We start from the raw sequence: 72,089 nt of genomic DNA, 5'->3' as shown, positions 1-72,089 counted from the left end.
TCCCAAGTGATTTGGGCATTAGTGGGCATAGTGGACCGATGATGACTCCACCAAATACTAGTTGGCCCATGCAGTTGGTGAGATGCATACTCAGTCTTTAGCACCTCAGTCAAGCGAAGCAGAATGAACTTCTGCTCAAGAGTGTTCAACCACTCATCAGCTTGGAGAGGCTCTTTAGCCTCCTTAAAGATCGGTGGTTTAGTGTCAAGAAAATCTTTGAAGTCGCTATACTGATTTGGTTCTGGTCCTTGGCATGCACCATGACCATCACAATTTGCAATCATGCGGAGAGCCTTAGCCATAGTGCGCTGTCCTTCCACAAGAATTGCCATCAATTCCGTTGGTGTGGGTGGTGGTGGCGGTGGAAGGTCATCATCATCACCAGCCGCACCAATGGAACGAGTGCGAGGCATCTGCAACCATATGCAACTAGCAATTATTGGTGATGTTAGCACATTGGAGAGGAACAATGTAATTACGTCAAACTGAATTTACTAGAGAGAATAAAAACTTCATACAATAAACAGAGGCAATAATTCATTCTCCAATCACCACATCATCAATTAGATTACTAGCGCCATACGCAGTGCATTCCAACATGACAATTTTTTAAACTTAACCAACAAGATACGCATCCAGATGGAAGCAGATTAAAGTATATTACATGCCAAGTTTGAATTAAAAGGTACATCCCACATCAGTCATAGTACTAGGTCCATTACACCAATGACTGCAAAAGCTTAAACTAGTGAGACTTGCTAACTAACTACTCATCGAAGTGATCGCTGTCCACATCAGAGATGCCTTGGACTTCTTCCGGATCTTCCTCCTCTTCTTCATTTGCAGGTTCAGCTGCATTGTCATCCATTTGCATGTCCTCTTCTTCTTCATCGGCCTCAATCACTTGAGGTCCACCCACATTAGGATACCTTGGTATGGGGTGAGGAATAGGAAACAAACAGTTGTTCAGTTGATGGTGTTCAACCTGAAGCTCTTCAAGCTGCTCTTGGAGCTCATGCTCCCTTTGAAAGGCGTTGTGGTTAGCCATGATCTAGCCCTAACGTCTTTCTCCTGCTAACTCTAAAGCTGCATCTCTATGACGGGTCACATGATCCAACTCCTATACTGCCTCATCTCTCTCTATGGTGAGGTTCATCATCTGGTTATGAAGCTCGTCTCTCTTGCGTGCTATTTGACCCCACTGCTGCAGGCGATAATTTGCAATACCCCAAATCTCATCTACTTCTTGCTGAGCTTGCCCACATGCATCCGCCCTACGGCGATATTTGTGGGCACGCAACCTGAACTTGTGCTGGGCTGCCATTGCCTTGCCAGCTTCTTCTAGCACACTAGAAAGGGTGTCTTGCCTGACTCGACAAAGCTTCAAGACGGCCATCATAGCACTCATTCCAGCATTATCGCTCTGAACACGTTCACCATGGCCTCGAACCAAGGCTTGGCCAACTTCTTGAGTCCACTCAGCCTCAGTAGGAGCCACTCGGGGAATGGATGAAGCTGGTCCACCCACTAACTCATCCCTGAAGCTCTGTGCTATATCCATAAGCACATCAAGGGCAGCAACTTGAGCGGCTTCCTAGGGGCTTTGCCCATCAGTCTCAATGCTCCACTCATGCCACAATGGTCTCGTGGGGTTCTATAGTACTATAAAGGTCACAACATACCAAGGTACATCTCCCAATGGCACAGCCTGCCTCCACGTGTAGCGGGGTGCCTCCGGGTACCCAACTGAACTGAGCACCCTCCAGAGCAAGGTGGGCGTACCGAACTGGTCCAAAAAGGTGCTGCTAACAGTAGGAAATACGGGCGCGGCCATCTGTATGAAAAAGGGATACAACTCACGTGAGAGGATTATTTTGCTGAGAGATTGAACTTAATACTTGGGATAAGCAATTATAAGGGAGGGAGTAATGCAATATGAATGACATGAGTGAATATGATGCATGCTCATTCCGTACGTCCTCACAAACCTAAGAAAATTTAAGTTTTAGCGGAATATACGGTGGCATACATACATTCTCTCAGTTAGCGGTAACTAGTCGATCTACACGGTGCGTTGTTAGCGTACCTGCAGAAAACTTCATTGTAGCCCAACCCAACAAGATATAATGCTAATAACAAAAGTAGTAACTAAGATACTCTCCATATATACATCCCCAGATATATATACTTTGGTATCCAAACTACCCGACAGATGTACCCACAATTAAGTACCTTCATATATACATGTATGCAACATGTAAATACTCCAATAACCACAACTAACTCTCCCGTAGACCAACGGTTGGACGGTCATGCTCTCACAACTCACACTTACCTTAGCGTAGAGGCAATTGATCCATACATTACCATTCAAACGAATGGCACCCATGCAATAGCACGCCGCATGGACGATGAAATAGAAACAATCAATTTCCCCCAAGTTAGTAATTATATATAAGCCACCTAGAAGTCCTTAAGTGGGCTACAAGGGATGTGATCACCAGTACACCATAAAAACTTTGATTTTTGAACACTTATATATAACTATAAGTTGGAAAACCATTTTCATAACAAAAGCTTTTGTTTTAAATACCCGTATGACATGTTTAGTGTTGAATCTAGCTCTGATGCTGGCTGTCACAGAACCGACCAATTTATAAGAGCACAAGTACAAAAACAATCGCCGAAACGATCAAATTCTCGCACTTGAGCCCATATAAACCTGGTAGTCAACTGAAACCACAAAGGATTTCAAACCAACTTGCATACAACCAAGATCACAGTAATTCAACATAACATATCATACGTTACAACATTTCACAGACAGTTTGCAAATAGATTACATCACCTCAGAGTCATCGTTATTACAAAACAAGTGTTGTAAAGTATGCGGAAGCAAATAGTTTAACTTACACACCTGAGTTCAAATACAAATACTGGTTTGCTAATCACAACCCACAAAAGCATGCAGATAAGAGAAACAGAGATCATGCCCATGATCTAGTCTTCGTCACCCGCCGGGTGGAGACAATACTTACAGAAGCCCTGATATAGAAGGTCATCTGCAACAAGAGGGAATAAACCCTGAGTACAAGAATGTACTCAGCTAGACTTACCTGTCGGAAACCAAAATAAAAGACACCAAGGATCATGCACAGCGTAATTTAGTGGATCTGGCTCACACTTTATTTTTACGGAAAAGCATAAGTAATAATGATCAACTCTTAACCTGAACTAGCAGTGACTTTTAGCCATTAACCTGTCATCTATATTAGCACCTGTACTAAACAATCATTTGATTAAGATGCAAACAATAATAACCATAGCAAGTATAAATCGTGGCAACATTATCATCATCATCCATTTAACCATATCGTTAGATTAATTGAATCTACGTTGCCGTTGCTCAGTCAAGTTCTCACTATCCCTGAGAGACGGCGATTCGAATCAATTCCTATCCAGCTGGAGGGGTATTCCTAACACAAACCTTGCTTCCCCCGTCAGGGTCGCAAACAAGTCATAGTTGGTACAATTCAGGAGTCGCGAGTCCGAACAGTGCCGCAAAATCAGAGAACCACTCTGCCATGAGTGCTCGATGACTTAACCTACCCTTGGGCTTACGCCAATGGCTCCCCGCACATCCTTACTTCCATCCAGATTGCGGACCCCTACATGCTTCCCTGACCTGAATCGAGCTACTAGGCTTCACGGTCGGAATGACTTATCTGGCCAGCTAAGTGTTAGGCTGTGTTCAACATGACATAAGGACGTACAGCGTATCGGTCCTTAAACGACACAGACGGAGTCACTATGTCCAAACCTACACAAGACTTTGTCCGGTCTTAATTCATTATTAATATGGTTCTTTTCCACGATAGCAAATATAGCCAACCGTGATCCACCTCATCCTAAAGCTCGTAGGTGACATGAAATCACCTGACTTCTACCGCACTAAGCATGGCTAAGCATTTAACCCGTTCCTAAACTTAAATAGGATTCCAGTGCGATATCTGGACAAGGATGGATATATAATGCAACAATTGGTTCTAACCAATTCCTATACTTAATGCATCATCAACGAATAAAATATACTCAAGGTATTTGTAAAAACATGGGAGACTTAATATGCTCCGGGGCTTGCCTTTCAGGAAAGAGGACGGTTGATGGTCAGGGCACTCGGGCAATTCCTCCTCGGCGGCTGCTTCGTCGATTTCCTGCACCTCGGGCTCCTCCTGGTTGGCTCCCTCGAACTCCAGCAGCGTCACTCCCTCCGGCATACCTATTGCATGAATGTGCAAGTTAAATATTATGGATGCACATGAACGAAGTTAGGGATGCTCGGGGAATGCACATGCTTACTGCAGTTTGTATTTTCCGACTTAGGCTCTATTCAAATCACTTTACTTACCAAGTTTATACAATCTAATGTACAATTGCTCATCTTTAGTTAAGGACCTAGCACCTGCACCTAAGCATGTTCTCAAGTTAGGCTAGCACCTAAACAATCAACAAGAACATTGCAACAAGGCATGCACGCAAACATTCATATTTCAGCGAAACAGAGACTATACAGTGATACGGTAAACTGACCATAACTGAAGATCTACAATTCCAAATGACATGCCACAATACAATTTGGAAAGCTTATGAAATTACCTACAATTCATTTTTAGACCTCAAGGCATGATTCCAACCTTTACAGGTCGAATTTGCAGAATTACATGATCAGGTCCAAACAAGACAGAGAACAAGAAACGCTGTGATCTAACTTTGAACAGATGTAGCTCCTAAACTACTAGGCCAAATGCCACCAAATTTTGACAGGAGCTAGATACATAAGTTATCTACAACTTTTGTATTCACCATATTCCCAGCAAACCAAAATATCATGGGGAACTTTGTAAAGTCCCGAGAACTGTCCAGAAAGACATAATGCCAGGAAATATTTATTAACTTATGTTGCAAACAATTAATTGGACAAAACCAACTCTACTCACTTATTACACATGTCACAAGAACACCAGAAAGTAAAGTGTTCACTACCAATTCATTTCATTTAATGCCTTTCTTAATTTATTTAATTCATTAAGAGAAATGACAAACATATTTGAGAACTACACCATTTAATCTAGAAACATTATAGTAGGTACTACATGCTCCAAGTAGACCACTATAAAAATTTCACATCATTTGAGCAAGTATAACATCCTACACAAAAATGATAAGACATAATGGCTTAAAATGACATAATTAGGAAACCCTAGTGAAAAGTGTCAAGCAACAGATTTTATATTTTTCCTAACATCCTTAAGGTACTAGGACATTCCCCACAAAATTTCATGGTCATTGGATTCCTTGATAAATTACAAAAATTCACACAAGGATCATTCAATGAAAAAAGGAAAATCTATAACTCAAAAAGCATACATGCAATGACTCTCAAATTTTTACCAGAGCTTTTACTGAGCAAGAATAGCTCACCAACAAAATTTCATAATTTTTGGAGCAAAGGAACTCAAGATATAATTTAAACAAGTTTGCATGCATTTAAAAACACATTTCAAGTTCCTATTTAATTCATCCAAAAAATCCACTACAAGTGTTCATGTTATATTTTTCCTAAATACTACACTTCACTATGATCCTAACAAAATTGGAACCACCCAATTTGGATCTTCAAAACTGGAGATACAAATTTTACAAAATAGCATTCAAAACTGGAAATATTTGAACTGGCTTCTAATACACGGTAACTAACAAGCGGGAGGCGGCTGCGACGGCGCGGCAGTGGCGAAACTCGCCGACGGTGGCTTCACCGGTGACGAGGAGGGTACCTCTGTGCTCTCCATGATCTGCCGCATCGATTGACCTACTAACCCTAAGCTCTAGCGGACTCTAGGTAGGGCAGCCATGGCGCACGGTGGCTCGGCGGAGCTCCGGTGGTCGTGCTAGCGATGGCGAGCTTCCATTTTCTCCTTCAAGCTCGGTACAAGCTTCACGAGATCATAATGGAGCTAGCAAGGAAGGAAAAGGAGGATGAGAGGGACCCTAGCTATCCTGACCACGGCGGCCTCGAACTCCGGCGAGGTCATGCTCATGGTGGTGGCGGCAGAAGTGGCAAATGTGCCCTTACCTCGACTCGATAAGCTCAGCTAAGAGGTGGAGGAGGTAGAGGAGGATGTGGTAGAGCTTTGGGCTAGCTGGAGCGAGGCAAGACGCGATAGCGAGCGCACGCGAGATCGGTGGGGCAATGGCGACGGCGGTGGCTTGTATCTCTTCGTGCTTCGGACGTGCGCGAGAGGGAGGAAGCGACTGAGAGCGAGAGGGAGGGCAGGCGGACGCGGATTCCTTGCAGTCGCCCATGGCCAGTGACACTAGGTGTAACACCTCGGGTGTTAGCCTTGCATAACTTGACTTGCATTGCATGAGCATGATCATAAAGCATTCATATATAAGCTTTGACACTTGAAACATTGGATTGAAACATCTGCAACATTTGCTTATTATCTCATGTTTCTTAAACATATGCAACTTTTCTCGTTATTTCATGTCTCCATGTGTCTATGCATATGATCATGAGTGGACACATGTACTTGGTGGATGTGAGTCACACAAACATGTAGCAACACCTAGAGTAGCAAATAGGACCTTGTTCATGGTTACATTTCATGAACCAACACTTAAGCTTTCTTGTGATTACACTAACTAGCTCAATGAGTGACTACTGCATGAAATGATTGAATGACCTTGCAAATTGCCTAAACATGTTTAGAGTATCATTATGAACAACTTTGATATTCATGGTTAGGGGTAAAAAGGTCATTAAGCCATGCTTTGATGTGTATCATCATGTAAATGTGACATGTTTGACCAAGTTTGAACTAGGTGTTAGAGACCTTGCATGGAGGAGATCACTAAAGCAAAGTTGTAGTATTTGACATAAGGAACAACTTTTATTTTTGGGTCATTGACTGATTTAGCTTCTAACATGCTTGAATTGGTCCCACAAAAATCAGCAAAACCAAGATTTCAACACTTAACAAAATTTTGCTAAGTCTTAGATCACTGACAGCCTGGCAAGCCGACCTTGATCATGATTTTACTCCGTCTCGGTTGCAAATTAGAACTAGATTCTTGAACGAAAGTTGTAGCTGGTACATGGTTCTACAAATCCTATTCAGACAATTTTTACCTTGGAGCCACGGATTAGCAGTTAATTGAATGTCAAAACTCATCGTCAGGCTCAGCATTTCGTGACTGAATGAACTGAATCGATGGATTCAGTGGCCGACCGGTTCAGACCGTGGCCGCCGCGTGGCACGGAAAATGGCCGCGCGTCGCCGGTGTTCTGCCTAGCGCAGCAGTGACGCGCCAGAGCGTGGCCTTAACACCACCAGCGCTCGACCGACCCATCCCGTGCTCCATTTTGCATTTCCTCTGCTCCTCCTTCGTCCTTGCGCGTAGCCGCCGAGCTCCCGCAGCACCGAGCAGCGCCGCCGTCGCCATAGCCTGCACAGGCTCGCGATGAGCCATCCATTCTTCACCGCAGCAGCACCACCAGCTCCCTAGCGACCCACTGCCTCCACCTGTGCTCGCTGACTGCGCTTGGTAAGCCACCGCAACACGTGCGAGCTCGCCGGAGCTCCGCCGCTAGCCCCATCTCCGTGGCCACGTCGCCACCGTCCACCCTAGGCCGTGATAGGGCGCTAGCTAGCTCCGCCGCATCTCGGTGATGCTCGGCGTAGCGTTTGATCGAGCCGCCGTAGCCTCCACCGGCGTAGCGCCGTCGTCCAGCGCCACCGCTCCGCCATGGCCGCCGCCGTCGTCACTAGCGTCGATGATAGGGCCGGCCAAGTGGTTCAATAGATGCGCTAGGTCGAGTAGGTCACGCCGTGAAGATGTTACCGCCGGCAGGTTCGCCATCGGCGAGCTCTGGCTGCGTCCGTAGAGTAGCGCCGTCGTGCTCTGTTTTGTCTCGCTGACCGGTGGGGTCAACTGACTAGTGGGTCCCGCGTGTCAGCGACTCTATGTATTAAAGCCAGTTCATTTTGGATGCAGATTTCATATGTTTTGTAATTTTTGTATCTTCAGTTTGGTAGCTTCAAAAATTGTGAAATAAATTTGTTAGTGTTCCTTAGGAAGTGTAGTATTTAGGAAAAATATGTTCTTGACATTTACAGTAGAAATTGTTGGAGATTTAAATAGGGATTTGAAATGTGCTTTTGAATGCATTCAAATTTGTTTTTTTATATCTAGAGTTCCTGTGCTCCAAAAATTATAAAATTTTTGTGGTAAGCTAGTCTTAGCATATATGAGCTCTAGTAAAAATTTGAAGATGAGTCCATGTGTAGATTTGTAGTTATAGATTTTTCTTTTATAATTAGGAGATCCTTGTGTAAATTTTTATAAATTATTTATGAATCCAAAATTCATGAAAATTGTTGGAGGTAATCCTAATAGTATATGGATGCTAAGAAAAATAGGAAATCTGTTGCTTGACACTTTTCACTAGGGTTTTCTATTTATGCTATTTCAAGCCTTGCTGCCTTGTCATTTTTGTATAGGATGTTCTACTTGGTAAAATGACATGAAATTTTTATAGTAGTCCCTTTATAGCATTAGTAAGGCACTGTAAATTTCTGAGAATTTATGAAGCACCTCTGGTATATGTTTATTATTTAACCTAAAAATCTAAGTAAAATAATAAAGGCATTTAAATAAATAGTTTGGGCTTCACCATTATATTGTCTTGAATGTATTTGGCATGATTAAACTGTTGGTAAGCTTTATGTTGTCAAATTTTGAGTGATTACATGAAGTAGTAGTATCGTTGCTTTAAAATGCAAAATTAAAAGGGTTCCGGATAGATTCTGTAGTTTGATGAGTTGCATGTTGAAAATGATGTGTACTGTAAAAATGGGTAATAACAAAGTTGTAGAGAATTTGATAAGCTTTCCAGAAAGTCTAGGATCACTAGATTTGGATTAGTAGAACTCCAGTTATGAGTGAAACAAGTAGCTGCTATGTTGTGGTATAATCGATGCATTATGGAAGTAGATAATTAAATAATCGAGAAGAGATATGCACCTACTCAATAAACATGATGCACTTGTTAACATATATGCATTCGTAATACTTATGCCATATTCATGCATCTAGGATCGGAGGAAGAGATAACGTTGCTGGAATTTGAAGAAGCAGAGGAAGGGGACCAGTAGAAGAATCCGCAAGCCGCAGCTCCCGAAGGCGTGGAGCAGAATCCTGAAGAGCTTCTGGAGTGTCCTGACCACCGCCCTACTTCCTTTCTGCAAGGCAAGCCCCGGAGCATTCTAAGTCTCCCAGTAATTTACAATTTTTTACTTAAGTACTTATGATTGATGCATTAGGTTATAAGAGTTGAATGGAACCACTTGATGCATGTAAATTCCTTGTCCAGATATTAACCCTTTAACCGGTATAGGTCCAGGATCGAATAAATGCTTAGCCATGCTTAGACCGGTAGAAGTCAGGTGATGTCCTATCACCTACAAGATATAGGTGGATACCGGAGCATGGTTGGCTATATTTGCTATCGTGGAATAGAACCATGGGGTAAAAGAAAATTGAGACCAGATGGGAAGTCGATAGAGAAGCAACAAGACATGGAGGTCTTGGGTGTGGACCTATCCCCGTCTGTGTCGATTAAGGACCGTACCGTTGTTGGCGCTTCTGACAAGATTGAACGCATGCCTCTATTTTGCATGTGTTATGAGCGCGATAAGTGGTCAAATTGGGGATGTCATGTTGCGAGAATGAATTGTTATGCCTCTGTTTTTATTATGATTTTGAGAATTTTTCTCCAGTAATTTCAGTTTGGCATGAGTACCTAATTCATCTACAATCTCTTGACATCAACCAATAATCGCTTATTGTTGCAACTTCGCAGATGACGCGCACCCGTGCTGGAGCTGGTGGCAGCCAGGATGGCAACCATGATGACTTGCCACCCCCACCGCCGCCATTTGCTCAGGAATTCTTTACCCAGTTCCTCGGGAGCCAGAGGACAATGGAGGAAGCTTTGCGCCTTATCGCACAAAACACTACTCGTGGCCACCCACATCAACCAGGGGCCGAGCCAAATCAGCACAGTACATTCAAGGAGTTTCTAGACACGAAGCCTCCAATCTTCAAGGTGGCTGAGGAACCACTACAGGTTGACGAGTGGCTGAATACCATTGAGTAGAAATTTCGTCTGCTAAGGGTCACAGAGCATCTGAAAGCTGAGTATGCTTCTCATCAATTGCAAGGACCAGCAGGGATCTGGTGGACACATTTTCTGTCATCTTTGCCTGCTAATGCACGAGTGACCTAGGAACAGTTCAAGCTGGCTTTTAGGGGACATCATATTCCCCCGGGCCTGATGCACATGAAAGTGGCCGAATTTATGAGGCTCACTCAAGGAACAAAGTCACTCACTGAATATATGCATGCATTCAACAACTTGTCCAGATATGCTCCAGGTTTTGTGGATACCGAGGAGAAAAAGATAGAGAGTTTCAAGCAAGGTTTGGGTACTAAACTGATGAAGACTATGGCAAATTCTAGGTGTGCCACATATAATGAGTTTATTAGTGATGCCTTGACCCAAGAAAATCACAACAACATGCATGCAGTTGCCAAGGGTCGCAAGAGGGCAAATGAGGCCGATGCATCCGGATCCTTCCAGTCAAAAGCGCCTATCACAGCTAGGCCACAATTCCATCCACCTGCACCCAAGTTTAGGCCTCCACCACCTAAAGCTTAGAATAATAGGCCACAGAAACCATTCCGTAAGGCGTTCACTATTGCCTTACCAAAATGAAATGGCAGTCAGGACAGCTCCACCGGATTCAGAAGTAATCAACCATGTTTCAACTGCAACCAACTGGGTCATTGGTCCAAGGAATGCCCCCACCCTAAGAAGAATGGCAACCAGAATCAAAACAATCAGAGACAGGCGAATGCCAGGGCACGTCAGGGACACGTGCATTATACCACTGTAGAAGAAGTGCCCGCTGGAGAAATTGTCACAGCTGGTATGTTTCTCGTCAACAAGCATCCCGCTGTTGTTTTATTTGATTCGGGAGCTTCTCATTTATTGATGAGTCAAGCATTTGCATCTAGACATGATCAAGAAATAATTGAAGTAAGCAAAGGGGGTTTTAACATAAGTTCAGCAGGGGGAACTGTTACTACCAAAAAGATAGTAAAAAATGTACTCATCTCCATACAAGGGAGGGAGTACACAACAGATTTGATAATATTGCCTGGGTTATCGATAAGTGTAATCTTAGGCATGAATTGGATGAAGGATCATGGTGTTCTTATTGACACTAGCACCCGTACTATTATGTTGAGAGAACCCATGGGAGGGAATGCTTTTCTAGTACCACTCTCCCACGACTTCGAACCCCAACATTTAGCCTGTGCTATCCAAACCACCACACCTTGTGATATCCCAGTGGTTTGTGATTTTCCGGATGTATTTCCTGAGGAATTACCAGGTCTACCACCGGATAGGGACGTGGAATTTAAGATCGAGTTAGTGCCAGGTACGGCACCCATATCTAGAAGGCCCTATAGAATGCCACCCAATGAGTTAGCGGAACTTAAGGTTCAATTGCAAGATCTATTGGACAAGGGTCTTATCCAACCTAGCTCATCTCCGTGGGGATGTCCAGTCTTGTTTGTGAAAAAGAAGGACAAGTCATTGAGAATGTGTGTAGATTACATACCACTCAATGCTGTGACCATCAAGAACAAATATCCGTTGCCCCGCATCGACATCTTGTTTGATCAGCTAGCGAAGGCAAAGGTATTCTCCAAAATTGACTTGAGATCAGGCTACCATTAGATAAAAATTAGACCAGAGGATATACCTAAAACTGCTTTCTCTACTAGGTACGGCTTATACGAGTATTTGGTTATGTCTTTCAGACTAACAAATGCTCTAGCCTACTTCATGTACCTGATGAACTCGGTATTCATGCCCAAACTCGACAAGTTCGTGGTCGTGTTTATTGATGATATATTGATTTATTCAGAAAATGAGTCAGATCATGAAGAGCATCTGAGGGTTGTCCTATCTAGATTGAGGGAGCATAAACTATATGCCAAGTTTAGCAAATGTGAATTTTGGTTGAGCAAAGTACCTTTCTTAGGTCACATTTTATCAAAAGATGGAATCTCTGTAGACCCATCAAAAGTACAAGAGGTCATGGATTGGAAAGCCCCAACTTCGGTTCATGAAGTTCGGAGTTTTCTAGGGTTAGCAGGATACTATCGTCGGTTTATTCTAGATTTCTCAAAGATAGCTAAGCCTATGACCAGATTACTTCAAAAAGATGAGAAGTACAAATGGACACCAGAATGTGAAACAACTTTTCACACCCTCAGAACTTTGTTGACTACAGCACCTGTGCTAGCACAACCAGACATTGAAAAGCCTTTTGATGTATTTTGTGATGGCTCAGGAATAGGTTTAGGATGTGTGCTTATGCAAGAAGGAAGAGTAATTGCATATGCTTCTCGGCAATTGAGAAAACATGAAGTCAACTACCCTACACATGATTTGGAACTTGTAGCCGTTGTCCATGCATTAAAGATATGGAGACATTACTTGTTGGACAATGTATGTCATATCTATACTGACCACAAAAGTCTCAAGTATATCTTTACCCAGCCAGAGCTGAACATGAGACAACGAAGATGGTTAGAATTGATTAAGGACTACAATTTAGAAGTGCATTACCATCCGGGTAAAGCTAATGTAGTGGCCGATGCACTCAGTCAGAAGTCCCATTGCAACACTGTGGAAGCATTGTGGGAAGATGGATTCAACTTGTTACATCCTGCTATACTACACAATATCACGATCAGTTGTTCACTTGAGAGCAAGATCATAGAGCTGCAGCAGACAGATGTAGGAATAAGACACATCAAGAGAAAAATGCAAGAGCAAGAAACCAAACATTTTAGATTGGACGAAAGAGGTGTATTATGGTTTGAGGACCGACTTGTGGTACCAAAAGACCATGAGCTAAGGAATCAAATTTTAGATGAAGCTCACTCATCCAAATTGTCCATCCATCCGGGTAGCAGTAAAATGTATCAAGATTTAAAAACCTATTTTTGGTGGACTAAGATGAAGAAAGAGATCGCAGCCTATGTTGCTAGGTGTGATAACTACAGTAGAGTAAAAGCTGTCCATATGAAAACTGCGGGACTACTTTAGCCATTGCCTATTCCAGGATGGAAATGGGAGGAAATCAGCATGGACTTTATCACAGGCCTTCCAATGACGCCACAAGGTCACGATTCAATATGGGTTATTGTTGATCGTCTCACCAAGTCAGCACACTTTATACCTGTGAACACACGGTATATAGTTGGAAAATACGTTGAGATATATGTTTCCCAAATCATGAGACTGCATGGAGTACCCAGGACTATAATCTCAAATCGAGGACCACAGTTCATAGCTCATTTCTAGGAGCACTTACACCAGGCTTTGGGAACCAAGCTAATCAGAAGTTCGGCATATCATCCGCAAACTTTAGGACAAACAGAGCGAGTGAACCAAATCCTAGAAGATTTACTTAGAGCTTGTGTTATATCTTCAAAAGGTTCATGGGAGAAATGGTTACCTTTAGCTGAATTCTCCTATAACAACAGTTATCAAGTGAGTATCAAGATGGCTCCATTTGAAGCCTTGTATGGCAGAAAATGCAGAACTCCATTGAATTGGATTGAGCTCGGTGAAAGGAGATACTTTGGTATTGACTTTGTCAATGAAGCCGAAGAGCAAGTACGTATCATCCAACAACATATGAAGGTAGCTCAATCAAGACAAAAGAGTTATGCCGACAGAAGAAGAAGACCACTAACTTTTGAAGTGGGTGACTATGTATACTTGAGAGTATCACCCATGAAAGGTGTGAAAAGATTTGGGATGAAAAAGAAGCTTTCGCCAAGATATGTAGGGCCATACAAAATTTTAGAACGAAAAGGAAATGTTGCGTATAAGTTACAGCTTCCACCAGAAATGAGTGCAATATTTGATGTGTTCCATGTTTCCCAGCTGAAGAAATGTCTTCGAGTACCTGAAGAAGCTATTGCACCCACCAATGTGCAGCTTCAATCGGATTTGACCTATGAAGAAAAGCCAATTTGAGTATTAGAGGAGATGGAGAGAGTAACACGGAGTAAGATTATTAAGTTCTATAAGGTGGTGTGGAACAATCATAGTGAACAAGATGCTACGTGGGAAAGAGAAGATTATCTACGAGAAGTTTATCCCGCCTTTTTCCAAGAATGGTAGGTCTTGCAAATCTCGAGACAAGATTTTTATAAGGGGGAGGGGCTATAACACCTCGGGTGTTAGCCTTGCATAACTTGACTTGCATAGCATGAGCATGATCATAAAGCATTCATATATAAGCTTTGACACTTGAAACATTGGATTGAAACATCTGCAACGTTTGCTTATTATCGCATGTTTCTTAAACATATGCAACTTTCCTTGTTATTTCATGTCTCCATGTGTCTATGCATATGATCATGAGTGGACACATGTACTTGGTGGATGTGAGTCACACAAACATGTAGCAACACCTAGAGTAGCAAATAGGACCTTGTTCATGGTTACATTTCATGAACCAACACTTAAGCTTTCTTGTGATTACACTAACTAGCTCAATGAGTGACTACTGCATGAAATGATTGAATGACCATGCAAATTGCCTAAACATGTTTAGAGTATCATTATGAACAACTTTGATATTCATGGTTAGGGGTAAAAAGGTCATTAAGCCATGCTTTGATGTGTATCATCATGTAAATGTGACATGTTTGACCAAGTTTGAACTAGGTGTTAGAGACCTTGCATGGAGGAGATCACTAAAGCAAAGTTGTAGTATTTGACATAAGGAACAACTTTTATTTTTGGGTCATTGACTGATTTAGCTTCTAACATGCTTGAATTGGTCCCACAAAAATCAGCAAAACTAAGATTTCAACACTTAACAAAATTTTGCTAAGTCTTAGATCACTGACAGCCTGGCAAGCCGACCTTGATCATGATTTTACTCCGTCTCGGTTGTGAATTAGAACTAGATTCTTGAACGAAAGTTGTAGCTGGTACATGGTTCTACAAATCCTATTCAGACAATTTTTACCTTGGAGCCATGGATTAGCAGTTAATTGAACGTCAAAACTCGTCGTCAGGCTCGACATTTCGTGACTGAACGAACTGAATCGATGGATTCAGTGGCCGACCGGTTCAGACCGTGGCCGCCGCGTGGCACGGGAAATGGCCGCACATCGCTGGTGTTCTGCCCAGCGCAGCAGTGACGCGCCAGAGCGTGGCCTTAACACCACCAGCGCTCGACCGACCCATCCCGTGCTCCATTTTGCATTTCCTCTGCTCCTCCTTTGTCCTTGCGCGTAGCCGCCGAGCTCCCGCAGCGCCGCCGTCGCCATAGCCTGCACAGGCTCGTGACGAGCCATCCATTCTTCACCGCAGCAGCACCACCAGCTCCCTAGCGACCCACTGCCTCCACCCGTGCTCGCTGACTGCGCTTGGTAAGCCACCGCAACACGTGCGAGCTCGCCGGAGCTCCGCCGCTAGCCCCATCTCCGTGGCCACAGTGCCACCGTCCACCCTAGGCCGCGATAGGGCGCTAGCTAGCTCCGCCGCATCTCGGTGATGCTCGGCGTAGCGTTTGATCGAGCCACCGTAGCCTCCACCGGCGTAGCGCCGTCGTCCAGCGCCACCGCTCCGCCATGGCCGCCGCCGTCGTCACTAGCGTCGACGATAGGGCCGGCCAAGTGGTTCAATAGATGCGCTTGGTCGAGTAGGTCACGCCGTGAAGATGTTACCGCCGGCAGGTTCGCCATCGGCGAGCTCTGGCCGCGTCCGTAGAGTAGCGCCGTCGTGCTCTGTTTTGTCTCGCTGACCGGTGGGGTCAACTGACCAGTGGGTCCCGCGTGTCAGCGACTCCATGTATTAAAGCCAGTTCATTTTGGATGCAGATTTCATATGTTTTGTAATTTTTGTATCTTCAGTTTGGTAGCTTCAAAAATTATGAAATAAATTTGTTAGTGTTCCTTAGGAAGTGTAGTATTTAGAAAAAAATATGTTCTTGACATTTACAGTAGAAATTGTTGGAGATTTAAATAGGGATTTGAAATGTGCTTTTGAATGCATTCAAATTTGTTTTTTTTATATCTAGAGTTCCTGTGCTCCAAAAATTATAAAATTTTTGTGGTAAGCTAGTCTTAGCATATATGAGCTCTAGTAAAAATATGAAGATGAGTCCATGTGTAGATTTGTAGTTATAGATTTTTCTTTTATAATTAGGAGATCCTTGTGTAAATTTTTATAAATTATTTATGAATCCAAAATTCATGAAAATTGTTGGAGGTAATCCTAATAGTATATGGATGCTAAGAAAAATAGGAAATCTGTTGCTTGACACTTTTCACTAGGGTTTTCTATTTATGCTATTTCAAGCCTTGCTGCCTTGTCATTTTTGTATAGGATGTTCTACTTGGTAAAATGACATGAAATTTTTATAGTAGTCCCTTTATAGCATTAATAAGGCACTGTAAATTTCTGAGAATTTATGAAGCACCTCTGGTATATGTTTATTATTTAACCTAAAAATCTAAGTAAAATAATAAAGGCATTTAAATAAATAGTTTGGGCTTCACCATTATATTGTCTTGAATGTATTTGGCATGATTAAACTGTTGGTAAGCTTTATGTTGTCAAATTTTGAGTGATTACATGAAGTAGTAGTATCGTTGCTTTAAAATGCAAAATTAAAAGGGTTCCGGATAGATTCTGTAGTTTGATGAGTTGCATGTTGAAAATGATGTGTACTATAAAAATGGGTAATAACAAAGTTGTAGAGAATTTGATAAGCTTTCCAGAAAGTCCAGGATCACTGGATTTGGATTAGTAGAACTCCAGTTATGAGTGAAACAAGTAGCTGCTATGTTGTGGTATAATCGATGCATTATGGAAGTAGATAATTAAATAATCGAGAAGAGATATGCACCTACTCAATAAACATGATGCACTTGTTAACATATATGCATTCGTAATACTTATGCCATATTCATGCATCTAGGATCAGAGGAAGAGATAACGTTGCTGGAATTCGAAGAAGCAGAGGAAGGGGACCAGCAGGAGAATCCGCAAGCCGCAGCTCCCGAAGGCGTGGAGCAGAATCCTGAAGAGCTTTCGGAGTGTCCTGACCACCGCCCTACTTCCTTTCTGTGAGGCAAGCCCCGGAGCATTCTAAGTCTCCTAGTAATTTACAACTGTTTACGTAAGTACTTATGATTGATGCATTAGGTTATAAGAGTTGAATGGAACCACTTGATGCATGTAAATTCCTTGTCTAGATATTAACCCTTTAACCAGTATAGGTCCAGGATCGAATAAATGCTTAGCCATGCTTAGACCGGTAGAAGTCGGGTGATGTCCTATCACCTGCAAGATATAGGTGGATACCGGAGCACAGTTGGCTATATTTGCTATCGTGGAACAGAACCATGGGGTAAAAGAAAATTGAGACCGGACGGGAAGTCGATAGAGAAGCAACAAGACATGGAGGTCTTGGGTGTGGACCTATCCCCGTCTGTGTCGATTAAGGACCGTACCGTTGTTGGTGCTTCTGACAAGATTGAATGCATGCCTCTCACTTAGCTGGCCGGATAACTCGTTCCGACCGCGAAGCCGAGTAATTCAACTCAGGCCGGGAACCGTTCTGTTGTGCGCTCCTTCCGGGGAACGATCAGACTGAGCCCAAGGGCAGGCTTGGCCTGAGCATCCTGGCATCTGGTGTTCTAGATTGTGCGGCATGGTACAGACCCATGAAATGTGTACCTGAGTTGTACCAAAGGTGACCTAAGGCTATCGTGGCTGGTAGACCTGGGTTTGTGTTAGGAATAAATTCCCAGCTGGTTGAAATCGATTCGAATCGCCGTCAATCCCGGATAGTGAGAAACTTGGCTAGTCCCAACATCATAGTAACTGTGTTATGAAACATGATGGTTCGAATGAATATGGAATTACAATACCTGCTATGGTTACTATTGTATGCTTCTAAATGATATACCACATGTTTGGCATAGGATAGTTGCTAATCTAGAAATGGATAGTTATAATTAACTTGATAAAGGAATCGTAATTATAACACTGAGTCATTTGCCTTTATGCAAAATGTTATCGAGTTACGTCCACTTATACAGCCTTGCATAATCCTTGGAGTTATTTATTTCTGGTTCATGACGGGTAAGTCTAGCTGAGTACCCTCTCGTACCCAGGGTTTATTTTCCCATTGTTGCAGATGGCACTGTGTATCACGGTTATTGCAAGAGTTGCATCTATCCCGCCGTGGATGAGGAGTAAGCCTTGGGTAGGCTTCTTTATTAATTCCTATCTTTGCTTTTGTGGACCGTGATCCTACTTGGCACTGTATCAAACTATGTTGGAAACTTTATTTTCGAACTTAATTGCTTCCGCTTTATCTATCAAACTCGGTTTGTAATAACTTTCATTCGTACTCTGATGATGAAATGTATCTATAAACTTTATGTAATATGTGGCATGTATGTTGAATCCTGTACGATCTTGGTTGTTGTAAATTGTTTATAGAGACCCGTCGTGGTACTCGACGGACTACCGGGTTTATATGGGTTCAAGTATGACAGTGCAACCGCTTGCGGGCTACCATTGTACTTGTACTCTTATAAATTGGTCGGTTCTGCAATAGCAGGCTAGTCATGGTGCGCGGCGGCCATGCAGCGGCAACGGCCTACGGCCGGTCGGCCACTATGCCGGTCTGAAAATCCCGATTCAGTGCTCCACGGTGCCGACTGACAAAGCAAGTTCATCGTTCCATATCTCCTAAACCGTGATGATTCAGCTCATGGCGTAGTTAACAAAGTTGTAGTACGAAGTGAGATCGTCAACTTTCCCAATTGGAGCTCGAGCTGGTTCGGCTTGGTTAGGGAGCTACAACGTGAATAAGTTGGGTACATGAAACTAGAAATCCAGTCTTCACACTTAGAAAATTTCTAAGTGTTGAATACACCCCCAAAACTGAATTGTGGGACCTTTTTGAGCATGTTGTGCACATTTTCATGACTTGGCTTCTAAACAAAGTTTGTTCCTTATAAAAGTTTCTACAACTTTGCTTTAGGTTGCTCAGACATGCAAACAATCTAAGGTACACTTTTTAAATAGTCAAACTCAGGAGCTCTAGGGGTCCATAATGGTCAAACAATGACTTGGAAACCTAATTAGGCAAAATGATCAACATGAACATTGTTCCTAATGACATTCTAAGTATAACTAAGTTGCTTAAGAGGATAATGAGCCACATCACACATTGGTCACACCAAAATCAAGCATCACATGCATTGAAACAAGGAAAAATAAGTGAAATGTTACCTTTATTTCAAAGTCATGTTTCACATGTTTCATGATTTTGTTGCATAGTACTAACTAACCATGTTTCACTAAAGTGAGTTGCACATGTCGCACTTGAGTGTTGCACACTATTCATTTCATAAAACAAACACACATGAAATATAACAATATGTTGCAATGTTCAAAAACATGTTTCATGCAATATAAGTTCATGAATGGATGAATGATGCTCATGTTCATGAAATGCAAGTGCAAATGTGGAAGCCAAACACCAGGGGTGTTACACTCTGCCCACTATGAGCTGTGGTGGTCTTTATTTCGGGTGGTTCACCCAGCACTCGAGGGGTCCATCTTCCTCAGATGGGGGTGCCTTGGTCCAACTTCATCCCAGATTGGAGGACAGGTACCTAAACCATGGCCCCTACCCTTCTGTGGACTTGGGGTGGCAAAAGTCATGGCTCTACGTCCCCAATGATAGCCCACTGCTACCGTCTTATTCTCCTGACCGGCTACGTGGTGACCCCCTAGAGTCATGGGAGGAACTACCGCCCCTAGAGGCCTATAGGCACCATGTGTCCAACTTGTTGGATGTGATCAAGGACCTAAAGGGCTAGGGCCTAATGGGGACAAGGGTCATCCGTACCTTCATTGGCCATCGGGTCCTCCCCTTGAAGATGAATCACCACCCTAGTGGGAGTTCCGAGGCCCAATGGACCCTACAATCGAGTCGAGGGTCACCATCCATGAGGATGATCTAGACCAATGGGTGATGAAGGTTATGGGAGAGTACATGATGGATCATGCTAGGGGAGAGTCCCCGGTGGCCTTAAGCGCCGGCCATCCTCCACCGATAGATGGACCTCTCGTCGGCATGGTCTCACACCTGACGAGATGATTTTTTCATGTACCGCTATTCATGTTGTTTCTCTTCATTAAATTAACTAGAGTATATATGCAAGCAATACTCACACTAGTATTTGTGTTCATGCTACTTAATTTAACTAGTATTTGAAAATTGCCTATCTTTTTCAATAGGTGGACATGGGCATGACGGTGTCCCGAGGATCATTGGCTCTAGAGCTGGGTTCTTTGTCCGTAGTCACACTAGGAAAGCGGCCGTAGGAACCATCCCCCAGTGGGGGCAGCCACCAGCGATGATTCCATCCCATGCTACTCTAGTCAGTCCAGTGAGTCGTTTGCCTTCACAATTAGATCGCTCTCCCCCTTATCCTATGGGTTTGAACTTGGCTTGCATTGTGCAAAGAGATGTCCTATCGCCGCACGCTATGGTAGAACCACCCCAATTAGATGGCCCACATGTGCCTATCATTGTCTTAAAGACCTCTGACTCTACTCACGAGAGCCGGATAATTCAAGTAGTCTATCGGGTGTCCTTGGGGAACCCTGAATCATCCACATTTTACAACTCATACAGGATCAACATGGAGTTACCACAACATTACAACATTTGGTACAAAAATGTTTTACATCAGAGTTCGAAGACTTATAACAATAGTTTACATAACATGTTCAAGTCATAACTTAACTTGAGTTTAAATGGTGAGTAGAATTATAGAAGCAACTTAGGTAAACATCTAAGGTAGGAGAGACAACCTGATCATGTTGAGCCCACCAACATGACCTCAATCAGCAGCTCAAGTCAGATCCTGCAACAGGGTTAACAAACCCTAAGTACTTGAGGGTACTCAACAAGTCTTACCCAATGAAAAGAAAAGACTCCAAGGGTATGCAGGCTTAAAGGAAAGTTCGAAGCAAGAATTACTTTTGCATAAAAGCTTACTATAAGTGGATCCTTACTTTCAATGCTTTAGCTTTGTATTAAGTCATTTAAGGTATCCAGTTTGCACCTGATCTAAATCAATCACTTCTTTAATCGTCTCATCTCATCTTCATCTCTTATCCACAAGTAACCATGTTCCATTGATTAATCTATGATGCAGGTCAGAGGATCGAGTCTTCATCTCTAAGAAGCAACGGTGATTCGAATCGATTGGCCCAGCTAGGATTTCCTTACCACATGACATATGTAGGTCCGAGACCTACATATATCAACCCTCACTCGGATCCTCCAAATCAATAATGGGTCTAGTGCTACCCGAGAGCATGGTACTCCACCTCCCAGCGCCGCTCCTGGTGGATTCGTCAGATGTGTACATGCTACTCTCGCCATCTCTCCACTCCCAGTGCATAGTTGAACTTTCTCATAATGGAATAGCCGAGGTATTAGGCTTACCGGAGTATGTGGCTAGTACTAGCAAAGTCTCGACCACACAACAGGCCTATAACGGTATGGTCCTCAATCGACACAGGCAGGATGATGCACAACAGGCTCTCCCTGTCAGCCTACCGGTGACAGAACCACCCAATTTATACAAGATCATGTATGGCTATCCCCGCTAACACGTTGACACGCGCATACTTTCACTTATATAAACCCGGTAGTCCACCGAGTGTCATGAAGGACCTCGGTAAATCTACATCATAACCAAGATCGCATGATTAAGCAAATACACATCACATACACAGAGTTGTAGCGGAAATAATATTTCAAATGGGTACACAAATAATAGTACAAGTTTGGGTTTCAAAACTGGTTAAGGGAAAACGACAAAGCTTTCAAATGATTACATTAATATAAGTTCAAAATACATTGCTAGCATAAATGACATCCTCTGATAAAAGCATATAGATGTGAAATAAATATAGAGTCACAGAGCACACCGGTGGTTAGCCACCATCTTCAGCAGGCTGAGAAATTCACCAGCAACATGGTGGGATAAACCTTGAGTACCCGAATGTACTTAGCTAGACTTACCCATCATAAACCAGAAATAAAGTGACTCCAATGATCATGCAAGGCGTTATAGGTGGAGCTAGCTTGACAACATTTTGAATAAAAGCCACTAGTTGAGCTATACATTTTATAATCCGGTAACCAAGTTAATTATAGCTATTCATCTCTAGATTAGCAACTAACCTATGCCAAACATGTCAAATATCATTTAGTAACATGCAATAGTAACCATAGCCAGTGTAACATTTCCATATTCATCATAACCATAAAATTCCATCAATTAATGATACGTTGCCGCTGCTCAGTCAAGTTCTCACTATTCGGGAGAGACGGTGACTCGAATCAATCCCAACCAGCTAGGGGAGTTATTCCTAACATAAACCTAGACATACCTGGGCCAAGGTAGTCTTAGGTCACCTTTGGTACAACTTAGGTACAGTCGCGGGTCCTGATCAGCGCCACACCCTCAGATATTCTACTAGTCTGCTAGGAAGTTCAGGCCAGGCCTACCCTTGGACTCATGCCACTGGCTCCCCTGCACATCCTTACTGCCTCCATTGTGCGCACTTTCACTTACCTGGGTCCTGACCTAAGTTGAGATACTTGGTTTGTGGTCGGAATGACTTATCTAGCCAACTAAGTGCTGGGCATGCATTCAACATGACATGAGGACATACAACGAATCAGTTCTTAACCGACATAGACGGGGATAAATAGGCACCAAGACCTCCATGCCTTGTTGCTTCTCTATCACAATCCCGCCCTGGTCTCCTTTTATTTATCAACACATGGTTATTTCCACGATAGTAACTATAGCCAACCATGCTTTGGTATCCACTTATATTTCGCAGGTGATAGGAAATCACCCAACTTCTACCAGTCTAAGCATGTTAAGCATACATTCGATCCTGGACCTACATAGGGTTCAAGGTATATTTCTAGACAAGGTAGATCTATGCATCAAGTGGTTCCAAACAACACTTATAACCTAATGCATCAAACATAAAGAACTCAAGTGATGTTTGTAAAAACATAGGAGGCTTAGAATGCTTCTGGGGCTTGCCTAGGATCCAACACTGGGTTAGTGTTTGTTAGATGACAGTCGCTTGGTGAGCATCTTCCATCTCGTCACTTGCTTAGTCCTTCTGTTTTCTAGATGGATTCACCAAACTCCATCTTTAGGTTCGGCTCTAACATCACTGTCCTTCTCATGGTGCATCTAGCTGTACCTAGATGAGATGCAACAATGCAAGTGCATGAATAGCAAAGAATGGTAATATGAGATGCCTCACATAAAGTATTCAAGATGAGCACAAGGTTACACCGAAACATATATAAGTACTCCATATTACTTAATTAAACATCCCACAACCTATCATGCTAGGATAGCAAGGAAGGTAGCACCAAGCATGTACACAAGTTTCACAAGGTTTTAGGTATATTAACTTAACACCATCAAAGGCATGAGCCACACTTAGCAACACACAAAGCAAAGCATGGTGAAGCAAACTAATTTTAGGTACAAACACAGATTCTGAACAGCAGCACCACAGTCACTTGTTTTAATCATACCTAGAGTTCTAGGCATGCAAAAAGTGTGATTCAAGACTTTATGGAAAGCTAATGAAATTATCTAAAACTTTAATATTAACACAAAAAGCATGATTCAACAAATAACAAGGTCAAAATACATCATGAAGCAGAGCTTATACAACTAAGGACAGAAAACTGATATTAACTTCAGAAATGCATAACTGGAGTTCTAGACATTCAGCAAAAATTGATTCTTAACTTTATGGAAATATTATTAAGTTATCTATAACTTTCTCATTATCATTTTGTAACACCCTAAAATTTGAATTTTGCAAATAGAGCTAAAAAGATCTAAGTTGGAATTTTTGTGCTCACAAAATATAGGAAAATAAAAATTTTCAATTAATTAAAATTCATCATAAGGTTTAGCAACATGTTTGTGCATACATGTCGATGCATTTGTTTCTTTGAATTGTGTAGATTTGATACAAATTGAAAACATTCAAAATGCTTTTGGAAAAAATAGAAATGGCTTTGAAGTAAAGGAAAAGAGGGAAAAAGAAAATTTGAAAATAAAAGAATTTAAAAAGGTTATAAATTTTATTTTTGAGAACTTACTAAAATTTCTCAATTTTAGTTAAGTTGAAAAGTATATTTGAAATTCTAATTGAATTTGGTTTGAAAATGAAAAAGGAAAATAGAAAAGAAAATTTGGAAAAGTATTTTTCATTTCTCTCCCTCTCTCTTTGTTTCTCGGCCTAAAGGCCTGCTCCCTCATCTTGCTCAGCCCAGCAGCCGGCCCGCCATGGCCTGCCCTCTCTTCCTCACTGCCTTCCCCGCATGGGATTTAGCCTTGGCACCAGCCCAGCCCCCTTCCTCCTAACCACGCGGCCTATCTCTACTTCTCCACTGCGTAGCCTAGCAAGCCATCCTAGGTCAGCCCAAGCCATAGCCCACACCACGCGCTAGCCTAATCCACACGGACGTCACACGTTCTCCTTTCTTCCTCTGTCATCGACCTCCCGGGCTCGCCTGTCAGCTCTGCCTCCTACCTCGGTCCATCACCGAGCCAGACTCTATTGCCGCTGCCATGGACTCCATGTCTACGCTGCTCCCGATTCCTCCCCTGCCGTGCGAGCTACGCCAGGCTGTCCCATAAATAGCGATCATCCGCTCCCCTTCCATCCCCCCCACCGAGCCTAGTGCAGCTACCATACCGCCTATGCCCTAGCTCCGCCGTCCAAGCTCCGCCGAGAAGAAGATAGAGTCACCGAGTCGATTAGCAGCTCCTCCATCATGGTAAGCACATCCTAAAGCTTCTAGTCAAGTTTTTGAACCCATGCAACCCCTTTTCTTCCTCTTTTTCCTCCTGTGCTGCTCTGCGCCGCGTAGAAGTTGCTCTCTAGCTCCCGTGCCAAAATCCGAGTCCAATTTGGCCATATCGGTCTTCCCCAATATCTCCGGTGAGGAATTGAACTTTGCCGGCAAGAAATCCCACCAACGGCCACTATTCTGGCCGTCATTTCCCCAAATCCCATCTCGGTTCTAATCTAGACCGTTCAATCCAGATCTAACGGGCGATATGGCTTGATACCCCTTCGCGTAGCTTAATTTCATAAGAGACCCTTGGTTTCTTCAAAATAGAACCCGTGGTCCATTACGTATTAGATAGATTACACCTTATTCTTTTAAAAAAGTATTTTGCTCGGTTGACTTCAAAAATACGTTTTTAGTTAATTACACTTTTGTCACTATTATCTTTAGGCCATAACTTCTCCGTTTTAACTCTGATTTGACCCGTTCAACTTGCATTAGGTTTGTAATTCCATAATCTACATAATTATACTATTGTTAGATATGTTTTCAACTTTTAAAATTCGAGGTTAGATTTAATCTATTATTTTATTAAAGGAAATCTTGTTTATTTCATATCTTCTGCGCTTTAACTCTGTTTTGACCCATTCAAATTGTGTTAGATTCATAGCGCTGAGATCTACACGTTAGTAACAATGTTTATAATATTACTATTTCTAGAATTTCATGGTTTAAATCATATCTTGATTAATAATTATACAACTGGATTTTATAAATAAAATATGATTTGTTTTACTTTAGTTTTAAAATTCGAATCTAAATTTGACTTAAATTATAATATCTATAAAATATCTTATATATGTTTTTGTATAATTAAAACACATGAAGCTAATAGTTTTATATTTTCTCCTATGAGCAAATCTTTCGGTAGTTGTATCTTTTCAACCATAGCCCCGATTAGCGTGCTTCTCGCGACTGTGTGTTCGTAGCGATGCGTAGAATCATGTTTAAAACTCTTTTACTTATTTTTCTATGATTGGTGTATTGTTCTAATTTAGACTCTATTGTTTGCTTTGTGTATGGTTGTATGGATGCTTTTGTGGTGCTTTATGATTTCGTCTAGTCGGTGTGATATACGTGGTAATCAAGAAGAAGAAGAAGAACATTTAAGATTAAAGCTTACCAAAGGATCGATGTTTTAAGCTAAGTATAGCATGGGATCTTCCTTGTTACCTATTCATCCTTTAATCATTTAATTCATACTGCATGTGTCTACCTTGACTGCCACTAAGGATTTCCTAGTACTTTCTTACCCTGTACCTTGATTCCTAAGGGTTATTGCATTGGGTAGTATGATGCTAGTGCTCAACTAAAGCCATGATCTTGTAACTTTACTAATGGAATATGCAATAAACATTAAAAGATGCTTTTTAGCAACATGGAACAAGGGGCTAGAGCATTGGGCTATTTTATGGTGCTCTAGATTCCTCTCCCTAAGGACTTATCTATAAGTGATCATTAGGGACTTATAGTACAACTATGAGGGCTATATGGCTCTAGCTTTAGCTCAGTATGAGGACCTTTTCTAGCTTGTTAGTGGTTACCTTTATTGGCATAAGAATGGTTTGCCAAATCAGGTATAGGACAACCTCTACTCTTATCTTTATAGCTATGATGGAATTGTGCCATTCGACAAGGGGGGTTCCTTTATTTGTTTATCGAGTGAATCTAATGGCCCTACCTTGTTACATGAACCTTTTAAAGGCTTTATAGTGAACCCTATCGACCTTCCTTGGTAGTGGGTCAAGAGGCTGATCACCTCAGGTGAAAGGGTAAATCATGACTCATAGTGAAACTATACAACCTCTGTAGAGTGTAAAACTGGTATATCAGCCGTGCTCAATGGTCACGAGCAGCCTTGGAACATTTACGAAATAGATGATGAACACTGATGATACTAATAATGAAGATGCTCACTAAAGATTACTGTTTATGCTATTTATTATTCATAGTTTATCCTGATCATGTGTTTACATGGGCTTGTGATAAACTTGTTGCTACTCAACTACTTAAAATCATGACTCATTAAAAGCTAATCAGTAGTTAAACCTAGTGTCAGCCTTTTGAGCCTCATGAATCCCATGTTATATTTGTTAAGTACAACATGTACTTTCGCTTTGCTTTATTTTTCAATTATTTAGATAAATCTCGGATGGGTACTAGATTGCTAGAGTTTGGAAGGAATTAGGCTTGTGATCAACCAGTCAGTTGTCTCTATGGAATTAGAGTCTTCTACCCGAAGATCGGAGTTGTCTTTCCGCTAGTTGCTGTCTAAGGTTATATTCTTTATACTAAGTATGTTATATATTGAGCATTGTCTATTGATATTACCCTTATTTGTAGCTATTTGTGAGATTTGACTTCCTAGGCTCACATATGGTGTGTATCTGGTTTTGTCCTTAAAACCGAGTGCTACAAAGTGGTATTAGAGCAATGCTAATTGTAGGATGCAAGTCTAGTAGAAACTGGTCGTTTTAAGGTTTAGAAGTTGCTACAAAAACCCTTGCTCTATGAACCTTGATATTTTCTTCTCTACTATATCTGTACCCTTGCTATTCATCTTTACCTTGGTGCTTATTTTAAAATCTTTGTTCTTGTCTTCACTCCTTGATTTGATATACTTTTAGAACTATCTCTCACCACCTTCTTGCATAATCCAAAGATGAGTCTTAGGATTGTTACCCCTAGTACAATAAGGACGATAGTATCGCAAGTTGAGTTAATGATTGAATTGTGCATCTTTATTGCTTGTTGAATTGTCATTATGCTTATGATTGTTTTGAATCTTTGTAATGATTGCAATGATCTTGTTGGGTGTTCCCATAATTTCATTTAGTTTATTGGCCCAAGGTATAAGGACTAGTGTAATAAATAGTGGGTTATGGTTTTCTTCTGTTTCCTCTATCCTGTTTTTTTGGAGTAGTATGCACTCATTGACTTATATCTCTAGTCTTGGATGACCAAAAATCATGAGAACATTCTGGACAATAGTAGACTTCGCTATCTTTTTGTGACCATAAGAATCACCCTGATAGCTATTTTGGTTATGGAGATACGGAAAATCGCAAGGCGATGCATCTGTGCTGTTTGGAACCTGGAGTAGTTTCTCTTGTGCACTATTTTCGACCATATAACTGCAGAATTTGGGAAAAGTGTTCTATAAGAAAGTTGTGGAGAATTTTATAAGCTTTCCAATGGTATAAGGTACAACTTCATTAGATTAACATAATGAGAGTTACAACCGTTTTACTATGCTGCTGTTTTTCTACTCCCGAGGAATTTCATAATTTCTTGTCCTTGCCCATATACAAGAGTACCATTGGGATGTCAAAATGACTTGATACTAGTTAGCTCAACTAAAGAATGTACAAGTTATGCTTGGTGTCCCCTAGTTGGTCCTTTCTTAATGGGGGTAGCCAAGTTGAAGAATTTGCAAGATGAAGTATCCTACGTTCTAGTTTGCGCAGCGAAAGCGTGAGTTGAATTATCTAAAGTGTCATCTAGAGTTATCCATTGTGAAGCATACAAGTACTATCTTTTTGGAAGTAAAAGTGACATCTAGGAGGGTCACAAGAATCTACAGGACATCTTCACTAAGTTGGTCTTGAGCTTGTGTTATCCTCGTTGGAATGAAATTGGTTATGACTTGGAAAAGTGCTATTGCTTCAAGGAGCAAAGTCATGGCTGATGCCCTTAGCAATGGAGAATTGTGCTAAGAAGGTTCGAATGACACCAAGGACTAAGAATTATATTCCAAGTTTGTGCAATCTGACCGGAAGCATTAATGTTTTGAAGATTGCTAGTAGAATCTCCTTCTAACCAAGAGATTCGTCAGGCTCCGTTGGTAGGTGAATATTTTAAGAAAGAGAATGGATAGTATGGACTATGAAGGAAAGGTGGCCTAGTGATTGGAGATGACTATTAAAATCTTGGAATCAGTTTGGCAAGTTACTTGGAGGAAGATCAACATGTATGCAAAGTAAAGTGGGATCCTTATCGAGAAGATGGTATTACACGAGGAAGTAGAGAAGAATTCAAAGACAGAGTATCCCTATCTCCTAGTCGACGTCTTCTGAATCTCAGGGGACGAGATTCATCTTAAGGGGAGTAGAATTGTAACACCCTAAAATTTGAATTTTACGAAATAGAGTTAATAAGATTTAAGTTGGAATTTTTGGGCTCATAAAATATAGGAAAATAAAAATTTTCATTTAATTAAAATTCATCATAAGGTTTAGCAACATGTTTGTGCATACATGCCGGTGCATTTGTTTCTTTGAATTGTGTGGATTTGATACAAATTGAAAACATTCAAAATGCTTTTGGAAAAAAATTAGAAATGGCTTTGAAGTAAAAGAAAAGAGGGAAAAAGAAAATTTGAAAATAAAAAAATTTAAAAAGGTTGTAAATTTATTTTTGAGAACTTACTAAAATTTCTCACTTTTAGTTAAGTTGAAAAGTATATTCGAAATTCTAATTGAATTTGGTTTGAAAATGAAAAAGGAAAATAGAAAAGAAAATTTGGAAAAGTATTTTTCATTTCTCTCCCTCTCTCTTCCTTTCTCGGCCTGATGGCCTGCTCCCTCATCTTGCTCAGCCCATCAGTCGCCCCACCCTGGCCTACCCTCTCTTCCTCAATGCCTTCCCCATGTGGGCTTTTGCCCTGGAACTAGCCCAGCCCCCTTCCTCCTAACCGTGCGGCCTATCTCCCCTTCTCCACTACTCGGCCCAGCAAGCCATCCCAGGTCAGCCCAAGCCGCAGCCCACCCCGCGTGCCAGCCTAATCCATGCAGACACCACACGATCTCCTTTCTTCCTCTATCACCGACCGCCTAGGCCCGCCCGTCAGCTTCGCCTCCTACGTCGGCCCATCACCGAGCCAGACTCTACCGTCGCTGCCATGGACTCCATGTCCACGCCGCTCCCGATTCCTCCCGTACCATGCGAGCTACGCCAGGCCATCCCATAAATAGCGATCCTCCATGCCCCTTCTACCCCCCACTGAGCCAAGCGTAGCTGCCATGCCTCCTGTGCCTTAGCTCCGTCGAGAAGAAGATAGAGTCGTCGAGTCGATTAGCAGCTCATCCATCACGATAAGCACATCCTAGAGCTTCTAGTCAAGTTTCCGAACCCGTGCAACACCTTTTCTTCCTCTTTTTCCTCCTGTGCTGCTCTGCGCAACATAGCAGTTGCTCCATCGCCGCCATAGGTCATCACTTGACATCTTCGTTCGCCGATAGCTGCAATTGCTCGCCTAGTCGCGTTCGCTTTTAGCCCTCTCTAGCTCCCGTGCCAAAATCCGAGTCCAATTTGGCCATAGCGGTCTTCCCCAATATCTCCGGTGAGGAATCGAACTTTGCCAGCGAGAAATCCCACCGACGGCCACTGTTTCGGCCGTTATTTCCCTAAATCCCCTCTCGGTTCTAATCTAGACCATTCAATCCAGATCTAACGGCCGATATGGCTTGATACCCCTTCGCGTAGCTTAATTTCATAAGAGCCCCTCGGTTTCTTCAAAATAGAACCCGTGGTCCATTACGTATTAGATAGATTACACCTTCTTTTAAAAAAGTATTTTGCTCGGTTGACTTCAAAAATACATTTTCAGTTAATTATAGTTTTGCCACTATTTTCTTTAGGCCATAACTTCTCTGTTTTAACTCTGATTTGACGCGTTCATCTTGCGTTAGGTTCATAATTCTGTAATCTACATATTTATACTATTGTTAGATATGTTTTCAACTTTTAAAATTCAAGGTTAGATTTAATCTATTATTTTATTAAAAGAAATCTTGTTTGTTTCATATCTTCTGCGCTTTAACTCCGTTTTGACCCATTCAAGTTGTGTTAGATTCATAGCGACGAGATCTACGCGTTAGTAACCATGTTTATCATATTACTATTTCTGGAATTTCATGGTTTAAATCATATCTTGATTAATAATTATGCAACTGGATTTTATAAATAAAATAAGATTTGTTTTACTTTAGTTTTATAATTTGAATCTAAATTTGACTTAAATTATAATATCTGTAAAATATCTTATATATGTTTTTATATAATTAAAACACATGAAGCTAATAGTTTTATATTTTCTCCTATGAGCAAATCTTTCGGTAGTTGTATCTTTTCAACCATAGCTCCGATTAGTGTGCTTCTCGCGACTGTGTGTTCGTAGCGATACGTAGAATCTTGTTTAAAACTCTTTTACTTATTTTTCTATGATTGGTGTGCTGTTCTAATTTAGATCTATTGTTTGCTTTGTGTATGGTTGTATGGATGCTTGTGTGGTGCTTTATGATTTCGTCCAGTCGGTGAGATATACGTGGTAATCAGAGAAGAAGAAGAACATTGAAGATTAAAGCTTACCAAAGGATCGGTGTTTTAAGGCAAGTATAGCATGGGATCTTCCTTGTTACCTATTCACCTTTAATCATTTAATTCATACTGCATGTGTCTACCTTGACTACCACTAAGGATTTTTCTAGTACTTTGTTACCCTGTACCTTGATTCCTAAGGGTTATTGCATTGGGTAGTATGATGCTAGTGCTCAACTAAAGCCATGATCTTATAACTTGACTAATAGAATATGCAATAAACATTAAAAGATGCTTTTTAGCAACATGGAACAAGGGGGTTATTGCATTGGGCTATTTTATGGTGCTCTAGATTCCTCTCTCTAAGAACTTATCTGTAAGTGATCATCAGGGACTTACAGTACAACTGTGTGGGCTATATGGCTCTAGCTTTAGCTCAGTATGAGGAACTTTTCTAGCTTGTTAGTGGTTACCTTTATTGGTGTAAGAATGGCTTGCCGAATTGGGTATAGGACAACCTCTACCCTTATGTGTATAGCCGTGATGGAATTGTGCCATTCGACAGGGGGTTCCTATATCTATTTGCTGAGTGAATCTAATGGCCCTAACTTGTTAGATGAACCTTTGAAAGGCTTCATAGTGAACCCTGTCGACCTTCCTTGGTAGTGGGTCAAGAGGCTGATCACCTTGGATGAAAGGGTAAATCACGACTCATAGTGAAAGTGTACAACTTCTGCAAAATGTAAAACTGGTATATCAGCCGTGCTGATGATCATGAGCGGCCTTGGAACATTTACAGAATAGATGATGAACACTGATGATGTTAATAATGAAGATGCTCACTAAAGATTACTATTTATGCTATTTATTATTCATGTTTACCTGATCATGTGTTTACATGGGCTTGTGATAAACTTGTTACTACTCAACTGCTTAAAATCATGACTCATTAAAAGCTAATCGCAGTTAAACCAGTGTCAGCCTTTTGAGCCTCATGAACCCCATATTATATTTATTGAGTATGATATGTACTTACGCTTCCTTTATTTTTCAATTTTTTGGAAAAATCTCAGATGGGTACCAGACTGCTAGAGTTTGGAGGAATTAGGCTTGTGATCAACCAGTCAGTTGTCCCTGTGGAATTAGAGTCTTCACCCAAAGATCAAAGTTGTCTTTCCGCTGGTTGTTGTCTAAGGTTATATTCTTTATACTAAGTACATTATATATTGAGCATTGTCTATTGATATTACCCTTATTTGTAGCTATATGTGAGATTTGACTTTCTGGTCTCACATATGGTGTGTATCTGGTTTTGTCCTTAAAACCGGGTGCTACACATTTTATGATGATTCTACAGCTAACAAGGTCAAACAACACCAAGAAGGCATCTCTGTCCATATTTGGACGGAAATCTGCCATTTCACTTTAATAGCTATAACTAGAGTTCTAGACCACCACAAGTAGTGCTCTCAGATATTTTAGAAAGCTTCGGAAAAGAACTACAACTCTCCTATTATCAAACAATACAATCATTCAGATCTATCTAGAGGACATGCAAAACCTGATAGCAAACTTGTAAAATCTATAACTACTAAACCATCAGGCCTAAAATCATGAAATTTTAGGACAAGAAATATAAGGAAATTATCTACCACTTTTGTTTTCAACATATATACATAAAACATGATTTGCATCACGAAGTTATGATCACAACAAGAAATGCACATGCAGCCATTTTAGAATATAATAATTTGATGTTTCACTTGTTTGCTAACAAAGAGCATGCACACATGAGCCATTCAAGAACTCCAACCACTACTAACATACTTAGCAACACTTTATTGAACCCAATCACTCAAAGCATCACCAAATACAATTACAAGATTTATCTATAATTATGCTTTTATTAATCATTTCTCCTAATAAACATATATATATAATTTTAGTGATATATGAGAACAACTAGTTTGGGGCTGAGATTTTTATGAGTGGTATATGTTATCAAAACATGGATACTACACAACTTTCACATGTTTAGGTTTTATAGATTAATTACTATGAAAAAGACAAATTGCTATTGCAATAAAACATGTAAAAGCAAGATAAATCTAAAGACCATTATTTTCTATAAACACATAGCCATATTATATGTTATTATGGTATCACAACATCATACAAAGGTAGTGGAACCACATTTTCTATTTTTACACCTACATAAAAATTATAACTTATTTAAAACCATTTATCAAGCATTAATCAAGTTAAATCCATAAGTCAACCATACTGCATCTAATGAACATGAATTTTTATCACAGCACACATATAGCATAAGTAGCCTACCATAAAATTTTCATGACAATTGGAGCACCACAACTTTGGATATGAGAATAACAAGAAAAATAAGCTAAAATTGCCTATTTAACAAGATTAAATCAAAACATTATAAAAATAGTATACAACTAGCATGTTTAATATTTTTACTAGCTAGATCATGTCATCATAAGATTAACACAACTAGAATTAGCATTTTTTTACTTCTATAACTCAAGATATGCTTCTGTCCAACTTAAAAGCATTTTTAAAAGCACTTTATAAGAATAAATGAAAACATCAGAAACTTTCTGCTAACACATATCATATTATGACTCTACTATGTATATATACTCACAAGGATTCCAAAAAGTCCTCATTTTCTATTTTATGATTTTTCTACAATTTATTATGATTTTTCAAAGTTTTAGCCAAATAAATGCAATAAAGGCAAACACAATTGCTTCGAGGCCCCTGAACTTCCACGAAAATAAATTTCAATGAACGAGTCCCACTCTGTACTATTCCCCTGAGTCACGGACGTTCATTTCACCCCTATCTTCAATTGTTGTGCAAGGTCTAGCTTCTTATTCTCCTCGTCGGGCAGAGTAGAGGAGGTTGCCGGGACGACCGGTCTCGGTGGTCGATGGCCGACAGCAGTGGGGAAGGGGCGGTGTAGCACCTAGGGGCCTGCGCGCATCCCCTAAGCTACTTAGCTTGGTTGGAGACGGTCTAAGGTGACCTAGACATGTGCGTGCGCGGCACGCAGAGGCGCAGCTCTGGCGGCGATAGCTATGGGGTTGGCCAGTAGGAGCTAGCAGTGACAGGGAGCACCTAGGGTCTAGAGCTCACCCATGGGGCAACCTAGCTTGGCCCGAGGTGGGCCAGGAAGCCTAGTTGTGCGGCACCAGCGGCATAGCTCCGGTGATGGCGGCTGCTCGGTGAGGTACAACAGAGGAGGGGCAGCGTGGATAGAGGATGACGAGGTGGGGTGCAAGGGGGCCGGAGCCATTCTCGGCTAAGGACGGGGAGGTTTGACAAGCAGCGGCCATGGAGCTTGGCTACCGGCAATGGCGGCGGCGTCCACGTGAGCTTAGAGCGAGGAAGGGAGTGAGCAAAGGTGAGGGCGAGCGTGCACGAGAGATGGAGCATGACGAGGCAAACGCGGTGATGGAGGTGGAGGGCTGTGAGGTGCTCGAGGGTGGAGGAATGATGGTGGCCATGGAGCTCAGTCACCGGCGGCCATGGTGAGCGTGCTCTGGCGTGCGCGTGCAGCGCAGAGGGCAAGGGCGAGTGAGTCAGGGAGGAGTGGGAAGCATCTGAGAGCAGCTCGGCATCCCATCATGCGAGGAGAGAGCAGGGGCACGCGGCAAGGAGGTGTGGCACACTCAGGCATGGACGCCACATCCTGGACACGCGTTGCCCATTAGGGCATTTTACTGAGTACGTGGTGGGCAGCGACGTGGGAAAGGTGGGCGCCATTTTTGGCCTAGCTACGGGCCGATTTGGACCTTGGGCCCAAAAGCAAAGTTGCAGCCCACCTAATGATATACAAAACTCATTAAGGGTGCCTAGCCATTAGAGCTATCCATTAGCACCTAAATAAGCCCAAAGTTGATAGTGTCAGCGACTAATCAAGGATTATGCATTTCTCTGCTTGAGCTCGAATTACTTGGTCAAAACGTGGTCAAATTGATTCCAACTTTTTGTATGTCCTTCTATGAAACATATATTCCAACTTTAACTTTTGGCTCAACTTGAGGTGTTTAACAAATTTTAGAGAACGCAGAACGCCAATGTCAATGACGATGAATTCTGAACTTAGAATTATTTAGAGCCCAGAAACAGCAGCTGATTCCATCTTGAGTCCTCTATTTCAGCAACTTAGGAGTTGAATCAGGTCTTGGTCCAAAAATAAAGTTTGTTGTACTCCACTCAAACTTCAACTTTTATTAAAGGTCAAACTTCATATATGGTAACGATGCATATTTTGCCTTCAGGTGCTCTGTGACCCTTAAGAGATGGAACTTCTATTCAATTGTATTCAGCCATTCATCTACCTGCAATGGCTCCTCTGCTTCCTTAAAGGTAGGAGGCTTGGTGTCAAGAAAGTCCTTAAAATTATTGAACTGGTTAGGTTCAAGTCCTTGGTGTTGGTCCCTCGTCCATGGCCAACATTCTACGCAAGACCACACAACACTTCTCCCATGGAATGTTGGGTTTCCATGAGTTGGGCCATCATCTCCGCTGGTGTGGGATGCGACGGTGGTGAGAGGTCCTCATTGCCACAGGAACCACTACCACTCACCTCATCTTCACTAGCTCCCCTATGAGTGTGCGTCATCTGTAGAATTGCAACCACAAGTATTTATTGATGATGTCAGAAAAATTGTAGAGGAATTATATAATTATGCCAAACTGAATTTACTAGAGAGAATTTAACATTCATACAATAAAATAGAGGCATAATAACTCATTTTCACAACACAACATCACCAATTATATTACTTAGCGATCACGCAATGCATTCCTGTACATGCCAATTACTTGCCAGCACACAAACTGGACATTTATGAAGGTTCAACAACAACATAGATTAAACATGCAAGGTTCTGAGATTACATCGAAGGAGTACATCATGAGATCGAAACCTAAATTATGAGTTCATTACATAAAGGATCGAAGATAGAGAGGTAGCGCATCTAGCTAGATACTATAGCTAAGCTACTCCTCGTGGTGGTCGCTGTCAATATCAGCCACACCATCACCATGGTTGTCCTCAAAAGGGTTGACCTCTTCTTCAGGCTCATCCTCGGCATCCACCTCCATGCCATCATCCTCAGCGATCAACACATTGGGATCTTCTTCCACCGCTGGAGCTCTAGCATGCAGCTGACGTAGCTATCTTGGCGGGAGTAGAACATCTTCAGGATGGCGAACATAGCGCTCATAGCAGCACTAGAGCTCCATGCTCGCTCATCATGGTTTCTTACCAATGCATTGCCGCTCGGCTGCACCCAAGCGGTCACCGATGGATCCACCCAGGGAAAGGTTCTGGCTGGACCATTGACAAGCTCATCACCAAACTCCTAATAGGTCTCACTCAGTGCCTCCAAAGCTACCACTTGGGCACCTTCCCAAGGAGATTGTCCATCTGACTCAATACTCCAACCTTGCCACTATGGATTGTCTACGTGGGCTGGAATGGTCACCCGCACATCATACCACGGCTACCCCTCAGCTGCCACTTACCTCGAGAAGTAGCAGGGTGGCTCAGCGTACCCAACTAAGTTTAGCACCCTCCATAGCAAGGTAGGAGTGCCAAACACAGCCAGAAATGTGTCACTACATGGTGGGGCTCCTAGTGCTGCCATCTATAGCAAAGTGTGCAACTCTTATGAGAGGATATCATACATGAGAAGAAATTTAATGGATGGTGTAAGCAATTATAAGTAAGGGAGGAATGCAAAAATGTAAATGCATGAGTGAACATGATGCATGCACATCCCGTACGTCCTCATGAACCTTAGGAAAAATTTAAAATTCTAACGACGTACACGGTGGCATACATACGTTCTCTCAATATACGTTACTAATCAGGCTACATGCTTTGCTGTTAGTGTACCTGCACAAGAATTTCATTTCAGCCAACCCAACACTTATATATGCAAAAATGTAACTCTGGGCTCTAGGTTGCAACTAAATACTTCCATATATGTATATCCATACATATACTTCCGTATCAAAGCTACCCGCAAGTAAATACATGCTATACATATGTATAAATATGTATCTATAGCCGTATCAAAGCTAACCCACAATTGAGTACCTTAGTGTGTGTGTGTGTGTGTATATATATATATATATATATATATATATATATATATATATATATATATATATATATATATATATATATATATATATATATATGGGACATATATATATACTGTAGTACCAAAGCTACCTCTCCCCATAGACCGCATGCTCACCCTTGCGGTCTTGCCACTCTTACCGTGGGCGTAGAAGCAATTGATCCATACATTACCACTCAAGTGAATGGCATCCATACAATACCACGCCATATGGACGACGAAAGTAAAAACCCCCATGTTAGTGCTTATTTAGCCACCTAATAGTCCTTAACTAGGCATAAAGGATATAACCACTAGCACACTCTAAATTTAAAATCCAGATTTTTAACACACCTATATATATAGCTATAAGTCATCAAACTGATTTTATAAAACAAAACCTTTGTTTTAAATATCCATATGACAAGTTTAGTGTTGAACCTTGCTCCGATGCCAGCTATAACAGAACCGTCCAATTTATAAGAGCACAAGTACAATAGCAATCACCGAAGCGATCAAACCATCATACTTGAGCCCATATAAACCCGGTAGTCCGATGAAATCATGAAGGATCTCAAACAAACCAATATACAAACCAAGATCATACATGATTCAACACAACCAGTCACATGTTACATCACAGTTCACAAATAGTTCACAAGTATCTCACATACATCGGAGTTCAAATAGTTATTACAAACCAAGTTCAAATAGCAGAAGCAAAGTAGTTTGACATCAACATCACACTTAGTTCAAATACATGCCTAGTACCATGGTCATTTCTAGCAAAAGCAGAACAGAGAGGATAACTTAGAAGTACCATGCCCCATGGTTTAGTCCTCATTCATGGCTAGGATGAAGGCAGTTCTTACTAGTACCCATAATACATCATGTCATCTGCAACAAGAGGGAATAAACCCTGAGTACGAGAATGTACTCAGCTAGACTTACCCGTCATAAACCAGAAATAATATGACACCAAGGAGTATGCAAGGCTTTATCGATGGAGTTAGCTTAACAACATTTTGCATAAAAGCTTAAGTAACATAACTTGCAAGATTTAATATCTCTAGCATCAATTTGAATACCTATTCAATTAAGTATCTCTAGATTTGCACCTATACTAGAGCAATCACTTGATTAAGCTAACAAGCATTAGTAACCATATCTGATGTAATAATTTGAGCCTCATCATAACCATCAAGTTTCCATCAAGTTACTCTACGTTGCTGCTGCTTCAGTCAAGTTCTCACTATCTAAGAGAGATGGTGATTCGAATCGATTCCTACCCAGTCGGGGAATTATTCCTAACACAAACCCATACTTCCCCCATCGGGGTCGCATCGGGTCACCTTTGCTACAACTCAGGAACCAACTTCGTGGGTCCGATCAGCACTGCACCCTCAAAGATTCTACTAGTTTGCTAGGAAGTTTAGGCCTGGCCTGCCCTTGGACTCATGCCACTAGTTCTCCGCACATCCTTACTGCCTCTAGTGTGCGCACTTTCACTTACTAGGGCCCGACCTAAATTGAGCTACTCGGCTTCATGGTCAGAACGACTTATCCGACCAACTAAGTGCTAGGCATGCGTTCAACATGACATGAGGACGTACAGCGAATCAGTCCTTAACCAACACGGACGGGGATAAATAGGCACCAAGACCTCCATGCCTTGTGCTTCTCTATCATAATCCTGCTCGGTCTCCTTTTATTCATCAATAGATGGTTATTTCCATGATAGCAATTATAGTCAACCATGATAAGATATCTACATATATCCTGCAGGTGACAGAAATCACCTGACTTCTACCAAACTAAGCAAGGCTAAGAATATATTCGATCTAGGGCCTACCAAGGATTTGAAGATATATTTATCTAGACAAGAAGAATATATGCAACAAGTGTTTACAATCAACTCCTATAACCTAATGCATCAAACATAAAGGACACAAGTGATATTTGTCAAAACATAGGAGGCTTATAATGCTCTGGGGCTTGCCTTTCAAGAATGAGGAAGGTTGGTGGTTAGGACACTCAGGAAGATCTTCCAAGCCGACTCCTCCTTTTGCCTGAACCTCCTGCTCCTGGGCTGCCTGTTGCTCCTCTAGGTGCTCGGGTTCGAACTTGAGTAGAGTCACTCCTTCTGGCAAACCTATTGCATGCATATGCACAAATGAGTATCATGAATGCATAAGAGATGAGATGATATGATAAATTATATATGCATGAGCATGGTTATCTACAAGATGTATGATAAGTTTAACATTCATTGACCAAGTAGTTGTATAACTTTTTTCTAGTTGATCATTACTGAGTAGGTGCATATCTCTTCTATAGTATATGAAACCTACACTCACCAAGTTCTAGCAACTTAAAGTAAAGTTGTTCATCATTAGTAAGAGTCTTAGAACCTGTAGCTAACAACTAATCCCAATTAGCCTAAGCATCTACACAAGCATCACATAAGACAAACAATTTCAATTGACTTAGTCATTTCCTGCAGTAAACATTAGCTACTTATTTTGGCTATATCCGGAGTTCTACTCAACCAAATACTATGATCTTGGACTTTTGGAGATCTTATAAAACTTCCTACAACTTTCTTATAGTCATCTTAAGATGATTCAATGGCTATCAAGGACAAACAAAGCAATTTCCCAGATCTATCCAAAAATTTCCAAAAACAAGCATTTCTGGAGACCAACTTCCAACAGTTATAACTCTCAAACCATTTAGCCTATTGCCATGAAAATTTGACACAACAAATATAAGTCAGTTATCTACAACTTTGTTATTGACATGATTCATAGCACACGTCATCTTACCCATGATATTTACTTAACAACCAAAATTGTCTGAACAGTCACTATAATTGAATTATAGAGCAATTAATATTTCACTGCATACAAGCAATCAAATTTGGGCACAACCAATGGTGCCAACAGTTCTTAGGCATCATACACACTCTAGAAAACATGATGGTCAAGCCCAAATAAATTATTTAAATACCTTTATTAATTTATTTGGACACTAAGGTAAAATAAGGAAAATATATCAAAAGTGCACAATAAATTCTGAGAAAATTATAGTAATCTACATATGACCCCAATAGTCTACTGTACAAATTTCATGCCATTTCGATAAGTACAGCCATCTCTACAAAAATGACAAGTTGCATAGGATTATTTTAGCAAAAATACTTTAGCCTAGTGAAAAGTGTCCAACAACAGATTTCATATTTTTCTTACATTCATCCTATCACCATATCACTGTGTAAAAATTTGCATGATCATCGGTTATGTATTTTTACCCCATTTATTTTCACTAGAAACTAGCAATTATTTAAGATTAAATAGGAAGATCATATTCCAAGTATGCTTACAGTAGGTTTGGTATTTTTATTAGCTAGAGCATGTCAACACAAGATCAAAAAAATTGGAATCACAATTTTATCACTTTCCTAGCTCAAGTTATGCATTTTACAAGATTGAAATCAATTTAAAAGCACTTATTTAGATCCATTTAATTCTCCTAGAAAAATATCCTAAACAGTTGGTTTCATATTTTTATCAAATAGTACACTTCATGATGAATCTAACAAAATTAGGTTTACTCAATTTGAACACTCCTAGCTCTAGATATGAATTTTTGAAACATGCATTCAAATCTATGAAAACAAATAAGAAATCAAAGAACACACAGAGACTGACAGATGAGGCCCACGGTCAACGGGACCCGCTTTGTCAGTGAAACCGAAATAGAGGACGGTGTTTGACCGGTGATAGATCGCTGACAGTGAGGTCTTTGGCGATGAGGTTACCTCCGTCGTGTTCCTCTCATCAACCCACACCTAGGGGTACCCCCAGGTTGGGTCGGTGGCTCACTGGAGCAAGCTCACCGATGAGCATGGCGGACAGCGGTGGTCGCGCGATGGTACGTCGGCCATCTCCAGCCATGGTAGGCTCCGGCGAGTATGGTCCTACCTCTATAGTTACCTAGCACAGCTCTAGAGCAAGATCTAGCCATGGTGAAGCAGTGGGGAAGCCCAACCGCATGCATGGCAGCACGACAGCGGCGCTTGCCGTTCTAGCGAATCGACGGCGATAGGTGGGTCTCCATCTTTGGGAAAGATGCTATGGCTTTAGGTGACATGATAATGGGCACCAAAGAGGTCTACGGGTGGTCGGTTGAGGTCGGCAGCGACGAGCTCGTGCTCATGGCCATGGTGGGTACGGCGGGAGCGGCGATGCATTCCCACATGGCGGGGGCGGTAAAATGGATGGTGGATCTAGATTCTAGGACCTATGGCGAAGACTAGATGAGGGAGAGAGAGCGGAGGTGCACGTGTTGTGGCTGGCCATGGTGAACTTAAGCTCGGTGGCAGACCGTGGCCATGGTGGTGGCGGTGACTCAAAATGTGGCCTCACCTAGGCTTGAGCGGCTATAATGGCGGTTTGAGGTGGTAGAGGAGGTGGTGACGAAGATGTGGGTGAGGTGGATTGGATGGCAGTGCTACATGCATGGTGAGCGAGCATGGTGGAGGCACACAGTGATGGCGACGGCGGCGTGGTTTTGCTCGGCGAGCGAGAGAGAAGCAGAGCGAGGGCGAGAGAGAGGGAAATGAAGGGAGCAACGACATCGCCTCACTCTTCACTCTGCTACTACCTGATCAGCCAAGCCAACGCCGGCATATGGCCACCACATGGCACATGAGGCCTATGGCCAGTCGGCCACTGACGGTGCGGCAAAGGCTGGTTCAGGTTTGCGATCGGTGACTGACAGCGTGATTTCTTCCACCTCTATCTCCTAATCTATGGTGAGTTGGCAAAAACTGCATTACTAAGAATTGTAGAGCTATAGGAGATCTACAACTTTTCTTTAGAAAGTTTCCTCTAATTCACCATCATTTTCAAAGTGCATAGCTTCAAAGTATGGTACATCGAAACTAAAAATCAGTTCATGACTTAGAGAAATTTCTAAGTTTGAAAACAGCATTTCATTGCTACTTGTGAGCTATTTTTGAGCATGCTATGCACCGAATTAGGTCTTGGGCCAAAAATGAAAGTTGTTACTCTAGTCAAGTACTACAACTTTGCTTAAGGGTGCACTACCATGCAAACAATCTATGCTATAGTTCAACTTTGGTCAAAGTAGGATCATGAAAATTGGAGTTTCTAGAATAACTATGACTTGGGGACTATTTTGGTCCAAGTCATGAATACCAAACTTGTTCCATGTACCATCCTAAGTGTGTCTAAGGTGTTTTTGTGACCTCACAAGCATTTCATGCATTGGTCACACACAATGGCAAGCATATATATGTATATAAGCGACATCACATGTGATAAAGATAAAGTGAATGGGATGAAACTTCTCATGCTCATGCTCATGAATGCTTGGATGATGCTTGTGCTCATGAAATGCAAGTGCCCAATGCATGCTTAACACTAGGGTGTTACATCCCCTTCCCTCACCCATTTGCATTTTCCCAACCACGTTCCATGATGGTTTGAGGATCTAGATAAAGGTAACGTGCTTCATATCGAACTAGTACTATTTGTATGAACTTATTATTGCGTTCCATGCTAGTTTGAGGATCTCAATTGACATTTATTCTAATCGAAATCATGCTTATAGATGGCAAGTAGTTACCATACTAGGGTTGTGTACTCTACAACTATCGACCATAACTTTCCCCAACCATGTCCCTCTAGTATGTTAGACGAAATGATGTTTACCTATTTCTTGTAAACCATCTGCTTGCCTAATAGTCCGAGCAATGTAAATTTGAACAGGCCAGACATGTAACTCTTATATAGCTATGAGTAGAACTTTTGCCTGATCATCTGTGCTACAAACAGGAGTTGCACCATCTGTGGCTGCAAGCATGAATCCTAAAGCAGTAGCTTTAAACATAGACGAGGGAGTGTAGATGAACAGAACCTATGAAACCATGTAATGTAGCCATCTCTAGCTATCTGCTGCCTCTCGACTGTTGTGAGCCGTACGAATTGCTTGGATAGGACAGCATTGTATAGTTCACCAGATGACAGAACGGTCCGACCTGACTAAAATATTCATTACCATGTAATGTAGCCATCTCTAGTAATGATGAACACGGTTGAAAGCTCTAGTTTGGTTTTGGTGAATTGATGAAACCCTAAGTGCTAACCTAGTTTATCAAGTGATCATGAGATAGGTAGCACATTCCAAGTGGTGAAGCAAATGAAGATCATAGCATGATAATGATGATGCCATGATGATGATCAAGTGCTTGGACTTGGAAAGAAGAAAGAGAAAAACAAAAAGCTCAAGGCAAAGGTATAAACCATAGGAGCTATTTTGTTTTGGTGATCAAGACACTTAGAGAGTGTGATCACATTTAGGTTTGATAGATGTACTATTAAGAGGGGTGAAACTCGTATCGGGATGCGGTTATCAAAGTGCCACTAGATGCTCTAACTCATTGCATATGCATTTAGGATCTAGTGGAATGCTAACACCCTTGAAAATATTTGTGAAAATATGCTAACACATGTGCACCTAGTGATACACTTGGTGGTTGGCACATTTGAGCAAGGGTGAAGAAGTTAGAGGTGAAAAGAAGTTAGTCTTGCTGGTCACTAAGTGACCAGACGTTGGTCTCAGAGGGACTGGCGCGTCTGGTCAAATGTGTCAGCAAAGATGCTGGCATCGGTCATTTGACCGGATGCTAGGTCGCTCAGCGACCGGATGCTAGAGGCAGGGTCCAGTCCTATTGTTGGGCAGCGCACAGAGGCTAGGGTCTCTGACCGGACGATGGCAGGGTCTAGTCATGCTTGACCGGACACGTCCAATGGGCAAAATGCATTTCTAGAACCTTACTGGAAACGACCGGATGCTGGTGGCTCAGTGTCTGGTTAGTTATAGCGTAGTGTCTGGTCAACTCTAGTGACCGTTGAGATCGGGACATGTGGCTGTCGTCGGACGACCGAACGCTGAGGTCCAGCATCCGGTCAACATCACCGAAGCATCTGGTCAGCCCGCGTTGTGCCCAGTGAAGGGGTACAATAGCTCTATTTTGTGGGGGCTTCTATTTAAGCCCCATGGCTGGTTGAAGCTCATACCTTTGGCAATTTTCATTGACATAGCAACCTTGTGAGCTTAGCCAAAGCCCTCCCACTCATCTCCATCATTGATTCATCATCTTTGTGAGATTGGGAGTGAATCCAAGTGCATTGCTTGATTGATTGCATCTAGAGGCACTTGGTGTTTGTCTTTTGCTGCGAATTTTGCTTGTTACTTTTTGTGGTTGCCGCCACCTAGATGGCTTGGAGCAGCAAGGATCGTTGAGCGGAGGGTGGTGATTGTCTCCGGCTCCGATCGTGGTGATTGTGAGGGGTTCTTGACCTTTCCCTGGTGGAGAGCCAAAAGGTACTCTAGTGGATTGCTTGTGGCTTGTGTGATCCTCATCTTGTGTTGGTTGTGTGGCCCCCTATTGAGGGTTTGGCGTGTGAAGCCAATTATCATGTGAACCTCCAAGTGAGTGAATCGCCACAACGAGGACTAACTTGCCGACAAGCAAGTGAACCTCGTTAAAAATCATTGTGTTCATCAATGATTCTGAGGTGATTGGTCTTCATTGTTATTCATCCTTGTGATTGATTGGTTCCTTCATCTACACGGTGGTATAATCTTCTTGATCACTCTCATTACATTACCGCAAACTAGTTGGCAAGCTCTTTAGTGTAGGTAGTTGTGAGAGCTTGCTTGGTTGGTTGGTGTGGCTCTTTAGTTAGCCTTTGAGAGCACACTAACATAGGGTAGTGTCATTGCTATTGTGTGAATAGATACTATCTAAACTAGAATTGTGGTAGGTGGCTTGCATTTTGAGTAGGCTAGCACAACACTTTTTCGCCTCATAATTGTCTAACCATTTTGTTAAGTGTTGTTGTAGAAATTTTTATTAGGCTATTCACCCCCCCCCCTCTAGCCATTAGGACCTTTTAATTGGTATCAGAGCTGAGGTCACCGTGATTTGAGGCTTAACAACCTTCGGTAAAAATGGCTCAAATCAACAACACCAAGAAGCCACCCTAATTTGATAGCACAAATTATCCTTATTGGAAGTCAAAGATGACCACACACATCAAGTCAATCAATAGAAAGGTGTGGAAGGTGGTAGAAACCAAAATTGAGATTGGTGATCCGGAGAATCCCACCGCGGCCGAAGAAGTGCTTCTCCAAAACAATGACATTGCTCTAAGTGCTATTCATGATGCAATTGATGAAAGAAGATTTGAGCAAATCAAGAATATTGAGATAGCACATGAAGCTTGGAAGAAGTTGGAAGAATCATTTGAGGGCACTCAAGCCATGAAGGGTGCTAAGGCATATATCCTCAAAGAGAAGTTTACAAGCTTCAAGATGAAGGAGGATGAGTGTGCCAAAGATGTTTCATAGGCTTCAAGTGCTTATCAATGATCTCAAAGCACTTGGAGAAGAGGTGAAGGACAAGGACTTCTCCCACAAGTTCTTGAGATGCTTACCCTCAAGATTTAGCACATTGGTCACTATTCTAGTGAGAAGCGGTTTGGACACCATGACACCAAACCAAGTATTGGGGGATATAATGACCGATGACACATATAGAGATGATGATGAGAATGAAGAAAAGAAGGAGAAGAAAGATGAGAAGAAGGATGACAAGAAGAAGAGCATGGCATTCAAAGCCACATCATCCAAGGGCAAAGCTAAGCAAGAAACATCAAGTGAAGAAGATGAATCTTGGGATGATGATGATGATGAGAAGATGGCTCTCTTTGTCAAGAAGTTTGGCAAGTTCATGATGAAGAAGGGCTACCAGGCTAGAAGAAAGAAGTCTTCATCCAAGAACAAAGAAGAGTCAAGAAGGTGCTTCAAGTGTGGAAGCAAAGATCATCTTGTTGCTCAATGCCCATATAATAGCGACAATGATGATGACAACAAGAAGAACAAGAAGAAGGACAAGAAGGAAAAGAAAGAGAAGAATGACAAGATGGCATTCAAGAAGAAGAAGGGTGGTTCATATGTAGTCACTTGGGATAGTGATGCTTCCTAAAGTGATGATGATGATGATAGTGATGATAACAAGACCACCAAGAAGAAGGTTCTTGCAAGCATTGCTATCAATGAGAAGCCTTCTCTCTTCGAATCTTCATCATGCTTAATGGCTAAGGCCACTAAGGTATAATCTTGTGATGATGAAAGTGATGAAGAACATGATGATGAAAATGAACATAAAAATGAAAATGATAGTGATAGTGATAATGATGAACCTACTAAAGATGAATTATTTGACATGCTAGAGGATGCAAGAGAACACTTTGACATCAAGAGAAGGGAATGCAAAAGTTTGCGTAAGGAACTAAAAGACCTTAAGAAAGCCTTTGATGAGCTCAATGCATCTCATGAGAGGCTAGAGGAAGCCAATGAGAAGCTTGGCAAAGCTCACAAAAAGCTTGAAAAGGCTCATTCATCTTTGCTTAATGAGCAAAATAAAAAGAAGCATGTTGAAACTTGCAATGTAGGTTTAACTTGTGATATAATTGATGAATCACTATCCATGCCTATCATTGTTTCTCCTACTAACCCTTCTTGTAGCACCTCCACTTCTACCTCATCTAGTAGTGATGGTCTCACTTGTGATGCCTCACTAGTGGTTGAGAATGAGAACCTCAAGAAGGAGGTCAATAAGCTCACTCACACCTTGGCTAAGGCCTATGGTGGTGAGGACCGCTTGCTTATGTGCTTGGGTAGACAAAGAGCTTCTCTCTACAAAGAGGGATTGGGCTATACCCCCAAGAAAGGCAAGGCAGCCTTTGCTCCTCACAAGACTAGTTTTGTGAAGAACAATAGTCGGTTTTGCACTAGTTGCAAGCAAGTGGGTCATAAAGAGCAAGAATGCAAAAACAAGAGCAAAAATGCTAATGTATCCTCCATTAAGCTTGATCCATGCTATATGCTTACTAAAGGTATAAATTGTGTGAAGGCTAAGTTCATTGGTAAACCATGGATGGGCTCAAAGAAGAAAGCCATTTGGGTACCAAAGAGCTTAGTGACTAACCTTCAAGGACCCAAGCAAGTTTGGGTACCTAAAAAGAATTGATCTTCTTTTGTAGGTTAATTACAAAGTCGGAGGAAGGCATTGGGTTCTTGATAGTGGGTGCACTCAACACATGACCAGTGATGCAAGAATGTTCAACTCGATCAACACCAATGGCAATGATGGTTATGATAGTATCACATTTGGTGATAATGGCAAAGGCAAGGTCAAAGGGCTTGGTAAGATTGCAATATCCAATAACATGAGCATATCTAATGTGTTGCTAGTAGAGAGCTTGAACTTCAATTTGCTATCTATGGCTCAATTGTGTGATTTTGGATTCAAATGCATATTTGGGGTAGATGATGTAGAGATCATAAGTGTAGATGGCTCTAATTTGACCATCAAAGGCTTTAGATATGAGAATCTATACTTGGTTGATTTCAATGCTAGTGAAGCTAAATTATCTACATGCTTGTTCACTAAGTCTAGCATGGGTTGGTTATGGCATAGAAGGCTTGGTCATGTTGGAATGAAACAATTGAATAGCTTGGTTAAGCATGACTTGGTTAGAGGCTTGAAAGATGTTGTGTTTGAAAAGGATAAGCTTTGTAGCTCTTGTCAAGCTGGCAAACAAGTTGGAAACACCCATCCCAAGAAAAGCATGATGAGCACTAGCAAAGCATTTGAGTTATTGCACATGGATTTGTTTGGGCCAACACAATACACTAGCATCGGTGGTAACAAATATGACTTTGTGATAGTGGATGACTACACTAGATACACATGGGTATTCTTTCTAGTGGACAAAAGTGATGTATTTGCAATATTCAAATCATTTGTCAAAGGCATTCACAATCAGTTTGAAACAACCATCAAGAGAGTTAGAAGTGACAATGGTAGTGAGTTCAAGAACACTAGAATTGATGAGTTATGTGATGAATTTGGAATTAGATATCAATTCTCGGCCAAGTACACCCCACAATCAAATGGCCTTGTTGAGAGGAAGAATAGAACACTCATTGATATGGCAAGGTCTATGCTTAGTGAGTACAATGTAAGTCAATCTTTTTGGGCCAAAGCTATCAACATGGCTTGCTATTGTAGCAACCGCCTCTATTGTCACCCATTGAAAGAAAAGACACCATATGAGCTCTTGAATGGTAGAAAGCCCAACATTGCATATTTTCGGGTCTTTGATTGCAAATGCTATATCTTGAAGAAAGGCACTAGATTGGGCAAGTTTGACAAGAAATGTGATGAAGGATTCCTACTTGGATATTCCACTACAAGCAAAGCATATAGAGTTTGGAATTTAGATAGTGGTACTCTTGAGGAAGTTCATGATGTTGAATTTGATAAAACCAAGGGTTCACAAGTAGAGAATGAGAACTTGGAAGATGTTAGAGGCATTCAACTTTCAAATGCCATGAAGAACATGGGTGTTGGTGAATTGAGGCCTAGGCAAGTGAATGATGATGAAGATGATCAAGTACAAGTGCTCTCTAACTCAAATGTGCAAGATGATACAAATCAAGTTAGTACAAGTGGATCTCATGTCAATGAACAAGATCAAGTGGCTAGTACATCATCACAATCCAATGATCAAGCAAGTGCAACCAATCAAGTTCCAATCCTCCAACCAACCAATATTGTAAGGGATCATCCATTGGACACTATAATTGGTGATATTTCTAGAGGTGTGCAAACTAGATCAAGATTTGCTTCATTTTGTGAGCACTTCTCATTTGTGTCATCCATTGAACCAAAGAAGATAGATGAAGCATTGAAGGATGTTGATTGGGTGAATGCTATGCATGAAGAATTGAATAATTTCACAAGAAATCAAGTATGGGAATTGGTAGAAAGACCAAAGGGACACAATGTGATTGGAACCAAATGGGTCTTTAGAAACAAGCAAGATCAAGATGGTATGGTGATAAGGAACAAAGCAAGATTGGTAGCACAAGGATATACACAAGTTGAAGGTCTTGACTTTGGAGAAACATATGCCCTGGTTGCTAGATTGGAAGCAATTAGAATCTTGCTAGCCTATGCTTGTGCCCACAACATCAATCTCTATCAAATGGATCTTAAGAGTGCATTTCTCAATGGTTACATCAATGAAGAAGTATGTTGAGCAACCTCTCGGTTTTGAAGATGACAAGAATCCCAACCATGTGTACAAGTTGAAGAAGGCATTGTATGGCTTGAAGCAAGCACCTAGAGCATGGTATGAGAGATTGAGGGACTTCCTACTCTCTAAAGGGTTCATAATGGGCAAGGTTGACACCACTCTTTTCATCAAGAAGATTGGAAGAGATCTATTTGTCTTGCAAATCTATGTTGATGATATCATATTTGGATCAACCAATCAAGATTTTTGTGATGAGTTTGAAAAGATGATGGCTAATGAGTTTGAGATGTCCATGATTGGAGAGTTGAGTTACTTCCTTGGTCTTCAAATCAAGCAATTGAAGAATGGTACATTTGTGAGTCAAGGCAAGTACATCAAGGACATGATCAAGAAGTTTGGAATGATTGATAGCAAAGTCATTAGCACACCAATGGGAACCAATGGCAACTTGGATAGTGATGCAAGTGGAAATATTGTGGATCAAAAATTGTATCGGTCTATGATTGGAAGCCTACTCTATGTGACCGCATCAAGGCCGGATGTCATGTTTAGTGTATGCATGTGTGCAACATTTCAAGCCTCACCAAGAGAAAGTCATTTGAAGGCTACAAAGAGAATATTGAGGTACTTGAAGCATACACCAAATGTTGGTTTGTGGTATCCCAAAGGAGCAAAGTTTGAGCTAGTTGGTTACTCTGACTCGGATTATGCGGGATGCAAGGTTGAAAGAAAGAGCACCTCGGGCACATGTCAATTATTAGGAAGATCACTTGTTTCATGGTCATCAAAGAAGCAAAATAGTGTTGCATTATCAACCGCCGAAGCCGAATACATATCCGCCAGTAGTTGTTGTGCACAAATACTTTGGATGAAGGCCACTTTGAGTGACTTTGGAATCAAGTTCAAGAAAGTGCCATTGCTATGTGACAATGAGAGTGCAATCAAGCTAACCAACAATCTGGTTCAACATGCAAGAACAAAGCACATTGATGTCTACCACCATTTCATAAGAGATCACCAACAAAAAGGGGACATTTGCATTGAGAGTGTAGGCACCAAAGATCAACTTGCCGATATATTCACCAAGCCATTGGATGAGAAAAGGTTTTGCAAGCTAAGGAATGAGTTGAACATATTGGATTTCTCAAACATGTGTTGATGCACCCCTCACATGTATGACATACCTCTCTTTTGAGCAATCCAAGGTAAAAGTTGATTGGCATGGCATACATCCTTGCTAAGACATGCTTAGTGCATCTAGTCACATTTTCAATTTTATTAGGACCTTTCAAGTGGTTCTATTAGGCTCATTCATGAAAATCAAATGATTTTGATGTTTATATGGTATCACTATTGCTTCTATGCTTGACTTGATCTAGTGATAGCATATGACATGTTTATGGGCTTGTAAACTTAGTGTTTAATCTAGAAAATGAACTCTAAGTGTTTAACTCAACATGGTACAAGATAACCCTTATTTGGAGGTGTGAAGAAGCTTGTCCTTGGATCAAACCGAGTTAAATATCTTTGGTAAATGATCTAGATTAGACCAAATTTGGGAAAATGATCCTCACCCCATTGATTGACATTGATAATCTCAACCCTACAAGTGGTATTATCTACATTTTAAGCCCTTGTGGTCATTAATGACAAAGGGGGAGAGAAACAAAGATATAAGTGATAGGGGGAGAAATAACAAAGATGTTAGTACATGGGGATGTTAGTACATGGGGAGAAAGTCAAAAGATATACTAGTGTACCAAGATGGTGAAAAGACAACAAAAAGGAAGATTTTGACATAGGGGGAGAGATATGACAAAGGAAAGGAATCAATTAAAATTTAGAGCACACAAGTAGGGGGAGCAAGCTCATGAACTTGTATGGTGCATTTGAATGTGCATTTCATATGTTTGCTTGCATGGCATAAGTTTTAAATTTCGATATCCATGCTTGTGCGATGTATGCTAGTTGTAGGTTTGAATGATAAAATGAAAAACTAGCATGCATAGGATATCTAATGATTTCATTTCCAAGTATTTCCAAGTGGTATCTTTTCAAAGTATGTTTTCAAGTAGTATAAAGCTAACCATGGTGCTAAGGATGGTATAATGGTGCACTCCAATTGGTATCACGCTTCAAAGGTCCATCTTTTATACCTTAGCATCATTTGGTAGACATTGACTCCTATATTTCCTATCTAAGCATATGTGCAAGGTATAATTCAAACTCTTAGCACATATGTACGGGGAGCAATTGCTACCATTTGTGGTTCATGAAACTTGTCCATATTCTTTTACACATGGTAAATATGCTTGGGCAAGCAACATGGATTCAATTGAATTTTATTTCATATCATTGTATAAGGGTTGTCATCAATTACCAAAAAGGGGATACTGAAAGCTCTAGTTTGGTTTTGGTGAATTGATGAAACCCTAAGTGCTAACCTAGTTTATCAAGTGATCATGAGATAGGTAGCACATTCCAAGTGGTGAAGCAAATGAAGATCATAGCATGATAATGATGATGCCATGATGATGATCAAGTGCTTGGACTTGGAAAGAAGAAAGAGAAAAACAAAAAGCTCAAGGCAAAGGTATAAACCATAGGAGCTATTTTGTTTTGGTGATCAAGACACTTAGAGAGTGTGATCATATTTAGGTTTGATAGTCGTACTATTAAGAGGGGTGAAACTCGTATCAGAATGCGGTTATCAAAGTGCCACTAGATGCTCTAACTCATTGCATATGCGTTTAGGATATAGTGGAATGCTAACACCCTTGAAAATATTTGTGAAAATATGCTAACACATATGCACATGGTGATACACTTGGTGGTTGGCACATTTGAGCAAGGGTGAAGAAGTTAGAGGTGAAAAGAAGTTAGTCTTGCTGGTCACTGAGTGACCGAACGCTGGTCTCAGAGGGATTGGCGCGTCTGGTCAAATGTGGCAGCAAAGATGCTGGCGTCGGTCAATTGACCGGACGTTGGGTCACTCAGTGACCAGACGCTAGAGGCAGGGTCCAGTCCTATTGTCAGGCAGCGCACAGAGGCTAGGGTCTCTGACCAGACGATGGCAGGGTCCGGTCGTGCTTGACCGGACATGTCCGATGGGCAAAATGCATTTCTGGAACCTTACTAGAAATGACCAGACACTGGTGGCTCAGCGTCTGGTCAGTTACAGCGTAGCATCCGGTCAACTCCAGTGACCGTTGAGATCAGGACACATGGCTGTCGTCAGACGACCGGACGCTGAGGTCCAGCGTCTGGTCAACATGACTGGAGCATCCAGTCAGCCCGTGTTCTACCCAGTGAAGGGGTACAATGGCCCTATTTCGTGGGGGCTTCTATTTAAGCCCCATGGCTAGTTGAAACTCATACCTTTGGCAATTTTCATTGACATAGCAACCTTGTGAGCTTAGCCAAAGCCCTCCCACTCATCTCCATCATTGATTCATCATCTTTGTGAGATTGGGAGTGAATCCAAGTACATTGCTTGAGTGATTGCATCTAGAGGCACTTGGTGTTCGTGTTTTGCTGTAGATTTCACTTATTACTCTTGGTGGTTGCCGCCACCTAGATGGCTTGGAGCAGCAAGGATCATTGAGCGGAGGGTGGTGATTGTCTCCGGCTCCGATCGTGGTGATTGTGAGGGGTTCTTGACCTTTCCCCGGCGGAGAGCCAAAAGGTACTCTAGTGGATTGCTCGTGGCTTGTGTGATCCTCATCTTGTGTTGGTTGTGCAGCACCCTATTGAGGGTTTGGCGTGTGAAGCCAATTAGCGCATGAACCTCCAAGTGAGTGAATCGCCACAACAAGGACTAACTTGCCGGCAAGCAAGTGAACCTCGGTAAAAATCATTGTGTTCATCATTGATTCCGAGGTGATTGGTCTTCATTGTTATTCATCCTTGTGATTGATTCATTACTTCATCTATGCGGTGGTATAATCTTCTTGATCACTCTCATTACATTACCGCGAACTAGTTGACAAGCTCTTTAGTGTAACTAGTTCTGAGAGCTTGCTTGCTTGGTTGGTGTGGCTCTTTAGTTAGCCTTTGAGAGCACACTAACATAGGGTAGTGTCATAGCTATTGTGTGAATAGATACTATCTAAACTAGAATTATGGTAGGTGGCTTGCATTTTGAGTAGGCTAGCGCAACACTTGCTTCGCCTCATAATTGTCTAACCATTTTGTTAAGTGTTGTTGTAGAAATTTTTATTAGGCTATTCACCCCCCTCTAGCCATTAGGACCTTTCAACGGTGCGCTTACGTCGGAAGCCAGTTCCAGCCCTGGTGTCCATGTGTGTACAAAGCCTAGCCTCACTCCAATTGTTTGACTCCTACTGTATCCCCCACTCAACGGCGTCTCCCACCTCCACCTCAATCAATGTATGTCGCACCACTCCACCTCTCCAGCCCTCTGGCTCGCCGCTATCCATAGGCCATAGCTTGATCCATGCGGCAATCATGTCACTGACGGTGCTCCCTACTAAGGTGCAAATTGTGATCATAGACCACCTTGCTATGACCTTGGAGCAGCCCGTGGATGACCTCCGCAGCCTACTAGCGACCTTCTTGTCCACACTCCATATCTACGACAACCTCACCGTCGGTCAGCGTCTGGCACTAGATCGGTTTAGACACGGGAGGACATGGGATGACCCCATTGACTACAAAGCCCTACTTGCTGGCCTGACCTAAGTCAGCAACCCGAAGGCTTGCTTTCTCACTAGGATACAAACCGTATTCACGGATAAGCATAGCCCTCGACCATGCCTCGATGATCTCGCCCATGCCGCTAAAGGTGGGCACAATCTAGCGGCCTTTCTGGTCGCCCTATTGCTCTATAGGCAAAATGGCGATGCCGGTGACGACGACTATATGAGGCGGTACATATAAGATGGGTCGAGGGTGGGGAAGTATCATGGGCGACAGCGGTGGGTGGCAGTAGCAAACAAATGAGTAGGTGGCTAAGCAACAAGGTGTGTGTGCTGTGCTGCCTCCCAGCCACTATATTGGTCCTCGGAATGATGTGGGACAAGTTGTTGCTGCCGCTGCCAGCACAGGTGCGCGGTGATCTTCCATGCGTAGGTAGCATCTGCAGCTATGTAGACGGATGGGAAAGAAGGGCTCTGTATTGTAGTGAGGACTATAGGCTTTGCCAAGAAATCCATTTTTTGAATGGAAAATTAGAATAAGAAAATTCACTCTTTTCGAATATAGTGTATTCTAGCATTTGAAATTTGTCCTCAAATATAGTGTATTCTGCAGCTTTTGATTTTCTATTGCTTTTGCTTTTCTGTTGTTTTGTTTCAATTTTATTTGTTTCCTTTAGGCCTTGTTTGGATGCATGTGTAACCACTTCAATCCACATGTGTTGTAGTGGAATGGAATGGAACTTAGTTTAATTCCACTCGAATCGACTTCAATACATGTGGATTGAGATGAATACATGCGTATCCAAACAAGGCCTTAGGGATTCAACGAAAGTACTAGTATGAAATAGGTTTCCCTATATAACATGAGATGTGTCTAGCCTGTTCAGATTTATAATGCTCAGACTTTCTTATGTGTGCAGTAAACTTCAAATAGCTATGTGGCTCCTCTATTAGGCATTAGATCAATGGGAGACTTGATTTGATGAATTCCGTTATGCATATTTACCATACTACAGATCAGAAAGAGAACTAGAAAGAAACCAGTAGGCAAAACCAACCAACAAGGGCTAGAAAATGGCTACCAAATAACCAAAGGACCTGATCTACACCATGCTCAATAGAGTTTAACCCACGCAATCGCTATGTCTGCATTAACTTTTGTTGAACTTTGTATTAGGTGGGTTAAACTCTGTCTAGCCCCTGTTGGTTCCTTTTGCATGTAGTTCTCTTTCTGATTTGTAGTATACTAATGGTGTTCGCCCTTTCTGATCGGAGAACGTGGGCGTATAGATGTTGAAATTTTCTAGAGCCTAAGATAGTGCAACCCTAGGAAATATAGACGATTCAGATAACTGCGAGTCAATGAACAACGAAATACAGTGATGGCAACTATCAGGAACCATCCAACTAGTTCATAGAACCCAACAATTAGTTCATGATACAAACAAGTATGGACTAATAAAACAACTAATTGGCTAATTTTTAGCCATGACTAACTAGTTGTAGTTCATCCAAACAGGGCCTAAAACAGTCCGGTACTTAGAAATGTTGACAGGCCGGATAATAGTATTGCTAAAACAACAAAATACAGATCGTGTCAACTCTTGTGCCGAGTTCACCACCTCCATCCGCAATTTGTCTTGCACACGTCCACCGTGAGCTTAGCTTCATCGTCCTCTAGCTCCTCCTCCCGTTCCTTATTGCCATCATTGCTACAGGTGGCCTTGTGGATCACATTGAACAAGCAGGTGTCACTGATGTTGAGGTTGTTGTTAGTGCAGAAGGTGCCCTACCTGTACTTGAATTACACTCACAAGACTTTGTTAGTGCAGGTCCTCTCCATGCCCATGAACAAGGACTGCCTAGCCATCTATAGCTTGACCATGCACTACTGCTTGTAGTCATGTTCTCGCTCGAAGTCCACTGGCACGTTCTTTGCCTCACACAAAAAAGACTGATGACAAAGAAGACAATGTTAACTTGCGGCATCATCAGTATGTTCTGCGTCTCGCGCGAGTGGTCACCAGATACTTCGCTTTGAGGTGGTACTTCTTTAGGATCACTACAAAACTCCTCGGCTCCACGATGGGTAGGGAGAACTGACTACCGCTAGCCTCGAAGTCATACGGGTACTGCTTGCGGTAGGTGGTAAGGTCGAAGACCTTGATGTTAATCTGTGACCGGTCGTCACACTGCAATACATGAGAGAATCCATCTTGGAGGTCGAGGGCGTGGGCGAAGTGCTTCCATCCCCAGCGAAGGTACAAGTGACCATCATCGGGGAACACCTCCACCTTCCACCAGGCCAGGCTCTGCTCATGGTCCAGACAAAGCTTGAGTTTCTAGCGACCTTTGATGGCCTAGGCCATTACAGTCGGTAGTTTTTGCGTGCACAATGATCAACATAGCCAGATAGCGGGACAAGTTCATTCCTAAAGGCAAACCCTAGCAGACCGGATTCAGCACACATAAAACGGGCACTTACTAATGTTTCTGCATACAATCGAGGAAGAAGGATCTTCATGCACTCTAGGTCACTCTAGCTTGGTCCTGCCACGTCTTCTTGCAGCCCCACCATGCCAACTAGGGAACTTGACAGTCTTGAGGAATCCTTGCTAGTATGTCTCTGTTCTTGTTCTCCTCTCATGGGGGGCTTTCTTTTTTTGTGTTGTCACAAACGCAAGGAGTGCACACACTATTGGGGCATCAGTGGAGGAGATAACATGTAGTAAAAACTAGTGTCGATACTGACGCTGTCTCATCAGCATAAATGCAGGAGACGTGCTCTGTTTTCATCGGTGTACACTTGGGAATGTGAATACTCCTGCATCTCGGGTCGAACACGCCTTGTGTGGTACGACTGGTTGAGGTTCCTGAGGGAGTGTGATAGCACCCGAGGTGAAGCACACCAGTTGGAAAAAAATCTTTATCTTGCCTTGCCCTAGAGTCCCTATGATGGTTCGAGCATTGTAAATCTGACCAAGCCAGACATGCCTTCAGTCTGCCCCTCGACTGCTATGACTTCTTGGATTGGAATCAAGTAAGTACAGAAAAGACCTATCATAACCGTACCAGGCATTCAACTCTCAAGCGTGTCAAAAGGTCCTTTTCTCGAATCACTTCTTGTGTACAGCTTTCCTGACACATTCGCTTCACTCTCATATTTTACTGTGCTAGCAAGAAAGTCCGAATATGGCACATTTGATCTCGTCGGACACTATATAGTACAGAGCTGTGAGTAAAACTATTGCCCACAGAGTGCACTCGGTCACAACATTTGTATCGGTGGTAGTAGTAGTCATGAGTGGCTTTGATCTATGTTGAATCCAACTCATCTTATTTTCGTGTATTTGATAAGATTTGTTGAACTTGCAAGAACCATGCATCAAGGATTATTTTTATTCAGAAACTTTATACTTTATAGGATCACACAAGGTCTGGGTGTCTAAAATCTTGACTACCCAGACGACATGCTCCTGCATTCCCACGTAGGTGTGTGCGTGTGGGTGGCATCAGTAGCCTATTACAGCAGGGGACATCACCTCCCGGCCAGTCACATTGACGTGACGGGACAAAGCCCCGCTACCCACCCATGCAAACATCTCGGTCATGGGGTGATCGATGGCCCCCAAACTATAACAACAGAGACAAGGGCGAGAAGAAAAGTTATACCTGCTGCCTTCTCTCTCTAGAGCTCCTGATTCTATCCCAAAGCTTTTGCCTTCCACCCTACTATGCCACTGATGCCTCCTGCTAGGACCATGGCAGAGCGGACGAGGTCATCTGTCGATGTGGAGTCCCCGGAGGCCTTCAACATCGGCAATCCTCCACCGATAGATGGATCTCTCATCGGCCTACTCTCTAACCCACCAGTTCCCCTTTGGAGGTGGATCATCACCGCTCTTCATGTTGTTTATCTTCATTTAACCAGAGTATGAGAGCAATGCTCACACTAGTATTTGTGTTCATGCTGTTTAATTTAACTAGTATTTGGAATTGATCACAGGCATGATGGCATCCTGAGCCTTGTTGGCCCCGGTGCCCGGTTCTTTATCTGTGATCACACTCAGAAAGTGGCCCTATGAGGCATCCCCTGATGGAGGCAGCCACCCACGATTCCATGCCATGATGTGCCGGTCAGTTCGGTAAAAGTCATTTGCCTTCTCAATCAGATCGCTCTCCCTCTTATCCTTATGGGCTTGAACTTGGCTTGCATTGTCCAGTGCTTTCTCCATGGTGGCACCATTCTAGGTCATGGGGCTTTCCCCCAGTGGTGCCAAAGAGTCGTCCGGTTGCCGCTTGCCACTGCTGAGCCCATCTGTCCCCGCATAGCCCTCTTGTTCTAAAGTAGGCAAATCATCAGAAGAGCGTGAATCCTCAGACAACGTAAACTACTATCAATTATAGAAGGATTACTATGAGGCCCAAGTAGATTTGTCATCGACCAGGCTAAACGTTGAGATGTTGTGTGGTGAGCTGGATGCCACGCGCGACGCACTTCATGCTTCCAAGAATCTGGCCTCCCAGGCATGAACTGACTTGGCGATCGCCCAGCAGCAGACCCAATACAAGATGAACCTTGTTGTGGTACTAAGCATGCAGGTTGACACCCTGCAGATATCCATGCTAGCCACCTATAACACGGCCTTCTCTAATGGAAAAGTGGATAATCTATTCATCGCAGAGGAGCACCTCCGAGCCCTACCAGCCCGAATTTGAGCCATGGTGATCGAAGCCATTCATCAGGGGGCTACCACAGTGCTGCCTGCTACCTAGCTTCAAATTGGCATAGTGGTGAACCTTGAAATGGCGGAGCAGGGTTTTATGTTGCGTTCAACGGACAATGACATCGCCGATATGAGCGAGAGTTTCGAGCTGGCCGCCAACGCCGTCTTGCCAAAGGTGGACGTGGACGAGATCCTGCATGCCAACCTCAACCCTTGATCTATGGGACATATCAGTAGTATTAGGAGTCATGAATAAGTTTGATCTGCGGAACACCCTTGCAAAATATGTGAACTCTTATTTGCATGTTGGTGTTAACTTTTCTTGAACTTTGTATCAGGCCTTGTTTGGATGCATGTGTATACACATCAATCCACATGTGTTGGAGTGGAATGGAATGGAATTTAGTTTAATTCCACTCCAATCCACTTCAACACATGTGGATTGAGATGAATACATGGACATCCTTGTTTGGATGCATGTGTATCCACTTCAATCCACATGTGTTGGAGTGAAATGGAATGGAATTTAGTTTAATTCCACTCCAATCCACTTCAACACATATGGATTGAGATGAATACATGCGCATCCAAACAAGGCCTTAGGTGTGTTAAACTCTGTTGAGCGTGGTGTGGCTTAGGTCCTTTGGTCATTTTGTAGCTGGTTTGTAGCCCCTATTGGTTGCTTTTCACTATAGATTTCTTTCTCATTGTCTTTGATCTAATCTATAATATGTTAAACATTCATGAGAGCCTTTGATCTCTATTGAAGCCAACTCATATCTTTGATAAAATTTGTTGAACTTGAAAGAACCACGCATCGAGGAGTTCATCTAAACAAGTCTAGAATATTGTTTTTGCTTTTTGCTTTTCTGTTATTTTGTTTCAATTTTATTTGTTTTCTTTAGGGATTCAACAAAAGTACTCGTATGAACAGATTTCCATGTATAACATGAGATGTATCTAGCCTGGTTAGATTTGCGATGCTAGGACTTTCTTGCATGTGCCGTAAATTTGAATACCTATGTAGCTCCCTAAAGGAAACAAATCTGAAGAAGGTACATGTGACAACCATTACAATTTCAGCACCAAGAGCAAGTGTCGCACTTACATTCTGTTGAGCATGGTGTAGCTTAGGTCGTTTGGTTTCTGTTTGTTTTTTTGTTGCCTTGGTGTCTTTGTCAATCTTTGTTGAACTTGCAAGAACCTTGTAGCGAGGAGCAAGTCTTGCCTTAGTGTAATGTAGAGCAGAGGAGCCATTGGTGTTGAAATATTATTGCACATGTAAGAAAGTCCGACCGCAAGTGTCACCTCAGTCTCATGTAGAGCAGAGGAGCTATTGGTGTTGAAATGTTATTACACACGTAAGAAAGTCTAACCTCTGTACATTTAAACGCGTCTGACAGTATCCTCTGACTGTAGTTTTCCTCATCTTCCTATGATGCTTATTACTGTGTCATTTAAGATTTTAAGTTTGGCTAACTTAATAGTAGCATAGCCTAGTAGTACAATATGTCGGGTGCATTGTAGTGCTTTTGAAGTGTCATTTTTGTGTATTTTGGAGTGCCCTCATGAGCATACCCATGTACACATGACATTAGAAATCAATATAAGTATTGTACTACAGCTGAATTAATGGATGAAACAGCGATGGGAGCTGTAACACCACTGTAACACATGTGCACACCAAACAAATAATTCAATTTGCAAACAAACAAAAATGGCACACTAGTTTAGCTGAAATAATGACAACATCCATCATTGAGGAAACAACATTGGTCCATTTAAAATGCATGATAGAGAGATACATCAAATGCAGTTTTATTTACTCCTCTACTAATGAATCCAAGAACAAGGGAACATAAGGAAGATAGTATGGTCTACAGATGAACTCTTTTTTAATGGTACGTCTACCATACCGAAAGACATGGATAGGGATGACATGAACTTTTTTGCGGTCCATGTTATATGTGATGATTGTTCCATCCTCCGTAGCAAAGAAAATCAAATTCTATTCTAGGTGAACTGTGATCACTATGTCCTTGTCATCAAAATCTGGGTAACCAAATCTAATATTAATCCTTCCATACAGGATCCGCGTGGTGACCGTATGCTTCAATGTCTAATTATCAGTACCTTAATCTTCAAGGATCTAGATTGAAATCTTGGAATCATTGGGACCATCAACAGTACATACACACAAGTGACCCTAAGCTTGATGCACAGAGTGGTGAAGACCATCTGGCCTATCAAATTTCCTCCATGTGTTTCCTTCCATATCCACAGTAAATATCATAGAGTACCTCCCAGAGTGCTCCATAATGTGCAGACAACCGTTAAGAAACACACTTGGTTGTCTGTAAAATGTCACATCAGTATGTTCGCCCCATTCAGATTCCTTATAGATCTATGCTGTAGTTTGAGATGAGTAGATCTCCACACCTACGCACACAACATTGACATCCACATATTCAATCACATGGAAGTGCGAGGAGGTTGTTGGATCGAACGCCAAGCGAGCCTCACCAACAGCATGGCCAACATCATGGGTGCTAGGTGGTAGAATTTTAAATTTTTGGGTCATTGGATTACAGACAACATAGAGGTATCCATTAGCCCCAAGGCACCAGCATAGGATGAGGTCGTTGCAGCAATCTGAGAGAGCTACATTATCAATGTTGAAGGGCAAGAATTCCAAGGAGTGAGGGCGTACACCACGGACGACGCTGGTGAAGTTTCGATTGTTATTCTCACTGTCATAGAAGAAGCTAGCCATAGTCTGGGGCAGCTTCTTATGGTTGTTGGGGTCCAAGATGAGGTCTTTCTAGGAGCGACAGACACATTTGTAGCAGAACAAGGAGTGGGTAGGGAGGCGGTGGAGGATCTCGAAAACGACATCGTCCATGAGGATGGCCACTGCATTCCTCTTATTGGGGGCCTCCTTCATTTCATTAGTGTGCAGTACGATGAGAGCTTCCTCAGTAATGAGATCATTGAAGAGGAAAATAATCCAACAAAGATCCATTAGTGAAGTCCACAACTCATACCAAAGTGCAACTATTAACAATTTTCATGGTACGACCTCATGTAAATTTAGAGTAGCACCACATAGATATATATAACTCAAACTAGAGTAGCAGTTAATGGAGCTGTAACCATTACAATTTTAGTAGTTAATTGAGCTTCCTTAGTTTTCACAAGTAGAATGTCAGTGAACAAGTGGTAGTGATCATAATTAGCATTAGTAGCAACATGTGCAGCTTAGACATTATTGGCCTCAGTGATGTGAATGATGGACACAAAGCATTGATTTGATTTCGATGCCTTACTCTTGTTTGGAACCAAATGGATAGCTTGGTTGTCAACAAGGAGAAGACACAGAAAGCAAACATATGAGTTGCATCCTAATACATCCAACAGCCATGTAGACATCATTGGCATAGAAATGTGGCCTTAGATATGTTACAAGTTCAAAATAATATAAGGACTCACTAGTGGCACTGGAGCATATGAAACAGAAATGTAGAATCAAGCAAGCACTAGACAGAAAAATAGTTTAAGGCAGAAGCAAAGGGTTTGTATGTTTGCCTAGATAGATAGGTATAATCAAGCGAGCACTTGACAATTAACAGGCCTAGTTGCACATAGGCATTTACAGTAAGAACACTAAACATATGCAAAAAACCAACCAGTGCCACCTCCTAGTTCTTTTCATCCACATTGGCCTAACTAGATCTGTAATGCTACAATGTTTCTTGTATACCTCATGTTCAAGTAAGGACCAAAATAGTGAAGCGAACAGGAAAAGGCAAGAAAGGAGACTGACGGATCGGATCTGTCGCCTCTGCCGTGGCACACGACTGACATGGACACCAATGCCACGCGCTCCACTAGGAAGACCCGTTGCCTAGCCTCCAAAAGGATGCTTGAGCCACCACAGCACACCGAGGATCCACCGCTGCCACTGCCGCAAGTCCAACGGGCATAGATTTGTTTCCACTTGCAGGGGATACATTCAATATATAAGTCAACCTATCCACACAGAGAATATATACTACTATTAGGACTTCAAAGACATGTCAACACAACCAGGCATCTAGCGCAATGGTGAAGACGGTCTATTCCTTGATCTGGGTACCGGGTTCGACTCCCAGGTCTCATGGTTTTTTTGAGTTTGAATTTATTAAACCCCGGTGGCAACAAGTGACACATAAGCCGTCGGGTCCCACATGTTAGATGGAGATGGAGAAAGGTCCCACAGGTACACGTGACACATGAACCGTCGGGTCCCACAGGTTGGATGGTCCCATAGGTACACGTGACACATAAGCCATTGGGTCCCACAAGTCGGATGGAGATGGAAAACGGTCCCACAGGTACACGTGACACGAAAGCCGTTGGGTCCCACAGGTCGAATGCTGAAGGGTCTTGTAGGTACACGTTGAACGGAGAAAGGACTGAGCGGAGACTTTTTATGATGAATTGCAAGCGTCATGGATGAGTAACTGCAGGTCCTATAGGTACACATCGGATGGAGAAGGGTCCCACAGATACACGTCGCATGGAGAAAGAATCGAGTAGAGACTTTTATGATGAATTGCAAGCATCACAGATGAGTAACTGTAGGTCCCATAGGTACACGTCGGATGGAGAAAGTAAAGTGTGGAGATCTATGACAAAGCCGTTCGTTAGTGATCGAATATTGTTCGTCATAGATGTGTAATTAGTTCAATGATGAAGCCCTGTTCGTCATAGGTTTAAACGAGATCGCCACAGATGAGTCGTACGAGTGATCAGTGATGAAACCCTACGCTCTTCTATGATGTTTTTTGTGACGATGCTTGATTTCATCATAGAAAGAGAGGGTTGCAGGATCATCACCACTGATCTATGACAAAACAGAAATATTCGTCATAAAAAGTGATATTCTATGATGATTTCGGATTCGTCTTTAAGATTTTCGTCATAGAAGTGGATATTTCTAGTAGTGTCTTACATATGCTTATGCTTGTGGGAAACATATCTTGATAGGAAAATCATATTGACTAAGTTGTTGATAAATGTGATATGGTTCTTGGCTCATGATTCATACCTTTTCTATTCAAAGTACTTAGAGATTAATTTTTGAAAATGTCATAAAACCATAGTGTCACTTACTCCTCGATAGTGAGAAAATTCTTACCAAAGCCATACATGTTCATATAATATTCAAAACCTTCTTTATATGATACTTGTACTTGTGTTGAGTTTGGTCAAACCTTGATGACCCTTGTTAAGAATTTTGTCATAGTCCCAAGGTCAAGATCACGTACACACCACATAGATATGCTGCTTCTACACTAGAAGTACGTAGAAACATGCTCTTCATTTTCCATCAAATAAATACTCCAAGTTTAGTATGATCTCTCTCTAAAATTCCTGCAAAAGAGATATGGCTATGGAAAGATATCAAGAAGAAGAAGAAGATAGCCATATCTCAACTAATCATAAGTTAGAGAGATCATGCTTGTCTGAGGAGTACAAAAAAAATCTATCATCATTTTCCACACACTTGCACATCTTGATCTAGGATTATGGCACTTTTCTCCTTGGATCCTTGTTTTGGCTTTACAACATATGCAATACAAGTATGCTATCATGATTATCCCTACCTGAGCTCCACAAAAGCCTGGTAGATGTAGGATGAAATAAAAAGAAGGCAACTTCATGTTATGCCTTGGTAAGAAATCATACACCTCTGAGTGATCGGAGAGTACTATTTGAGAAGTAAGGTTGAACTATATGCTTTCTTTTGAAAACATTATCAAAAAAGTACCAAGAAGTGAAAAAGGAAGATGACTTAGCTTTGAGAACTGTTCCATTTCTCAACATCTGAAGGATATATGCTAGACAATGCCACATAACCCACTTGTATAAGGTATGTCTTGAATAAAACTCATGATTGCTATATATCTTGAAGATGTCATGATCATTGTCTTCTTTTCTCTCTAACCATTACTCGAGGACGAGCAAAGACTTAAGTGTGGGGGTCTTGTTGACGGTAATTTCACCATGTTTTATATCATCAAAACCGTCAACAAAACACTCTTTCTGAGAGCTAACAAGCAAGAACATAGTGACTTAGGTACAAATAACTTGGTTCCACATCTACATGTCATTATTTGCTTGTAGGTACACAAAGCATGGACTTTGGGTGGCTGGAGGCTCCATATGTAGGTCGCCCAACCTGAACATGGACTCACTCCCCCTCTCTAGCCTCCCATGATCCTCCCAACACTTCTAGAGTCAATCTCCACCTTTGGATCCCAAGGTTCTCTTCTCCTATTGGCTAGAAGGGAGAGCACATGGATTCATGGGCCCACAATGAAGCATCCAATGTGACCGAAGCTGCAAACACACTATATGACATGTGGGGACAACTTCTAGAAGGAAGTGGTGGGGCCCAATTGCCATAGGCAGGTCGACCGACCTCCTCATGGAGGCTCCAGCCCTCCACCGCCTTCCCCACACATTTAGCACATGCCAAATGACCCTGGCCCTTGGATTTAAGGCGGTTCTATGATGGTGGATCCAATGGTTGCATGGTCAAGTTCACACAGATCACTGACGTGGCAGTAACCCCTCACTCTAGCTATAAATATCCCCCTAGACTTCACTCTCATTCATGACATATTAGAGTAAACCACTCTTTAGTAGCTTTAGCGAAACTTTGCTATAGTGCTATGAGATTAGGGAGAGAATGAGAGGAGTGTGAAGAAGAGTTGGGCCTGTCTGGCGTCTTCTCCATGCTATACCTCGGTGGATGCAATCTTCTTGTAAGTGATACATCCGAGTTCTTTATAGTATTTGATATTCTATCTCTGCTAGTAGTTATATAGCCTTCTTACCTATACACCGCTTTACTTAGTAGAGTGCTTTAACCTCTCGAGAAGGTTAGAGTAGTAAGTATAGAGTAGACGTGGTGTCTAGACTATATCTTGCCTGTGTAGACTGCTTGTTGCACGAATAGTTTGTGGTAGTTAGCAGGTGGTGACAAACCTGTCTAGCCTTTGTATTCCACCACGTGTGTAAGATAAGTTCTTAAAAGGTAGGGCCTCAATACAACATGGTAGCTGCTTTGGATAGGGTTTCATTCCCTATTGTCTCGCCTATCGCCTCATGTAAGCGGGTGGGTGACTAACCCTTTATAACTACTATCTTTACCAGATATCATTGCTATCTAGATCCTCTCTACCCAAGTTCCATAGGCTCTTTTATATCATCATAGGACGATCTTGATCCTCAGTTAGTTCACTTCGCGTTTCCCATGGAAATACGATACCTGGAATTCTCCCGGTGAAGGCTACATTGACTACCGTACACTTGCGGTATATAAGTTTGCCACTTCTGGTGTCAACACCCTGCACCAGAAGATGAGATCCCATATGAAGATTTACTTGGTTTTGTGAATGCCCCTCAAAATGGTTCAGAGAATTTTGAGCAGCTTCAAGTAGGAATGACTCAAATGCCTGAGATTACTGTTGACCCAGTTTTCTACCAAAGATTCCAATCAACTCTTTTTCCAAAGCCATCTTCTGAAGCACTCAGACTATGGGTAAAATTTTTCTCCTCTAATTTAGATTCCTCCCCTTCCATTGTTATTCCAGATAACTGGATGGCTTTCTTTGTTTTTCCTTCTACTACAGAGCCCAACATTCAGTTGTGGCAAAAATTTTCTTCAGTCTAAGGCCTGGGACTTCTTCTCCAATAATCTGCAGGGTAATTCTAGCATTTTTTATCTTCCATCTTCTTTGTCCTTCTGTAAATATTTCTACTTGCCCTATTTTTGAACCTACTTCTTCTGTAATTCTAGAGGATTTGGATGACTTGGATTCTGAACAAGCCACCTCCCATCAGTTTGATGTTGCTACTGCTGCTACTCCTGCTACACCTACAAAGAAGCAAAGAACTATCAAACCAAAGTAATCCATCCTCTTTGAAGCTGATCTCAGGAGAAGCTTAAGGCTAAAAAGATACATAAAGGCTTTAGGTCCACTGCTTGCAAGGACAAAGATTGCATTGGTTGCTCTGCTACTCCAACTCTTTCCCATTCTATCATCAAGGATTTGGGGGCCTCCTTCTGTGATATCAACCCTGAGAACCTTACTGAAGAAAATTTAAACAAGCAACCTAAAGGAAAAGTTGCTAAGAAGGCCATCAAGAGGAAAGCTAGTGGACCCTCCTCAAGTGAGGGTAGTGCTCCACAGTGACTAGGCTGCTGCTTTGTTGTTCACAGCCTTTATTTTGCCTCTTTGTTTTACCATGAATAATAGATTTTGGAATGTTTTGTGTTGGAATGTCAGAGGTATTAACTCTGACAAGAAGTGGATGGTATTAGGGATAGAATTTCTGAAAGTAATTCTGATGTAATCTATTTACAAGAAACAAAAGAGCACTTTGATCCTATGTTTATCAGAAACTTCTGCCATCCCTCTTTTGACAAGTTTGAGTTCGTCCCCTTTGCTGGTGCCTCTGGTGGTATTATTATTGTTTGGAAATCTTCTGTTTTTAGGGCCAGCTTTTGTACCAAAATGATTACATATGCTTTATCTGTTGAGTTTTCATCTCTCCACAATGGTGTGTTGTGGGTACTGACTAATGTTTATGCTCCCTGTACTCAAGAAGGCAAAAGAGATTTTCTAGATTGGTTCAGAAACATTCAGATGCCTGACCTTGTTGACTGACTCATTTTGGGTGATTTCAATCTTTGTAGAAGCCCTGCAGACAGAAATTAGCCAGGGGGAATCATGTAGATATGTACTTGTTTCATGAAGCTATAAGCTCTCTGGGGTTAGTAGAGTTCCCCTCAAAGGAAGACGTTTCACTTGGTCTAATAAGCATTGTTCCCTCCTTCTAGAACGTCTCGACTGGTTTTTCACCTCTATGTCTTGGACTATGTCATATCCTAATTCTTATGCCTCACCTCTCTCTATGGAAACCTCTGACCATGTTCGTTGTGTTATTTCCATCTCCACCAAAATTCCAAGAAAATCTATTTTTCGGTTTGAAAATTATTGGATGGATCATGAGAGTTTCCATCAAGTGGTTCAACAGAATTGGGTGGCTCCTGCCCATCTGACTGATGTTGCCTTGATTCTAACTGCAAAGTTCAAGAATTTGAGAAGGTCTCTTAAAATTTGGAAGCAATCTTTGTCAAATTTAAAAGCTACTATCTGAAATGTGAAGCTTGTTCTTTCATTTGTAACCCTTATTGAGGAATTCAGGGATCTTTCAGTCTGTGAATGGAACTTTAAAGAACTTTTCAGCACAAGCTTCAGAGCTTATTGAAGCAACAAAAACATATTGGAAGCAGAGGGGTCAAATCAAATAGGTAACTTTGGGGGATGCTAATACAAAACTTTTTCATGCTCATGCTACAATTCGATTTAGGAAAAATTTAGTTACCCAATTGGAGAATGATTCAGGTGTTGTGGTTACTGATCATCAACATAAGGAGCTCCTCATTTGGCAATCTTTCAAGGAAAGATTAGGGGTCAATGGTTTTAGTGGTGTTCTTTTCAATCTTGATAATCTTTTACACAATGACATTGATCTTTCTGCTCTAGTTGCTCCTTTTGTCAAAGGGCCTCTAGTCCAACTGGTTAGAGCGTCCCGTCGGCACTCCTCAGGTCTTGGGTTCGACTTCCCATAGGAGCGAATTTCAGGCTGGGGTTAAAAAAATCCCCTCGTCTGTCCCACGCCAAAGCACAGGTCTAAGGACCGGCCCGTTCTCACAGGGCGACGATGCCGTTGTGTAAGGGTGGGGCAGGGGTTCGGGGGTTTTTTGGACTGAGTGAGAAGATCTTCTTCTTAATGCAATGCCTGGGGTGGTCATACCCTCGCAGGTCCAGTTTTTTTTTAGTTGCTCCTTTTACTCATCAAGTGGTTGATCAAGTTGTTAAATTCCTTCTGATAAAGCACCAGGGCCTGATGGCTTTAACACTGACTTTCTTAAAAAGTGTTGGCCTCTGATTTGTCATTACTTCTATAACTTTTTTTTTGCACTGCTTTTTATGATGGTAATGTCTGCTTAAGAAGCATCAATGGATTTAATATCACTTTGGTCCCATTGCATGATAATGCTCTCAAGATTTCAAATTACAGGCCTAACTCTTTCCTAAATACCTCAGTCAAGATTCCGACAAAGATACTAGCAAACAGGTTACAGTTGCTGCTGCGATCCCTGATTCACAAAAATCAATATGGGTTCATTAAAGCAAGGGCTATCCAAGATTGTTTGGCCTGGTCTCTGGAATATGTTCATCTCTGCCACCAATCAAGGAAGGAGATTATTATCCTAAAACTGGATTTAGAAAAGGCCTTTGACAAGGTAGAGCATCAGCTAATGATTGAGATTATGCAGAACAAAGGCTTTCCTAATAAGTTGATTCAATGGATGAATATGATTTTCAAAACTCTGGTACCTCTTCTGTTGTTTTGAATGGTGTACCTGGTAAAGTTTTTCACTGCAGAAGGGGAGTAAGGCAAGGTGATCCCCTAACCCATTTGCTTTTTGTCTTGGCAGCTGTCTTTTTGCAGACACTTTTGAACTCAGCTAAGCTGACTTCTTTCATTACCAATCAATTTGGTTCATAATCAAGATTTTCCTATCCTTCAATATGCTAATGACACTCTGATTTTTATGGAGGGATATGCAAGGCAACTTTTTTTCTCAAGGCTATGCTCAATTCTTTTGGTGATAGCACTGAGCTCAAGTCAACTATAATAACTCCTTTATGGTTCCAGTCAACATTTCTGCAGAAAGGTTTGATATTCTAGCCAACACTTTTGGTTGCTCTAAAGGTACCTTACCTTTTACCTATATTGGACTGCCCCTCAGTTTGACTATACCTTTAGTTGCTGACTATTGGCCACTTGTATCAAGATGTGAAAGGAGATTGAGCAGTATCTCTAATTATCTTAGTCAAGCAGGTAGATTGGAGTTAACAAATGCAGTGTTCACAGCTTTGCCCACTTTAACAATGTGTACTTTTCTTCTGTCAAAAACAGTGGTCAGGCAAATTGACAAGTTTAGAAAACATTGTCTTTGGAGGGGTTGTGATATTAATAATAAGGCTCCACCCTAGGCTGCTTGGAAGAAATTAGTTTGCATTCAAAAAGAAAGTGGGCCTTCTTTTAAAGCATTTCCATAAATTTTTCAACAGGTGTGATATCCCTTGGGTGCATTTGGTTTGGGAAAAGTATTATTCAAATGGTAGGTTACCTGGAACTTCTAGAGTTGGTTCTTTTTGGTAGAGAGACATTGTCAAGCTTTTGAGGTCTTATAAAGGAATGGCAAGGGTTTCAATTAAAAATGGAGCTATTTATTTTCTGTGGCAAGATTTATGGGCTGATCAGATCCTAGAACAAGCTTTCCCAGAATTATACTCTTATGTCGAGAACAAATAAATGTCAGTCAGAGGTGCATGTGAGAACCAAGAGATCCATGATGTTTTCATTTACCCTTATCAGTGGAAGCGTTTCAGCAGTTTCAAGAGTTCTCAGAACTTATAGACAGTGTACATCCCTTGGAGGAGAATGACTCTTGGACTTATATATAGAATTCTCCAACTTTTTGATCTCAGAAAGCTTATGCACATCTTATTGGAAGAAGGCAGGTTCACCTAGCTTATTCATGGCTTTGGAGAAGTTGTAGTCAAAATAAAAGAAAGGTTTTTCTCTAGTTACTTATGAAGGACAGGCTAAGTACTCGAAATCTGATAAGAAGGAAGCATATGGCTCTGGATGATTACAATTGTGCTGTCTGCAGCCTTGGCATCGAAGAAACTCTTCTGCATCTTTTCCTGGAATGCCCATTTGCAGTGAACTGTTGGGCAACTTTGGGATTAATCATTCAGGAATCTACATACAAATCCCTTTCAAACAATCACCTCTTTCAGAAATTAGTTAGCCATTCCTTTCTCTATGGAGGTCATTATTTCTATGTGTTGGGCTATCTGGTCGGTTAGAAATGATGCAATCTTCAGAAATATTCAGCCGACCACTCTAAATGCAAGAAGTCACTTCAGGACTGATTTTGCTCAAGTTATCCTTTGAGCAAAGAAGACTTATGCACCTTTTAATAGTCAATGGCTAGAAGCTTATGTGTAATTGCTTTGATCTTCTTTGTAACCTTCTTTGTTTCATGAAGTTTGTTGTAAAACTCTTATATTATTCAATAAAAGCACAGTAGGGGCTGGCACCCCCCTGTTTTCCTCAAAAAAAAAAAAAAAGAAACTGCCTTTGAAAATCAAGATCTTTCTATGGATGCTTTGGCATGATAGAGTTCAAACTGGAGAGTAGCTAAAGAAGTGGAAATGCAAAGGCTCTGAAAAGTGCAAGTATTGTGGAGTGTTGGAAACCATAAATCATCTTTCCTTTAATTTCAATTGTGCAGGTTATTTGGGTCCAGGTTAGAGTTAGTTTGAGGTGGAATGAGAGACCCATCTCTGTCACTCATTATCAAGACATGATCGGCACTGTATAGAGGTGACGACTGAGGAGTTTTTCCTTTATTATTTTAGCCTGTATGGTGTGGAGTCTATGGAAAGTTAGGAATGACCGGGTGTTTAATAATACTCTGATCAAATCTCCCAAGGTGATTGCTTACAAGGCTGTTGGGTTTTTGATACAGTGGATGAAGATGCAGAAGATGAAAGACAGGCCCATGATGGAAGATATCGTCCTGAAGCTGCAGGAAGGACTGAAGGCATGATGATCTGAGGATGTCGGCGGATGTTTTTTTTCGTATCTGATACTGTTTGCCGTAGCCTTAGGTGGTGTGGTAGATTAAGGTAGTTAA

Source organism: Miscanthus floridulus, chromosome 8 (assembly GCF_019320115.1).
Source record: "Miscanthus floridulus cultivar M001 chromosome 8, ASM1932011v1, whole genome shotgun sequence".
Classification (NCBI taxonomy): domain Eukaryota; kingdom Viridiplantae; phylum Streptophyta; class Magnoliopsida; order Poales; family Poaceae; genus Miscanthus; species Miscanthus floridulus.
The sequence above is the reverse complement of the archived record's forward strand: the minus strand, read 5'-3'. Positions refer to the sequence as shown.